Source organism: Natator depressus, chromosome 7 (genome assembly GCF_965152275.1).
Source record: "Natator depressus isolate rNatDep1 chromosome 7, rNatDep2.hap1, whole genome shotgun sequence".
Taxonomy (NCBI): Eukaryota; Metazoa; Chordata; order Testudines; family Cheloniidae; genus Natator; species Natator depressus.
This window is the reverse complement of record NC_134240.1, coordinates 54279931-54350838: the sequence shown is the minus strand read 5'-3', so window position 1 is coordinate 54350838 and position 70908 is coordinate 54279931. Positions and strand designations below refer to the sequence as shown.

Below are 70908 nucleotides of genomic sequence, written 5' to 3'. Positions count from 1 at the left end.
GGGTGCCAGCAGTTTGGGGGCCCGTTGTGCCCAGAAACACTGGAGGGTCGATGTAGAATGGCCCGACTGCTGAGATCGCAGGGCAGAGCAGGGGAAGATGAGATGAGGGATCCTTTGACTGAGGCAGCAAGTTTGTTTTTGCCCAGCCTGGGTGGCTGACTTGTTTCAGGGAGAGGCGAGAGTGGGGGAAGGGAGAGGAGGGTCCTCACTGTCTAGCTTGCAGCAGCTACAATGATGCAGGGCTCCTGAGCTCCCTTCCCCTAGGGTACCTGCAGCCCTTGGGCTGGTGAGGGAGGTGTCTGGTGTTGGCAAGGACGAGTTAGAAATCCTGCATTCGCTGTTGTGGCTCCGATCACTGTTTGCTGATCAAACCCCTCGCCACCAACGCACTTGGGACCCAGGTGGTGCTGACAACGTAGCAGAGGCTCTGTCTGTCTGGGCATGTGGGTGCCAAGGGCAGGAAGTTGCTGAACTGTAGCCTGCCTTGGAAACAGATGTTCACTGAACTTTATGGGCAATAGGATTTCTGCCAAGTGGTGGGAGGACTGCCCTGCTGGAGCCACCCATGATCTCGTGGGCTGCAAGCACCGGCCTGTGGCCTGTACTCAGGTTCACGGGGGAGGAGGTCACTGTCCCTAGGGGGTTATTAAAGTTAATGGAATTATTTGCAAGGCACTGCAAGTGAATGTGGCCTCTTCCCTCCTTTCCCCACCTCGCCCCCTCCACCCTCCAGCTTGAGATCATCACCAGGAACATCTCTTTGATGAGCCTTGTCATAGGGTGGGCTGGCCCTCTCAGGGATGGGGCTTAGCCCCTGCTCTCACTGTGACCCATTAGTTGTCTCCCAGGCAATGGGGTAGGGGCAGGGATCAGGTGAGAGCCTGCAGGTCAGCTGCTCCTCAGATGAAAGCTGCCACCCATGCAGGGAGCAAGCAGGCTCCTGCTGGAGGCCCCTGCTCCGGGGAACAGACCTGGCTTAGTTGTCTGTTTGATGCTGGACTATGGCAGTTTTGAGAAATAAACCCATCCGTGCATAACAGGACTGAAATTCTGCTGTCATTGGGAGCTTTATTTGCTGCCCTGGCTGGTGAGCTGCTTCCAGCCCTTAACAGCGTTGTAATGAATGGATTGGGACCACAGTTCTCAAAATGGCTGTAGCCATATGCAGTCACCTGGAAGGGGCCAGGCTTTTGAAAGAGCATCTAACAGCTCCCCTGGAGGTCAGCAGGAGCTGCTTGCCATTGGTCACTCCTGACAATAGAACCACGTGGGCTCTGAGCTGCCAAAGCACATGCGTACATGCGGAGGATGCGTGTGGCTTTTAGTTACCGGATTCAAACTCGTTTTTATCTTTATTCTGTTTACACTGCATTTAATTTAATCTCCACTACAGTGGGCTTTACCTTCCGGTTGCTGCTGGCTGCTGTTGGGCAAGTGCAGTGATATGGCCAGAGACAATTTTCTAACTAAACCCTTTGTGGCTTCTTAGACATCACCAGGCCAGATTGGACCGTTAGTCCATCCACTCCATTATTTCTTCTCTTGGAGTGGCCAACACCTGATGTTTCACAGGACTGTAAATCAGCCTCCTCAAGCACCTACTCACTTATGCAATGCTGGGGTGGGAAGGAAATGAATTACTTCCTGATTCAGGAGGTGATTACCTTTTGCCCTGAAGCATGAAGACTGGATAACAGGGGTGTTACAGTAGAACATTATAAAGGGATCAGTCAGCTAAAGCCTGTTGGCATCTAAATGTCCCTGGTTGCCTTTAAGTTTTAGTAAAACTGAACTAGTTGAAAGTAAATAATGTTTTCAGAAATGTTTGTCCTGTCATCATCAGACTTTCTAATCCCATGAAAAAGCATTTAACATGTCTGGGTAATGCAAGTTGGAAAAAGATAAGTAGTTAACCCTTATAACTTTCGCATGCGTAAGGGCACTTTCATGGAACTTTGTGACTTGCTTTCCCCTGCCCTGAAGTGCAAGAATACCAAGATGAGAGCAGCTTTGCTGTAACATCTAGTAAAAGGACATTAAACAGGATAAAACACAGTTGGGGCTAACTTTTCTCTCCAGGCTCCAGTCTAGAGCCAACATGTGGGTTTATAAACTCTTAGGGTGGGGATCCAAACACTGCACCCATACTTATCGGTGTGGCACAAATGCTTGCACTTTAATATCTGCCTGAATTGCAGGGAAATCAGTCAGCTGTCTAAAGGCTAACATTTGCACCCAGCAGTTCATTTATGCAGGTACAAGCAAAGCTGACACTCAACAGAGGGTGCTTTCAAATTGGGGATTATGCTGTGAGGACAATGGTGGGGAAAAGCTACTAGAAATCTACATTATACAATACATTATAGCACCTCTTCACTGTAGTCATAAGAGCTCCAGCATATGACAACAGAGGAAAAACTTCATTGGGTGCAGGTAAAGCTGAGAGTATAGATCAGTAACTGAAGGCACAAAATCCTCACAAGAAGAATGTATATATATTTATATAATCTTCAATGAATAGGGAAAAAAACCCAAAATTGAGAGTTAAGGTTCAGCTGTCAGCATTTTTTGTCTGGGAATATCCTTCATTTTTAAAAACATTTGAAGTGGTTCTGACTGCTCTGGAGGCAACAGAGCTGTAATTACAGCTCTGTTGGGGGGACTCAGGAGAACTGTGCTGAATTCCCAGCTTTGTCATAGACGCCCTGTGAGGCCTCTTGCAAATCATGTGATCTTTCTGTGCCTCAGTTTCCCTGTGTAGACAAGAGGGTTAGTAATTCTTCCTTTGCCTATTGCGACTGTAAACTGCTTGAGGCAGGGGCTGTCTTATTATGTGCAGGTCCCTGTGTTTTTTACTTAAGGTGGCATTCAGTACTGATATTACATCTTTCATCCAAAGACCTCAGCGTGCTTTTCAAAGGCGGGTTAGTTGTTATCCCTCTTATTACACAATTGATGCACTTGGATGCTGTGGTGACGTGTGCCCTAGAAAGATGGGCAGGCAGGCAGAACAACCTGAGGCAGAGAAAGGTAGAGGCCTCCATATTAAAATGTGATTCTTAATTTTGGGCTGTTCAATGTGAGACACCTGGCACCTGATCTTTCTTAGAGGTGCTGAGTCCCTGCAGCTGCTTTAGGAGTCAGGCGGAGCCTGAGGCATCTCAGGATGAGACACCCCAAAATGAGTGGGCACTTTTAATAACAATACTGACCTGTGGCTTCATAAGGCGCTTTGGAGACCCACCAATGAAAAGTGCTAGACTAGAGCTGGACATTATTATGGTTGTCCTATTTTGAAAATGTGGGCCCAAGTGACTGGCTGAAGGTCACGGAGTCAGTGGCAGAGTTGGGGAAGGATCCCAGGTCTCTTGTCTCCCAGCCCCTTGCTGTACCTGTTAAAGGTTGCTACAAGGAGAAGGGAGAAAAATTGTTCTTAACCTCTGTGGATAGGACAAGAAACAATGGGTTTAAATTGCAGAAAGGGCGGTTTAGGTTGGACATTAGGAAAAACTTCTTAACTGTCAGAGTGGTTAAGCTCTGGAATAAATTGCCTAGGGAGGTTGTGGAATCTTCATCATTGGAGATTTTTAAGAACAAATTAGACAACCACCTGTCAAGGATAGTCTAGGTCAGGGGTGGGCAAACTACGGCCCGCAGGCCAGATCTGGGCCGCAAGCCGTACCACGCAGCTTGTCCCTGCTCTGGCACTCTGGCCGGGGCGCTGGGTCAGGGTTGCACCACATGGCTCGGCTCCGCTCCGGCACTCTGGCGGGGGTGTAGGGTCAGGGGCCCAGTACACGGCTCCCGGAAGCCACGGCATGGCCCTGCTCCAGCTCCTACGCGCTCCAATGGGAGCTGCAGGGGTGGTGCCTGCGGATGGGGCAGTGTGCAGAGCCATCTGGCCACGCCTCCACATAGGAGCCAGAGAAGGGACATGCCACTGCTTCTGGGAGCCGCTTGATGTAAGCACCGCTCGGAGCCTGCACCCCGTGAGCCTCTCCCCATGCCCCAACCCTCTGCCCCAGCCCTGACTCCCCTCCCGCCCTCTGAACCCCTCAGTCCCAGCCCAGAGCACCCTCCTACACCCCAAACTCCTCATCCCCAGTCCCACCGCAGAGCCTGCATGCCCTCCCACACTCTAACCCCAATTCTGTGAGCATTCATGGCCTGCCATACAATTTCTATTCCCCGATGTGGCCCTCAGGTCAAAAAGTTTGCCCACCCCTGGTCTAGGTAGTACTTAGTCCTGCCATGAGTGCAGGGGACTGGACTAGATGAGCTCTCAAGGTCTCAAGGCTCTTCCGGTCATACAATTCTATGATTTCTGGGGGCTTCCAAGCTGAATGCCAAGGGGGTTCCACTAAATCTTAGTTAAAGCCATTTCAGTTTCCTTTAGAAATCTAGATGCTTACAGCCAGACTCTGCCCTCAGATACGGGCATGCAACTCCTGCTGAAGTTGAGGGCAGGACTTGGCTCATAGCAAGGGAAGAGAACCAGAGATCTCCTGTGCCCAGTACCTGCAGGCACACTTCAGACTCACAAGCACAGTCAGTGCACAGTGCTGGGAGCCTCCAGGATTTCATTTGCTTTTGGACAGACTGTTCCAGGAGCCAGTGACCTGTTTGGCTGAAGAAGCTGTTCTGTACTGCTGCTATGTATATGGCCCCGTTACCAAAGCATCTGAGCGCCTGACAGTCTTTAATGCATTTTCTCTCATAACACCGTGGGAAGCAGGGCAGTGCTATTAACCCCTTTGTACAGAGGGTGAGCTGGAGCCCAGAGAGACTGTGACCTGCCCAAGCTCACACAGGATGCCTGTGGCAAAACCAGGAGTACAGCTCAGGTTCCAGGCTAGCACCCTAACCACTGGGCCATCCTTCCTCTCTAAGGAGTCACTGTATGCTGTTCTTGGTTACACCTGATACAGCGCAGCAGTCACTCTGCTGTTGGAGGCTCTTAGAATCATAGAAGATTAGGGTTGGAAGACACCTCAGGAGGTCATCTAGTCCAACCCCCTGCTGAAAGCAGGACCAACACCAACTAAATCATCCCAGCCAAGGCTTTGTCAAGCCGGGCCTTAAAAACCTCTAAGGATGGAGATTCCACCACCTCCCTAGGTAACCCATTCCAGTGCTTCACCACCCTCCTAGTGAAATAGTGTTTCCTAATATTCAACCTAGACCTCCCCCACTGCAACTTGAGACCATTACTCCTCATTCTGTCATCTGGTACCACTGAGAACGGTCTAGATCCATCCTCTTTGGAACTCCCCTTCAGGTAGTTGTAGGCTGCTATCAAATCCCTCCTCACTCTTCTCTTCTGCAGACTAAATAACCCCAGTTCCCTCAGCCTCTCCTCGTAAGTCATGTGCCCCAGCCCCCTGATCATTTTCATTGCACTCCACTGGACTCTCTCCAATTTGTCCACATCCCTTCTGTAGTGGAGGGACCAAAACTGGACGCAACACTCCAGGCGTGGCCTCACCAGTGCCGAATAGAGGGGAATAATCACTTCCCTCAATCTGCTGGCAATGCTCCTACTAATATAGCCCAATATGCCGTTGGCCTTGGCAACAAGGGCACACTGCTGACTCATATCCAGCTTCTCACCCACTGTAATCCCCAGGGTTCTTTTCTGCAGAACTGCTGCTTAGCCAGTCAGTCCCCAGACTGTAGCAGTGAATGGGGACCGACTGGCTAAGCAGTCTTTCCTACACTGGCAGGGAGATGGGCTGGTGGTTGATCTTTCAGGTCATTTTTAGAGGTGATTTAAATGCAATCCTTTCTCTGCATCGGAGCCCTGTCCAGTTGGGCTAATGCCAATCAGGCACCTGGTTTAGAGACAGATAAGAAGTAGCCCCAAAGAGTTGGATCATTTGCCAGCCAGATTTCCCCTTGGCTCATGTGACCTGTACATGGTGCAATGGTAGAAGGGTTTTAAGCAGTATTTGTTGAGGACATGCCACATGGCTCTCTCCTGCCTCCATTGTTCCAAACTCACGCCCACACAACCTTTATGTCCATGGATTCTTATCTATTGACTTGGTCCATCCTGGCCACGGTTTGGGGGACTCCGTTGGGTTTCAGAACAATCAAAGGGCCTCTCTGCCTCTCCCCTCATCCAGTGAGAATCAGTCTGGCTCCTTCACCCACTCTTGAGAGCTCGGAGGCTCCTGTTCTGCAGGCACTGCTGATGCCCTCCACTTCCCCCTGTCTGGTGCAGTAATGCCCTTCCAGATGGGCTGTAAGGGCTGCGCCCAGCTGCAGCATTACTCTCGGGAGGGCATTAATCTCCTCCCTGCGATACAGGGACCACACAGCCCCATGGAGATGGGGTGAGCATCCCAGAAGGGTCTCAGTATGGGGCACGTCTGTACACAGGCAGGCCCCTACACACAGCAACAACCTTTCTCTGGAAGACCCCCTGGCAGGCTGCTGATACCCAGGCTGGCTGAAGCTAACTAACAGATTTACTCACAGACCCTGAGGGCCAGAAGGGCCGTGGTGAGCACTGCAAATAGTGTGTGATAATTCAGCACAGGAGGCAGCAAGCACTGGTAGCTAGACCTGGAAACCCCTAGCCTTCAAACCCCCCAGCCAGAGAGGTCTTACTGTTCTTTCCGTCTTCCACGGGATACGTCGTTGGGTTACGTATGGGCTGGTCATGGCTTTACCCAGCTGATCTGCCTCCCTCCTCCCTTGGCAGGTCTCAGATAGCCTGGTTCCTCTGCTCTCAGCAGTGCTGGGTTGGCCTGGCTCCTGCTACAATGGCCCCACCAGGTTGGCTTTTCTTGGCTCAGCTCTGGGGACGCTCGGCTTCTCTGCAGCAGTAAAAGGAAGCACCTTTCTGTCTGCACCTAGAGATGGAGGTCTCCGCAGTGGTGGAGCTGGAGGCCCAGAGTCTGACTTAAGCCTGTCCAAGCAAGCAGCATTAACGTGGTTGCAGATACCTGCTTGGATGTCCACTAGCTAGGAAGGGAAGAGTGGTGTGAACAGCTGCCCCTTTCCATTCCAGCCCTGCCTCCTAAAACCCCAGGAGTCTGATCCCCACAGGGCTCATGTGGAGTAGCGCCTGAGCGACCAAAGGAATCAGGGGAGGAATGGACAATGAGAGACTTTCATAGCATGCACCTCATCTTACTGGAGATGTGTTTCTCTCCCACTGGGCGGGAGAAACATCTCCTCTCCCATTTGCCTTTACGCAGACCACACCCTGTCCCGATGCACAATGTTTCTGTGGCAGCCACAGCTATAAGGAAAGAGTGTATTTGTAGCTGCTTTTTAAAGCAATTTTAAAGCTGGAAATGAGGGAGGAGAGCCAGCACCATGTGACCAAGCAACTCCCAGGGCAACCAGCAAGGGCTCTGCTGACCACAGTCTGCTCTAGTGAATCCCAGTGGGAGGGAGAGGAATTTGAGTACATACCTGGTAATCACACACAGTTAAGAGGTATGATCTGCAGAGATAAGATAACCATCATGGAGAACAGTTATGTGCCTCCCACAGGCTTGGGGGTAATGGTAAAGGGTGAATGATGAATCCAAACACAGCCACAGGATGGGGAAAATGATCTGGTATTACTTTGCTTTTTGCAAATTGGGATGTGAGGATGTAGTTAAAGAGCACGAGTCCAGGGGGCACAGTTAACATGACCCATTCAACCTTAATGTTGTCCCTGCCTGTTGCATGAATGCTGTGTTTTGCCATTGTGATGAGGCAGGAGTTTAAAGTCCAATTGCCTAAAGAACTCAAAAGGAATGATGTTTGTGGCTCATGAATAGGGCCCTACTAAATTCACGGCCGTGAAAAACGCATCACGGACCATGAAATCTGGTCTCCCCACCGTGAAATCTGGTCTTTTGTGTGCAAAAGTATAGTATACAGATTTCATGGGGGAGACCAGCGTTTCTCAAATTGGGGGTCTTGACCCAAAAGGGAGTTGCAGGGGGGTTACAAGGTTATATTGGGGGGGTCACGGTATTGCCACCCTTACTTCTGTGCTGCCTTCAGAGCTGGGCGGCCAGAGAATGGCGGCTGTTGGCCAGGCGCCCAGCTCTGAAGACAGCGCAGAAGTAAGGGTGGCCATACCATACCACACCATCCTTACTTCCGCACTGCTGCTGGTGGCGGCTCTGCCTTCAGAGCTGGGATCCTGGCCAGCAGCCACTGATCTCCAGCTGCTCAGCTCTGCAGGCAGCGCCACCGCCAGCAGCACTGCAAAAGTAAGGGTAGCTGTACCACAACACCCCCTACAATAACCTTGCAAATCCCCCGCCCATGTAATGAGAACCTCATGCAACTTCCTGCTGCCAGACCTCGGCTCCTAGTGCTTTAAATGAGAAGGAAGGGGGCCACGCACGTTGTCCTTGTATCAGGTAATGTCAGTGCAGTAACACCGCCAGGCACAGCATGCATGCTTTGTAGGTTCTAAGCCAGGCCCTCATCTGGAATGCACTTCAGTCCGGTTTCTGTACTTGTAGGTGCCTGGCTCAGCCAGACTCCTCAGCAAATTCTAGCTTGCCCATCGGATGACCAACCTGCCCCTAGGCTGGGGAGGAGCTGCAGTTTCTCCTCTGGAGGGATGTTGCTGTTGGCTCCTTTTTGGTGCCATGGGAACATGGTGTAATTTCTCCCCTAGAAGCAAACTGAAAGGATACAAAAGTACAAGGAAAACCTTTTCCTACGACCAAGCCAAAGAGGTCAGTTCCTCAGCTGGGGTAAACTTGGGCTGCCCCTTTGTCTTCTCCGGAGTTATACTGCTCTACACCAACTGCAGATCTGGCCCAGTTGCTCTGAACACTTTTGTTAGAGGTCACTGAATGCATTTTGCCTAATTTCAAACCCACTCAAGTGCTAACCTAACACGGCTTCCATTTATCTAGCCTCATACAGCAGTATGTAGGCCCCTTCACAACCATCCACTGGATTTATCAGCACAGCTCCCCTGGAAGGCAGGGATGTATCGTCTCTGATTTACAGAGGAGAAACTGAGGCACAAGGTAGCTTAAGTGACATGCCCAAGGTCACACATGGAGTCTGCGGCTGAGCCAGGAACTCAGTTCTCCTGAGACTGTCTGGTGAACCACTAGCCCATCCTGCTACCCCAGCTCTTGTTCCCTTGCTCTCAGCCACCATCCAACCCATGTTGAGGTTTGTGTTCCACTCTGTAGTTACACTGGGATTAGATTAGATCATCAGTAGAGGGGCCTGGTCCTCCAGCCCTTCCTGGGGTGAAAACGCCCACTGAAGTCAAGGGAACTATTCACCTGAGTACGAGCTGCAGGATCAGGCCTGGATGTCTTTATATCAATAGCACAGCATTGTCACAGTTCAGGGCACCTGCACCTGTATTCCCACTCTGTGCTCCACCACGGGCAGCAACGCTCAGGCTTCCATCTCCCCAGACATCACCTCAGCTGGGCAGAGACATACATCAATCCCCTTCCTTACCAGGATGTTTCCAGGCTGCATGGTTCCCTGTCCACACTGTGAATTCCCCAGCAGAACAGACTGCCTAACCAGGCCTGCTTTGCTGTCTCCTCAGAGGCTATACACAGCCCTATTGCCCACAGTTATAAGTTCCTGCACAGCTTTTCCTAAGCAAACACATTCACTCTTAAGGTAAAAGCATCACAGAGAAACCATAGTAACAACCCTAAGAGCACCTCCGTCCATGCTAGTAAGTGCACCAGAGCTCACCCCAACTCCAACAAGGGCTGTGGCAGGTGAACAGTCCTTCAAACCCTACACAGAGATTCTCCTGTGGTTACAAGCACCCCCATGAATCTGTGAGTCCCTTTATACAGCATGGGCCACTGATCTTGTCCTCACGTAACAGGTGAGCAGCAGATAAAGGTCCCCACCTCAAGGTGTAGCTTCAAAAGGCTGAGTTTGTGCATAACTGGAGGGGGTCCGTTTGCATACATCTCCTCCTAGTGACATACTGGGAGACCCACTTAACTTTAAAAATTCATTCTTGTCTGGCACATTGTTTCAAAGAGTCCTTTGAAGTGCAAAGCATTTCCCAGCATTTACATTAGTCATGTCTCCCTGCTAGAGACGTTACATACAATCCCACAATAATACATAAGCGCTTTCATTTTTAATACAACGAACTCCCATGATACTTAACATAATTCAGTTAAGGTGTTTGCCAGGAGCTGGGAATGGGCAACTGGGGATGGATCACTTGATGATTACCTGTTCTGTTCATTCCCTCTGGGGCACCTGGCATTAGCCACTGTGGGAAGACAGGCTACAGGGCTAGATGGATCTTTGGTCTGACCCTGTATGGCCGTTCTTATAGTCTGTCCATGTCTGTCACAATTATACCTTAAGGACACCAGATACATTGCAGCTAGTTACAAATGTACCCGGAACAGAACCTCAGTGCAGTTACAGGGCACAAGACAAACGATGCACGTATCTGTTTGGTACTTTGCACTGCATGCACTTTGCTCTGTAGCAGAGCCTGGGTCCCCTCCCCCAGGCTGGTGCAGGAGCCTTCTCCCCTGCAGTGCCTGCCATCTGGAACAGCCATCCTGCATTCCCCCACCTCCTCCATTCAATCTGAAAGCATCCCTTTGCCCATGCTTTTGAATTTCTCTCACCTTCTTGAGTTATTTGCATTTGATCTCTGTAAAGCATGGTGTGACGAAGTGGGGATTTTCCCTTGTTATGTTGTACTGTATGTGAGCCTCTGTCAGTCTTACTGTTTTGCATGAATGCTGTGTGTGCCTCAGTTTCCCAGTGTATTGCACCAACGTCTAGGTGGTGGGAATAAGGGTGTGTGACTTTTGCAGGGGTTGCTCCAGTTGCCTGCAGGGATGCTATGGCTGCCCCTTCGTAACCTGAGACCCAGGAGGGGGATGTGACCAGGTGACTCTTGGCTCTGGGAGCGAGACAAAGACCGGAGAAGGAGCAATGGGCAGGGCAGGGGCCAGGCAGCTGGAAGCGAGTCAGTCTTGGCTGGCTTGGGGCGCAACGGGAGGACCAGAGCCCTGGCTCTGGGCTCCCTTCCCCCCAGGATGGACTTGGCTGAAAGTCACTGATTTCTGTGCTACAAAGTTCTATTCTACGCTGTGTTCCTGTCAACTAATAAACCTTCTTTACCGGCTGGCTGAGAGTCACGTCTGACTGCGGAGGTGGGGTGCAGGCTTCCCCAGGAGCCCCGACCAGGCGGACTCGCTGCCAGAAGTGCACGGTGTGGAAAGGGATGCTGAATGCTCCTTGGTCAGACCCAGGAAGGTTGAAGCTGTGTAAGCTTCTTTCCCTGGAGACAGTATGCTCAGAGAGTCCTGACTGGCTTCACAGGGAGAAGTTCCAGAGCATCGTCCCAGTAACTCCATGACACATAGTGACAAATGGGCTGCTTGGGAAATGTTTTATGCAAAATAACTACCTGATTCTGAAAATATCCACTACTAGGCTGTACCATGAGTAGTCCCATTGGTTAAACACAGTAATTAGAATATTATTAGTATCTTCAGGATCAGTTTGTATTATTTTATCTGTGTATTAATTTTGGAAAGAAGCCACTTACAGGGATATAGCCAAGCCCAAGTGTTCAAAACTCCTGTGATTGGCCTCCCTGCAAACATGAGGTTGGCTTAAAAATTGTGAGAGTAACGAGTAAGTACTGGCAGGTTTCAGAGTAGCAGCCGTGTTAGTCTGTATTCTCAAAAAGAAAATGAATACTTGTGGCACCTTAGAGACTATTTGAGCATAAGCTTTCGTGAGCTACAGCTCACTTCATCGGATGCATACTGTGGAAAATACAGAAGTGAGCTGTAGCTCACGAAAGCTTATGCTCAAATAAATTTGTTAGTCTCTAAGGTGCCACAAGTACTCCTTTTCTTTTTGCAAATAAGTACTGGGTTTGTTGTCTTTGCCTTGTGGTGTCTGAGTCTTTAGAGGTCATATTTTCAAGCTTTTCACAAGGGCCAGAGACTTTGTTGAAAAAAACCCAAAACTGAGATTCTCTCCTATTCACCTGATTCCAGGAGCTGTGGGTTTGAGAAAAGAACCAAATATGGTGAGATGATAAAACCCTGAGAGTGGCAAACACTGATCCAAAGGGGCAGAGGAAAGTCAGCTGTGTCAAAACGGCTGGCCCAGACACAGGAGACAAAGGGCAATCCGTGCCCTATGCAGTGCAATGGGAGGTGGAGGAGGGAGCCGCAATATGCCTGCTAGCAGATAATCAATGTCTAGGATCTCTGAGCAGCTCCCACGGCTCAGACATGCCTAACAACGCGCCATGCTGTGTATTAGCCCAGGCCAGAACACTCTGATGAGAACCCACGCAGGGAATAAAGCAGGCACAAGAAGCTCCTGCATCTCTGCCCATCACTGACTCAACTGCATTAAATATTTACATTTGCAATTGCAACTGCTTTGAATCCTTTATGGGAGGACAGGCAGAGGCCGCTGCAAGGGGCGATTCGGTTTCACTGGTCACAGAAGTCGCTGGCTGGGGAATCTGGGCTGGCCTTGGACTCGGGGTGTTCGCTGGGCGCAGAGCAATTCACAAACCGCTGTGCGGCTCGCCCCACCGTGCGCAGCGCTCGGGCGTGGGGTGCTTGGAGGCTGCCTACTGGGCTGGGTCCCAAACCACTGGGCCACCGTGTCTCTCGCCGGCCCAAGGACTGCTCCCGGCCGGTCGACGCTTAACTAGGACGGGGGCCAGCGCTAAGGCTGGCTCTCTAGCGCCGTGGGCAGGGAGGGCACCCCGGGGAGGCGGGGGACCCAGGCTCCAGTCCGCACAGCCCGTGGGCAGCCCGGCTGGGTCACGCCGTGGCTGCAGTCAGGGGAGCGGCACCAGGACAGAGCAGGGAGCTCGTGGCGAGGAGACATGCCGTCCCCCCCTCCCGCTGCAGGTGCGGCGTCTCTGCCCCCTGGCGCGGGAGGGGTTAACCCGCAGCCCGCCCGGCTCGGGCGTTCACAGGAGGGGCGGGAGCAGCCGCCCCGGGCCCTGATTGGCGGAGCCCGGATCAGACAAGAAGCTGGGCTGCGGATTGGCCGCGGCGCGGTCAGGCGCTGTAGGTTGTTGCAGAGGGCGCCGTGCGCGCGCGCTGTGGGAGGCGCTGAATGACCGACAGTAACCTCAGCTGCTGCGGTCGGTGGGCTGGGCCCGGCCCGTGGCACAGGGGGGCCGCCTGCCAGCCCCGCCCCGGCTCGCCAGCCAGTGCGCTGCCACCCCCGGCCCCTCGCAGCTCCGTGCTCTCCTTGTGGGCGAGGGGCTGCAGGAGAGGAATCATAGAATCATCATAGAATATCAGGGTTGGAAGGGACCCCAGAAGGTCATCTAGTCCAACCCCCTGCTCGAAGCAGGACCAATTCCCAGTTAAATCATCCCAGCCAGGGCTTTGTCAAGCCTGACCTTAAAAACCTCTAAGGAAGGAGATTCTACCACCTCCCTAGGTAACGCATTCCAGTGTTTCACCACCCTCTTAGTGAAAAAGTTTTTCCTAATATCCAATCTAAACCTCCCCCATTGCAACTTGAGACCATTACTCCTCGTTCTGTCATCTGCTACCATTGAGAACAGTCTAGAGCCATCCTCTTTGGAACCCCCTTTCAGGTAGTTGAAAGCAGCTATCAAATCCCCCCTCATTCTTCTCTTCTGCAGACTAAACAATCCCAGCTCCCTCAGCCTCTCTTCATAAGTCATGTGCTCTAGACCCCTAATCATTTTTGTTGCCCTTCGCTGGACTCTCTCCAATTTATCCACATCCTTCTTGTAGTGTGGGGCCCAAAACTGGACACAGTACTCCAGATGAGGCCTCACCAGTGTCGAATAGAGGGGAACGATCACGTCCCTCGATCTGCTCGCTATGCCCCTACTTATACATCCCAAAATGCCATTGGCCTTCTTGGCAACAAGGGCACACTGTTGACTCATATCCAGCTTCTCGTCCACTGTCACCCCTAGGTCCTTTCCGCAGAACTGCTGCCTAGCCATTCGGTCCCTAGTCTGTAGCGGTGCATTGGATTCTTCCATCCTAAGTGCAGGACCCTGCACTTATCCTTATTGAACCTCATCAGATTTCTTTTGGCCCAATCCTCCAATTTGTCTAGGTCCTTCTGTATCCTATCCCTCCCCTCCAGCGTATCTACCACTCCTCCCAGTTTAGTATCATCTGCAAATTTGCTGAGAGTGCAATCCACACCATCCTCCAGATCATTTATGAAGATACTGAACAAAACCGGCCCCAGGAGCATGCCAGGCGCCGCTGCAGTGGAGGGCATGGACGGAGAGGGCACGATGGGGGGATAAACAGGCCTGGCTCCGCCCACTCGTGGTTCTGAGGTGTGCGGCGTGCTGGCATTTGCAGGGGAGCCTGGTGAAACCTGCCCACAGCCGAACTGCAGCCTAATTTGGGGGGAGCGGATGCTAGACCCTGTGTCACCACTAAAGCCTTTGGCTGGGATTCCCAAAAGGGCTGGGAGGAATCAGGCACCCAAATCCCATTGACTGCTAATAGGATTTGGTTCCCTAATTCCCTAAGCCCCTTTAAAACAACCCAGCCTTTCTCTCTGTGCAGAAACTGCTGCCACACTCCTATCTCCAAAAGCATTGTGGATCCACCCCAGATACCTACAGCTCCTGCCGCACTGGGGCTGGTTGCCCCCTCCCAGTGAAATAAATGCAAGAGCCATATGGAGGCAGCACTGGGAGCCACAAGGGCCTGTACTAATGGGCGATGGTTGCATGGGATCAGTGGTGGGCCTCTGCTGGGAAAGGAGAGTATCAGCCATTATGGGCTACCTGGCCCCGTCACAGTATTAGTCGTTCCCCTTTTCCCACTCGATGGTCTCTTAGTGCATGAGTCCGTGGCTTCAGCCCACTTCCTAGTGGACAGGTGTCCACGTTGCAATGAGCACCAGCCAAAGCAAGTGCCATGGACAGTGGAGACTGACCTGCCCTGTTACCTGCTGGAGGAAGTGGCTGTGGGGCAGGCATGTCCCAGGCTGCCAGTTCTGCTGACAGGTGCTTTCCCTCGAATCCAGCACCTTCCAGTGCTCATGCTGTTGAGATGTGCCTCCGACTCCATCCACTCTCTTCCCCGAGCCTTCTCATTTGTCCCCTAGGCTGGTCCATTTTGGTTCCTCCCCTTTCCTGTGGGGGCAGCCAATTTCATATCTGAGTGGACCCCACTGGAGATCAGACTAGGCCACTATTGTCCACTGCTGGTTCCTTCTTGTTGTTCCTCTGACCCCAGCCCTGTCCTTGCACTGTCGATTTGCCCCCAGTAATCAGCTTACCCTGGCTTCTTCATGGCAGTTCCCCTCTCCTGATGGGGTGGCCATTGGCACTTCTGTGGTGGGAGCCCCCCTGCCTTCCACCAAGGTCTAACAGGTCAGCATCCCCCATCGCCATAAAGGTGGCAAAAATGCAACACGTCTACTCGGCCCAGATTTATGGGGAGGAGGCCAGATTCTGCCCTCACTGTGATGTGCTCGCCGTGTGGCACCAGGGTAGGGTGACACAATGCAAATTCCTCCAGCCCCAGTGAAATCTGTGCAGTTACTGTGATGCATCCTATACTCACTCCATTAGGTAGATTCTCAGTTGAAGACTGAATTTCCACTGTGGATTCCTTGGCAGTTCCATTGCATTTTGCCCAGTACTAATGTACATGGCAAACCCATTAACCTCACTGCTTGGATTACATTGGTGCTGGTTTTCATAGCCTGGGCCCTGATGGAAGGACATCAGGGCAGAACCTTTAACAAGCATGGGTGTGTTTGCTAGCAACTTCTTTCAAATGTGACTGTGTTCTGCAGCTTAAATATTCCTTTCCTGGTGGGAGGAAATCAGGGGGGAAGATTTCAGAGGTACAACCAGCTGCTAGGCACACGGGAATTGGGGGCCCTAAATCGCATTTGTACCTTTGAAAATCTCCCCCTGTAGCTACATTTTAAAGCTCTAGCAGTATTAATGCAGGAATCAACTTGAGGGAAGAGGGTGAGCTGCTGATTTGGTGCTGTGGGGAGGGATTCTATTGTTTGGGAAAGGAATTTGGACAGGGAATTTAATAACCTTAACCCAGAGGGAGAGCTGGCAATCTGAGTTCAATACGTTGACGAATCCATGCAGGGTGGTCGTTATTACCAAATGGGTAATCCGAGGCTTTGAAATTTGCCATCACAGCCTCTTGTTTCATCTCAAATGGAAGAGAATGCACGCAGTGTCCTGTTCTGACACGGGTATATGCTGCAAAGCCTGGACAAAAGGAGCATCAGATTATCAGACAGGCGTTGCCATGTCTCTTCCACTTCAAAGCTTGTTTGGGGACTGGCATGCATAGCCCCATGGCTGAAGAACAGAAGCCGTCTGATAGCTCAGAGCAGCCTTGTGGCACATGGGCCTGGTTGTCATGTACAAGGGGGAGAACAATGAGAACCTCAGAAATGAGATGAAACTGCTCCCTTCCCCCGCATGCACACACGGTCTATACCAGTGGCCCTCCTGCAGAGCCAGATTTTTCAGAAGAGCTCAGCATGTTTGAAAATCTGACAGCGATCAGGAGCATTGAGCTCTTTGGGAAATCTGGCTCATCATGCGTATCTAGAAGCCACATCTGGTGGTTAACAGTGGCCACGAGAACAACAGCAGAGATCCCTTCTAGAGAAGCCAGACAGTGCTGTCTAATTATGGTCCAGCCCGCCTACAGCTTCTGAGACAACTGAAGTGATGGGGGAGTAGGGGAGTCTATAGACCTGTATTAAATGGGGCTGTCCCTGCCCTGACCAGTTTCTGCCCAGCTGCAGGAGGAGAGGGGTCAGGACCACTCTCCAGTGATGGGTTTCATTATGCAAGGCACTGCATTTTTCCAGTGATGCTCTGTCATAGAAGAAAAATTCCTCCTCTCTCCCCTGCAGCATGGAGGTTACTGAAGTCCTGTGCCTTGGTTAGCCATGCCCAGAGCTGAGCTGCTGGCATTATGTGTTTTGCTGCATGCATACTGGTCAGCTGCTGCAGTGTTTTGGTGAGAGGCTCTGGGTGGAATTTAAACTGAAGTAACCCCTAGTAGAAGGGATGGCTAGTGTCCCACTTCCAGGGGTGTGACTGCACAGTACATGGTTGGGAGTGAGCGCCCTCAAACCAGCTCATTCACCAGATTTAAAAAGACAGGTTCCCTTCCCCCCTCACTTCCCATAGGAGGGGATATCTAGAGGAACAGCAGTCTCTGAAGGCTCCAGCCTGCCCAGCCCTTTGTAGTCAGGCAGTCAAGTTTTAAAGTAAACTTTTATTATGAACAAATACCAGTTCAGTACAACCAGCCGTCTGATTCCAAATTAGTAGAAATTATTTCCAAATTTTTTTCAGTAGACAAAACACGGAGATCTTAGAATGCAGAAACTGACTTGGGAAAGTTGTATCCCACTCACATTTCAATAGCAACAGAGCTTAGACAATGCACAGATTCAACCTTCCAATCCTTCACTACTTATCCAACACTCGCACGTCCCGTCTCCAGGATACCAGAGGGGCTGGGAACACTGTTTGCAATCCAGTCATTTACTACCACCGCCACCACTAGTGGGTATATTGGGCCTTCCACACCCTGATCTCTCAGTGCTTTAGAAGTATTAATTACACCTCACAACACCCCTGTGAGGTAGGGTGCTATCCCTATTTTACAGGGGGGGAAACTGAGGCATGGAGAAGTTAACTGACTGACCCTAGATCTCACAGTGAGTCAGTGGCAAAGCTGGGAATCGAGCTCAGGAGGCCTGCTGCTCTAGCCACTAGACACACTGGTGCTTTGTCTACATCCACCTCTCACTCTGACTCACTTTAACTAAACTCACAGAGAACACACTTGGATACAAACATGCCACCAAAGAAAGAAATATAAAGCAAACAAGGTTACCTTTAAGATGATGCATCTGTTCCTTAATCTAACAAATTCTAACTCAATACATTCAAAATCACCTGCACCCACAATTTGATGACGGCAATTAAATAATTAAATTTCATAATTCATCATAGAAAGAAAAAAAACATCCTGCAAATAGCTGTCAATACTCCTATGTGTATTAAAGACTTAAGGCACCCAGAGACGTATGCCACTCTACCAACAAAGTGACTGGGCAAACACCGGCGCTGTTTGGTTACTTCCACTTCGCTTCCCCACGGTGTCAGGATTTTTGGCTCTGATCAATACTCTTGGGATCTAGAGGCAATGCCTGAATCAACCCCTTGCTTTTCTCCTGAGAGGATGGTGGATGCCATACCACGTTGTGTCATGTATCTGAATTGTAGGTTGCATCACACATGTCCGGATTATGAGGTGAGGGAAGAACTATTAGGAGAGGCCAAATTCACCCACGGTGTAGACTCTAGCCAATGGGGTTTGGACCAGGGATGGATCTGGCCCAGGATTATGACATGCAGGTGTCTTTGTATTCAGTTGGATAAAACTATCCACAGCCACCCTCTGGGCAGTTATAAATCTCAGCTCTGGGGAATCCTCACCCAGCCATCCACCTCCTGGGTTTAGACCCCAGGAATTAAAAGCTTCCCAACTGGCTTATCTGCTGATGGCCTGCTCCTGAGCCTGTTCATCTCGTTAGCCCAGTCAGAGGGCAGGCTGCTCCGCTGGGCTGCAAAGCTGGACAGTTCTGGTCACGGCAATGCACAGGAACAAGACCAGGGACGACCTCTTGGCCGACAGCAAGAGCTTTGCGACCGCAGCAGGACATCAGCAGTGCTGTGCTCACCTTGGCCTGGGAAGGCTGGAGCCTGCCCTTCAGGATACACAGCACGGCTGGGGCAGGGAAAGGAGCATCTCAGCGTCATTCCTCCACTCCAGCCCAGCCTTCCCCAGCTCTGCCCCAGAATCCAGCAGCCTGGGCACCTCGTGAGCTTTCACCCAGCACCGCAGCACTATCTGGTGAGTGGCTGATGGGAATGGGGCCTCGCCCTGCCAAGCCTGTCTGCAGCATCCGCAAGTGCTATGGGGGTGAAACACACAAGGGTTTTAACCCTCCCCCCATTAGCCTCTGCTGTCAGTGCTGCCAAGGAGTGAGACAGGCACCTTCTGTGCCCAGGCACTGTGCAGCGGACCCCCCTCGCCGGAGGGAAGGCCCTGTCTGCAGGGGATGAATTACGTATGGCCCAGCAGCCAGCACCCTGCTCTACCACCGTGTGTCTGGGGGAGTTATGGGAACAGCCGCCAGCAGCAGCGGCTGCACCAGCGCTTCCCACGGCAGTGTGTGCATCAGGCAGCCATTGTCCCCAGGCCAACTCTGATTTGCTTTGGGAGAGGCTGGGGAGCTGATCATGAGCCTCCTAACATGCTTTTCTACTCCTGGCACAGTGGGGCAATTCAGTCCCATCTCCAGCCTGGATCTGCCCAGTAGATGTGGCTCCACCCCCTGGCTTCAGAGGGGCTATGCTGGGAAGGGGGTCACACAGAGCACTGGGCTGGGATCCTGTAACTTTCTCAGGCTTTAACCCTCTCAGTGTCCCCTGCTTTGGTGTCGGTTTCTATCAGGTACTTGTTAATTGGCTGCAGGAAGCCCATCTGCGCAGACACAAGGCTCCCCTGCGTCTCTGACATAGCATCATCCCCGCTTTCTAGCTGGTCACTCACAGGATCAATTTGCTTAGATATGGCCATATCAGCTGCCCCTTCGTCTCCCCCTTTCAACTGTGTTCAGTAAGAAGAATCCATATGACACAGATACACACTAGGACCTCCTTCTCCATAGAAATGGGACCTCATTCCTCTGACACACAAAGCAGCTTAAACACAGAGATGGGGCTTTGTGTCACTTCCTTCTGGTTTCTCCTGCTGTCGTTCTTCAGGAAGAGTCTCTTCCTGGGAAAATACTGCCCATGGCTCCACTCCATCCCATCCCAAGCCAGTGTATTTCAATGGCATCAAGCCCCTCGTCTCCCGAGATGTCCTTGACTGCTGCTTTCCCACACAGGCAGCTAGGAGCCCAGCCCGAGTTGTTCCAGGCAATTCTAGCACAGAGGCTCTGCAGGGTGGTGAAAGGAGCCATTGTGAAACTCCAGCAAGGTGAGAAGGCAGCGGACGCATGCTGCCATGTTCTGCAGCTGATGTTATCCCTCCAGAAGAAGCTTTCAGGGGTCTCCTCTCCCCATCCCCAGCATCACCTTTCCTTGGCGTACAGGAGCCAAAGGAGGCCCAGCACCAAGGAGACAACATTGTGCTCTCTCATTGATAGCAAGGAAGGGGACAGGGCTGCTACTCTTTCTGGGAAAGGCCTTTGCTGCTGTTGTCAGAGAGATGCTCATTCATAGCCTGAGTCAGCAGCCTTGGGAGGGCAGGAGAACCAGAGGCAGGAAAGGGGGATTTCTAGGGAAAAGAGTCCCTGACTTTGGCTCAACTCTTCAGCCAGCTGGTACAGACCCCCCTCCACTCCCTCTGTCCAGCCAGCGGCACAATCTGCCCCAGACGGGCTTTCGACCAGCTCCCTGCCAAGGACAGTCAGAGACAAGGACAGAATGAAGCATGGAGGAGTTAGGGGGAAAGGGAGAGATCGTGCCAGAGAGAAAAAGAAGAACAAAAAGAAGGGAGAGAGAAGAGAGGGAGGGAGCTGCCGAGCATTAGAGAGACAAAAGTTATAGGTCTTAAATACATCATTTAAAATACACTGTGCAGGAGGGGGTTAAAATCATCATCATCATCATCATCTGAAGCAACCTGGTAGCATTATTCAATGGTTAGTAAATAGAACATAAAACCCTGTGACCAGCTCGCTTGGGGTGAGTGAAGAGGTTGTGGGGGGACGACACAGGTCCTCAGCCACTCTTGTGGCTCCCATCGCCAGTCCGAGTTTTCCGAGCCAGGATGGTCTCCTTGGAGACCTTCTTGCGATCGCTGGCCAGCCCCAGGAGGCACATGAGATCGATGAAGGCCGTGGTGAAGTTGTAATGCCAGCCGAACTCGCTGGTGGAGTAATCGTAGGGGAAGGTGTGGTGGTAATTGTGGAAGCCTTCACCTGGAATGAAAGAGCAGGGACAAGACACTGTAAATACACCTGAACCTGGGTTTGAAACGGTCACACTCTAGAAGCCCCATCCCCAGGCTTGGACACCATGTCCCCAGAATGGGCCATCTGTGCCGAATGCAGACTGTGCTCCCCTTGGGGCAGGGACAGCCCCCGATTCTCCTCCACTTGCAGCCCATTGACTTCGCTGGGAGCTGCTCAGGCTCTGTGTGCCGAGGCTGTGTCTACATGGAGGGTTTCTAGAAAGTCTCCCAGTGTTGGTCTATCCCTGGCCCAGCTCCATCAGTGGAAGTGCCAGCGTGGGGTGAGCCCGAGCACTGCTACCACTGGGCCATCGACCCTGCTCTGAGCAGGGTGCAACAAGGCAGTGGTGGAAGCACTGGCCATGTGCACACTCCCCCATCAACAGGCTGGTGACGATTCACTGGTGAGAGGCCAAGGAGGGGAGAATGTCAGAAAATACCAGCCCTGTCAATGGGACCTATCTAAAAATGGCCAGTCACAAAGGGACAGTGCTCAGAGCCAGGCACGCAGCATGCTGAGTAGGTGGGGAAAGGCAGGGGGGAGTAGGGGCTGAGCAGCCCCTGGTGGCTGGCTGTCCTGCTGCTCTCCCCTCTTCCCACATTTGGTGTGCAAGTTACACCAGCTCAGACTCCCTCTGCTCCACTTGCCCATGTGTAACATCGCCCACCAGCCCCATCTCCTCTGCACTGAGTCCAACACCAGACGAGAACCAGGATGGCGCTAAGGTTAGTACAGGGCATGTGAGGAGGCCATGGCAGGCTGGAGGAGAGAACAAGTGATGGCTGGTTAATCTCAGCACAGGTCTGGCCAGAGCTCGGTTGGCTGTTTACTTGACCCTCATGAAGCGGTCAAATTGGGTGAGAAAACTCAGGATATCTCCGGCACTTCTGCTTGTGCCTGGGCCTTCCCTTATTAAAGCCTTTAAAATGGGCCCCCTCAGAGAGCCTAGTGAGGCTTGTATGGGGTTCTGATTCCTCCTTGGTCTCCCAGAAAGAAGCTGTCTGGCTTTGGCTGAGCTCCTGGCAAAATCTAAAGTGAGTCCAGGCACTTAGAGGCTCCATCCATCCATCTTCCATCCCCAGAGTCTGAGAAGCTCAGATCGAGATGGGAACTGTGCAGCTCTGACTCTTGCTAGTGAAAGTCTGGGGCCAGATCCCCAGTTCATGTAAATCAGTGGAGTGCTGCCAAAGTCCACAGAGCTACAATACATGAGCTGAGAATCTGGCTCAGGAAAGCAGTACAAAGCTCATGGTGATTCTGGGCTCATTTTTCCCAGGTCCTCAGTACCTCTGAAAATCAGGACTTGGCTGTCTCAATTCTAGCACTCAGAAACCACTGGGCACTTCTGGCTGCACGTGTCCAGCTATTTCAGAAGCATCATTTCCCAGAGGTGAAGAGAGAGAGTGGGGGGCAATTGTCATCATAACAAACAGGCGGTGAGAGCTTCAGGAAGGGCAAATAAATCTCATTGCCGAGATAAGAAGGTGCTACATGCAAGACACTGGAGAAGATAACCCCACTGCCCTATGTACCTATTGATTAGAGCAGGAGACACTCCAGTAAACGTGCAGGTCTGCAGGTGCATGGCGAGATCACCCAGCTGGAGTCTACATGCTTCTGGCTTTCCTGTATGCGAATGCAGAAGCTTTTGGGTGTTAACCCCAGTGGCCTGCCTAAATTCATAGGGTCAGATCCTGATGTAAATCAGGATAGCTGTATGGACTTCAAAGCAATGCAGATTTACACCAGCTGAGGATCTGGTCCATTTTATATTATGTACCTAAATCTCCCCCATCCCACAGTTTTATAAATGGATGTTATTCCTCTTCCCTTCTCTCCCAGACTCTCGTGCCCTGTTGCTATGCACTACTGAACAGCTGCTGTGTTCCTCCCCAGACACAGCTGCGTTTCAGTGGCAGGTGCAGTGATCTCTGCCTGTCTCACTCACAGTCAGTTTGTGGAGTGGTTTGGAATTAAAAGGCGCCACCAACGTACCTAAGGCTCCAAACGTGACCAAGCGGTTCTCCCGGGGGTTGATGTTTCGATCGTAGGGCCGGTTGCCAAACATATGTGCAGCGCTGTTCACGAGCCAGGTGGCGTTGAGCACCAGCACGTAGCGCAGGATGGCGGGGAGGAAGAAGCTGTTGCGGAGAGATTCCCCCCAGAAGCACCAGGGCACTAGGGTGGGGAACAGGAAGCACATGACCACCACAGAAAGCTTGTAAAACCTGCCAGGAAAGAGATAATGGGGAGAGAGAGTTAATGGGCGGGCGCATCCCACGGAGGGGCATTGAGGGACGAGGGCAGTTCAGGTCATCTACCAGGGTTGAGTCTCCGGGGCAGGGGAGAGGTGCTAGTTTTAACTATCCAAAGAAAATAGTGCAGAACCAGCCCACCTCTGCTGGTTTTCCCCCTGGAGAAAAAGGAAAACAAGGGCAGGTTTTTCTGTGAAAAAGTGGGTACAGAAGAATAAAGGGGATAGGCTGGGCACATAAGAGCCACACACCCGCTGGCAGGAGGTAAGAAGGACTCAGCAGACAATCTGGGAACGGAGTACAGGTGCCATGAAGCAGAGCTGCCAGGCTTCCTGGGGCTCCATTTATCATTATTGCTGCCAGGTCACATTTGTACTGGGGGAGCGCGACAGCTGCCATCTTGGCGGAGGCACCTGGGATTAAACCAAGGACCTCCAGCTCTCAGGGCATACGCTGCTGCAGCTGGAGCTTTGGCTCCCTCCCTGGGGGCTGCAGCAGACTCCTCTCCTCTGTCCGTCAGGGGACCTGTCACTCACACTGGGGGAGGCCTGGTGCTCGGCTGCCCCGGGGAACCGGGCTGTGTGTGTGTGCGGGAGGGGAGGGGATAGAAGGAGGGAAATCCAATCCCAGCAAGTGAGAGATTGCACAAGGGGAGAAACCAGATGGTGGAGTCTAAGTGCAGCTGCGGGGGGGAAGGGGGGGAGCAGAGAAGAGGGAATCTTGTGCCTCTTCCATTTCCATGTGGGAGCAGGGGTTGGGCAAGAGGCAGGCCCTGAGATACAAGCAGAAGCCTCTCCTCTCACCCAGCTACCTAGGAACTGTTGTTCCTCACAGACTGCCCCTGCTAAAGCTGCAGCGGGACATGTTCTATACAAGAGGGATTCAGCCGGTTGGCACTGGGCCCTCTGTGCCAGCAACTTTCCCAGCGAGGCTGGAGCCCTGCCTTTTCTGACCCCATTTCCTCCTCTCCCACAAACAAATGAAAACGTAATATATCCCACTGCTGTGCTGGACAGAACTTCTTCCTCATGGATTTCTGCCCAGGTTCCCAAACAACGGCCCCAATACTCCAAACACTTACACCTGAGCCATCCCAAGAGGGTTAGTTTTGCTCTGGAGCAGGGGTAGTCAATTATTTTTTGTCAAGGTCCAAATGTCTTGGTCAAGGTCTAGTCAAGGTCCAGACTCCAGAGAAAATATAAAAATAATGATAAGTAAATAAAAGATTTTGAGGTACATTCAAATGTGTCTGGCGGTCCAGATTTGGCCTACAGTCTGCCTACTGACTACCCCTGCAAGAGATTCCTGTAGCTGCATGCCATGCCTTTGGTTCCCCAGTAATACATCGGTCACAACACCTGCCCTTCACTTTGCACCACAATCACCCTATTTTCTTCCCCTACCTCGGCCGCACCCGGCTCACCTCCTCTGGAACATCACCACTTTGTCGGCCTTCAAGTCAGCCAGGTCCAGCTTCTGGCCCTTCTCGATGACGTCGGGGTGTTTGCGCACCAGCAGCCAGCCAACGTGGGAGAAGAAGAAGCCCCGCTTGGCGTTATGAGGGTCCGCGTCGGTCTCTGAGAACTTGTGGTGGACGCGGTGATCTCGGGCCCACTCGTAGATGTCATTCTGGAATGAACATTGCTGGATGACTCACTGGGTCAGCAAGGATTAGAGCTAGGGCTATATATACACAATGTAGTCGGGTGTCTAAAGAAGCAAAATGGCACCTAGTGGAATTTACCAAAATGCTTTAACTGGTTTAGGTGCTTAAATCTCATTGACTTTAAGTCAATATTGATGGGTTTTATTAGATTTTTATTTTGAAAAAAAATTGGCCATTTTTTCAAAACCAGAAATTTTTGCTCAGAACATTTACATTTTCCTCAAAAGCTTCTATTGTTTGTTAATTCACTTTTTTAACTTGATCATTTGCAGGATTTGGTTTGCCCTGTCTCTGCTGCTTTGCCAATACTGATGTGTCAGCTTAGCTCCAGGGTGAGATTTCCCCCCCCCCCAAAATTGGATGTTCTCAAAAAATTAAACATTTTCCATTTTGAAATGGAAAAAAAAAAAAAAAAGTTTTTCCAACATTTCCCCCCCTCAAAACATCATTTAAAGAAAGTTCTGTTGACTTTTTTTAAACCCAAAATATCAGTCCATTGCAAAACCCTGTGGGAACAAACCCAGATTTGAAAGTGTTGAAACGTGCATGATTTTATGTAAAAAGTTCATTTTGACCAGCTGTAAATGTGACCAGTTCACATTTACATGATCCCTCTTATGCAGAGATCTTACAGCACTTTTGAAAAGCTGGGTAAATATCATTTGGTCCTACAGCTGGGAAACTGAAGCACTATGCAGGCACATGTATGGCACTGTGACAGGGTGTATAAGCCCCACACTGGTTATGGTTAACCATGGCTCAACAGGAGCCTGAGCCCCATTAGGCAAGTGGGTGGCACTTGGAGGGGTATTACACACTGATGATCACACCCATTTGGGAAGGAACTGAGTCTTCCTAAAGGAGGGGGCATAGGACAGTAAGAAAAGAAGACCCGGGGGAGGGGCAGGAGATAGGTAGCTGGGAGCTTCCTAGACTAAATGCAAAAGGAAGCTTGGAGCCAGAATTGGAAGGTCCAGAGCTAGGAGGAAGCCTGGGGCCAGAGGTGGGTTACCCTGAGCCAGGAGGAAGCTGGAGGCAGGGAAGCCCACAAGGTGTTTGGACACATCTAAGGAGCTGCAGGGAACAACTCTGCAGCACTCAGACGTCTCTGGAAGACAACGGCCTGGAGTGAGCTGCAGTGGCTGTCCCTGCCATGAGAGCAGGACCCAGACCTCAGAGGAGAAACCCTGGGAGATGTTGTTTGTTACAAACAGTCCAGGAAAGGGCTGGCAAGAAGGGCTGAGGAAGACTAAATGGGGGGAAGGGTTCTGGGAGGCAGCAGCAAGGTGTGTGACAGAACAGACCTTGGCTGCTTGTCCTCAGGTCCCTGGACTGGGACCTGTGAAGAGGGCGGGCCTGGGTTCTCCACCCCAGCCACTGGGAAGATGGTGTGAACCCCTCACATGAGGCGATAAGGACAAATCAGAGCCTGAAGAGAGGCTGTAAGAGCCACTGGGCCCACGGTTTGGAAGCCACACAGAGGCCTTGAAACTATTTGTTGCACTTTGTTATCCTGGAAGGGGAGCAGCATAAAGTGACCTGGCCAGAGGGCTGAATGCCATGAAGAGGCCGGCCACTGCATGGCTGGAGCGCCCATCAGCTGGGGGCGCTAAACAGGAAAGCACTGCCATGCCCAGCCTTGAGGGGGGCACTGGTGGTGAGAATCAGCTCCTTTATGGGCACCTGTCGCTTAAGTATCAGAGCTCCTCCATCTCTGAGGACAGGGGATTTCTCCTCAGCACCCTTCGGGGTAGGAAGCATCACTCTCAGCCCCATTTTACAGGTGGGAAGGGTGGGGCCCGGAGCGACTAAGGAGCAGATTTGTAACGGTATTTAGTGGCTGCGAAACCTAAGTGATTTAGAAGCCTAAATAACTTTTGAAATGAGGTTTAAGCTCCTAAATCAGTTAGGCATCACAACTCCTATGTACCTTTAAAAATCTGGGCCAAAAACTGAATGCAGGTCTCCTGCATCCCCATCTAGCACCTTAACCACAAGGCCATCCTTCTTGCAGCGAGGATGTGATTTACCTATGGGTCACGCAACATATTAGTGATAGGGGTGGATACGAGTGCCAGGCCTTAATTCCCAGTTCCAACCACTGGGCCCCGTCCTGTGCCATGCCAAGTATCCTCAGCTCCCCGCGAAGTCAGCTGGAGCTTGGGGTAGGCAGCACCTTGCGAGAACAGGCTCTCGAGGTGGCAGCAGAGCCTCGCTCCCCATACAAGCAATAGTGGAACGTGTACCATGCCAGTGCTAGAAATGGACCTTGGAGGGGCAGTGCACAGCTGGGGAGGTTCTTCTGTTCCCACCTCTAACCCCAAACTCAGTAGTGATGGGTGAACCTCTGACTGTTCTTTAAGTACCCATCACCCTGGTTGCCTCTGACGGCTGCTAGCTGGCACGTGTACCATCAGAGCAGTCCTAAAGAGCTTCACTTGTGATCCCACTGTGTTTGCTAGTGGCTCCGAGCAGTGAGGGGCAAGGCCAAGGAGGTGACGATCCATTTTCCAGAGATGAAGGTTCTGGAGAGTGGGAGATACAGCAAGTCTGCCTGCAAGGAACTGCCAGACCAGAGTAGACCCAAGTCTAACATCCTGTCTGACAGTGGCCAGCACCAGCTGCTTCAGAGGAAGGTGTAAGAACCACACAGAAGCAGATGTGGGAAGATCTGCCCCCCATTAAGGCTTGTCCTGGTCTCCACTCCAATAGTTAGAGCCTGGCTTACACCCTTAAGCGGGAGGTCTGCCAGAAGGTTGGTTGTCATTAATTATGATGGTAATTCTGGATATTCTTGTTATCTGTATAAAATGTCCAATCCCTTTTGAAATCTTGATAAGTTCTCTGCCTCAATGACTTCCTGTGGCAGTGAGTTCCACAGCCTAATTACATGCTGGGTGAAAGTATTTCCTTTTAGCAACTTTCTAAGCAAGATGAAAGTTAGGCCCATAAGTCAGCACTTTTCCATGAAGAACTTGGTAGAATTAGAATCAGACATGACTGTCAAGAGGAGAAGAGCCCCTGGAGGGAGAGCGAAATCCACCTGGTTTGGAGTGATTTCCTATTGGTGTATTTTCTTAGCCATTCTCCCACTCCCAATACCCCTCACCTATCCCAGCAGCAGTGTTTACTCAGTGAGTCTCTCCCTCATGCGAAAGGTGAAGATCTCTGATAACTTTGGAGATACAGCTGTCAGAGGGGAATGGTACAGAAGAAGGGAATGTGACTGCAACCTACTTCCCGTTGTATGTGTGGTTACAGTTTAGGACTCATTGCTTCCCTCTATGAACAGGCAAGCTGACAACCAGTGAGAGGGGTTCCTACCTGAAAAGCCATGGAGTTGGCAATGGCCAGAAAGATCCTGAGGGGCAAGCTGGCTTTGTAGGACCGATGGCTCCAGAGACGATGCGCTCCCGCTGTGACCCCCAGAGCACTCAGCAGGAAACACAGGAACCCTGGACATAAGAAAAGGTGGGAAAGACAATGAGTCAGCTAAGTTAGAGCAAGTTGTCCAGTTGGAAAGTTTCCATTGATGCAACACAAGAGCAGAACTTTCTTCTGAAGAGGCACAGGCAAAAGAGACACTTGTGCTTGGATACCATGATGGACACTCAATAACGAGTAAACCTACTGCTTCCAGTACAGCCCTGTGGCATCAACGCTAACAGATCTCGCTCTTCTGGCATTTCCCCTGACAGTCTGGATCAATTCTCCTCTTCCTAGTTAATTTCATCCCATTTCTCCTAGTTAGACTTCTTTGGCATTTACACCCTTCCATGGTAGATGGCTTGAGCCCGGGTAGCTATCCTGCATAGTTACCGAGGGACCCTGCTATAGGTTTAAGCCCTTAAGATATAAGATTTCCCTATAGATACGCTTATTCCCCACCCCCCCAACACACTACAATGTTAGACATCACACTGACTGGCAGGTGTTTTAGATGTTACAAAAAAGTGAACTACACACAGGGTCATCTTCTCTCCCCCAGCCTTTTGAATACCCAAGCAGGAGCAGGCTGGGGGAAGTGGCTGTCCCATCAGATCCTAGACCATGCCTTCAGCTCCACCATTGACTGGAGGCTGCTCAGCTTCCCCCTTCCCACCCCTCAGTTCTCTTCTCTGCTTAGCCTCTAGATTCATCGCCAAGTCGTACGCAGGCCACAAGTGATTGGTGGTGGATTGAAAGAGGGTCAAGTTGGCTTTTTTGTTTGCTCCCCCATCGTGTTGTCATGAGTCATTCAGGTGGAGCTCCAAAGCCTGTTTGGATAAAAAGCATGTGCTCGTCTCTCTTCCAAGCCCGTGACACCCTGTCCCCGTGTGCATAGGTCTAGCCCCATATACTGTCCTGAGGACAGAGTTTACAAGGGATTATAGCGACTGGTCCTAGAGCTAAGACCCCATGGCACTTTTCCAACAGTGCCACAAGGGGTCGAATATCAGAGGAGAACTGGGAGCCTGGATATGCGCCTGAAAAGCAAAACGTGCTCAGAAAGAAGGGCCAAAAGCTCAGGCACAACGACTGAAGAAACTTAACATTCTCCCCCACATCCCTGTAATCTCAGGCGGCTGAGAATGGGGGATGCTCCCATAGTGCTTACCAGTCAATCCTTGTTCAGTGCAAAATCCACCTCCTAATATCCCCTGGGAAAACACCTTCCATGGTTCAACTGCACTGATTTCAGCCTGTGCATACAAGCAGGAATCACAGGTAAACTTGGCAATACCTCTGGTGCCCACTGAATAGCCTTTAACCCACCCAACCTAGAATCCTAGCAATGTGGATTCTGACAGTGTCTGCCGGGAGAAACAAGGACAAGTGCGAGTTATCCTCCAGGTATCTCTTTTTAAATACAAAGCCTTTGGTTGTTGTTTGTCACCATAGTTTCCAGGAGTGCTCATTTGTTTTCCCTCACAGATCCTTAGTTCAAACTGATCCATGCTTACTCTCCAGTAATCGCCGGCCATTTTTTCGAAGCTCCCGATAGGGCTTTCTTTCCACCCTCAGGGCCACACCTCTCCTCAGCCCCTCCTGTCCAGCCTCAGCTGCTGCACCATCCTTCTCTGGCGTCTCAAGCACATACTCGCCCCCCCACACATTGTAAAAGGTGCAATTGCTAGAGTCATCATTCCTCTCTTCCAATCCCCCCGCTGGTTCCCCAGCCACTATTATATCAAACAAGCTTCTGGCCACCACCACCAACGCTCTCCATAACTCTGCCTATCCCTACATATCCTCCCTTGTCAAACTTCCTCTCCCCAAGGAGGCTCTGAAATCTGCCAGGGGCAGAGGGGTCACCAGGTGAGCGACTGATTCCCAGGGCAGGTGAAAGTGATGCGAGGAGGATGGAGGTTGCATGGGGAAGGGGGCAAGGAACAGAAAGGTGGAGAACAAAGCGCTTGACTCTGCACCATGGAAGTCAATGGCAAAGCTCTCACTGACATCAACAGGGGGAAGAGGACACAAGAGTAGGAGCAATGTTGATAGAGACGGCTCTGGGCTACAGAGTTCTGAGCTGGCCTGCCCCACAGCTCTGCAGGAGCAAGAGGGGGCTTGGGCCTGGTGCTTTGGGTCAGGCCCAGCTTTGGTTTAATGACAGGAGAGCATCAAAAGGTTTGGAGCGTGGTTTTGCTTCAGAAAAAAAACACGTAAATGTCTGACAGCTTCTCAGCACCTCTCAGGTCTGCAAAGCTGGGTCAGGAGCCCTTGAGGGAATGAGTCTCCTATTTCTGGCAGGAAAGGCAACTCTCAGTATTTCCACATGGTTGATCCTGCTGGAACCAGGGAGATGCAGGAAAAGGAAGAGTGGGAAGGTTCAGTCAGTCACATACAGCTCCACAGGTTCGGGTGAGGACATTACAGGTCACCCAATACTCAATGACTGCTTTGAAAGTGGTGGCTTTACCCTCTCTGCAAGCCAGATTCAGATTTCAGTTATACCAGGGGACCATGAACCACCATTGGAATAACTCATCTAGGGACACAGTGAATTCCCCATCATCTGAAGTCTTCAGCTCAAGACTGGATGCCTCAAAGATACACTACAGATCAAACAGAATCTGGGGGAGGATTTCTGGCCTGTGTTACACAGCAGGGTGGACCAGATGATCCAAATGGCTTGAAGAAAAAAAAAAAAAAAAAAAAAACGCTATGGATCTAGAAACTGCATTGACTTCAATGGCGTTGAGATGGAAAATTCTGTTCCTCCACTCTTTGCACAACTGGGGGATGAAATCCTCCCTTATCTCTGGGGCTTGAAGATGAAGGGAAGTCTGACCCCTCTATGGAACAGGCTCCCGGGAGCAGCAATAAATGTACCACATATGCACCATTTCCAAAGTCCAGGGTTTAGAAGGAGTAATTACACATACAGCTGGATAACAGCTCTGTCCAGAAATATCCTGCCTCCTCCGAGCTGGAGGAGAGGCACATTAAAGTCTGCAGAGGACACTAAATGAGAAAGTGTTGCCAACAGCTTTGAGGAAAGAGTAACAAGGGAGCATCTGTAGAGAGGTTCGATAATATGGGCCAGATCCCTGGGTGGAGTATAGCTGGTTTGTACTGTGCCACTGGGGTTCTTTGGCTGCCAGCACTGCTTAACTGGCCCAGGGAGGCGTCACCATAGTGCAAGGACGATCCCACAGCACTGCAGAGCAAATGCCCCATGTGTTCCCCCCTGCTGGCACTGCAGGAAATGGAGGGCATTGTTAAAACACCCCTTCACCAGGCTGATCTATGTATAGCCCCTCTATGGCCATTACAGGCCAGTGTAAATCAAAGCAACCCCCAGGCTGCTCCACCACAGCTCAAGGAGGACAGCATGCACAGAATGGCCCCAGGCACAGGGCAGTGAGGGTAGGTGCTTTCATCCACTTTTGCATATCACCCTCCCCGACTTCCCTTCTGTGCACTTTGGCCACAACAGAGGGCCACAGTCAGGACATAAGAGAGTCCAGAGTCAGCCTTGTCAAATGCAGGTAGTGCCTCTGGGGAAAGAGAATCCCTGGCTGGACAGTAATGATAGCGGAGATGCACAGAAAGCAGCAATGCTGAAAGAGACCAAAGGGATCTCACAGATGCTACAGTGGAGGGACATTGCCTGACCAGCAATACTATGTAGTCTTGGGGAACTCTGGGCCAGAAAGATTGTGTGATAGGACACCGGCAGGAACTGAGAAGGGCAAACATCAGCAAAGGGCTGGAGAGCTTGAAAGGCAACGAGAACTTAGTATGTAGAGGCTGGCAAGATGGAAATTAAAGGGGATAGAAGCAGAGAGTCTACAGGACTCTGAGGGATGTGAACATCAAGCCGACAGAGGAGTGGTTTAGGATAGTAGAACTAGAATAGGCTATTGATCCCAGACTCCGCAGCTTACAGTAGTGGTCGAGCATAGCCTCTTTGGAGCTACAACTGTAGTACATATTCTGACTAAGGGATGCTTATCTGTCCCAGGTGGTAGGGCATATTGAGCAGCAGGTGTTAGCAGTGACCACAATCTTTGCACTGCTAAACTGAAATTAAAATCCAGAAAGAACAACTTGAAACAGAAAACAGCAAAGAAAAGCAACAGTACAGAACTGAGAACACAAGTGTGCGGTGAGGAAGAGATCTGAGGCACTGCCAGAGGCAGAGGAAGGTGAGACACAGATTGGGGGGCACTGGAGCAAAATGGCATGAGAACAGAGGGGGCAGATATGCTTAAGGATGCATCAGAAGTGCTCTTAGGTGGGGAAGGGTAAGAAGGACAGACATCATTTAACTCCCACACAGACCCCAGCTCATCCCATTTCTGGACCATGTGGTTGTCCCATTTCCCTGGAAGAAGCTCACCAAGCCAACCCCCTTCCTCCTCACCCCACCCGGACTTAGTTCTGAGGGCATCTGGCTGCCATGCTGAATGCTGAGGTGCAGGCCCATCTCTAGGGTGCAGCCAGATTCTCCATTGGAGGTGGTCTGTGAGGCTCCCAGAACTCTGGGTGTGAGGCTTGAGCTGGGGCTTTCCGAACAGATAATGCTGCACCAGAGAGCAGCGGGGCCCGAAGAACAAGACTTTCTGCTGCCCAAAACAGTGTCACGGGCCTTGAAAGCTTCCCCCCAAGGACATGCTGATGCTGCATATTCCCCCCAGTGAGGCCAGCCCCTGGGACAGCATGCGCAGTTCCCAGATTATCGGGGATGCAGAGGAAGACACTGTCCTTGGAGCATGTCAGTTTCACAGGGTAAAACCCAACAGGATTCTTTTGTAAAGGGACCATTGTGTGCATGGCAGCATTCTGAGTGATGCTGCCTTCACGCTGGTGCCTTTGCCACCACTTTTCGGCAGACTGTGAACTATGCCTGTGGCAACACCATCAGCCACTGCCTGCTACAGTCATGGGAGCAGAGAGTCAAACCAGCAGGTCTTGGAAATCCAAGAGGTAGCAATTAAGCCTCCTGCCTCCATCCTGCTTCTGGAAAGAGCTCTCTCTTCCCAACTCTGGCCCCAGCCTCTAGCCAGGTCCAGAGGCCCAAGCATCCCAGAAGGTAACCTCTGAGAGTAGACCATCCCAAGCCTGGCAGTGGCATGGAAGGACAGCAAGGGAGATCCCAGCCAGATCTCACAAGGGGCTGTCCAGCAGCCTGGTTTGCCAGATAGTTCCAGCCAGATGCTCCCTAGGTAACAATCTAAACTGGAGGGCCTGACTCTGCTTTCTTACCCAGCAGTGTAAATCGGGCATGAATGAGACCCCCCTCCTCCCCCGCCCCTTTAGTTTAAAATGCTCCATTTCTGTAATAGTCAGAGGCTGGGATTGGAGAAGCAGTCAGAACTTCAGGCACGTTTCTCCACACCTCAACATCTGGACTGACCAAACTGCTCAAGTCTTCAAAATGGGTCAGAAAAAAGTTTTGTGAAAGACAGGGTCTCTGGTGAGAGCTGGCACCTCCCATCCTGATCCCAGGTGCAGCTCAGCCATGCATTTCAGAAGAAGAGTTTGGTTCTAACCTTGGCCAGAGGGTCTGAGCAGGGAGAGAGAGTATCTGACCCCAGCGGGTTCGCCCTAGCGATCTCTCATCCATTGCAGCCTTGACTGGAACTGGCTGCGCGTGAAACGGCCTAATGAAGTTGTACAACTTGGCCCGAGAGTCTAACTTCATGTTTCAATTTTTATCTGTGTGTTTGGGGAAGCGATACAAGAATTAGCTCCAGCTTTAACTCATTCCTGTGCCTTCACTCACAGGAGACACCTAGCTCTGCAAGCCTGACCTCTTGTGCTCCTGGAACAGTTTCTGCAATCTCTACTCCATTACCCTCAGGCGCTGGCCTCATTCCCTTTTGGGTGATCCTATTTTTCCACCCCCTGCAGTTTCACACTCATACATGGAAGATGGGAGAGTCCTCTCCACTTACCCCATACCAAGGTGACAGGCTTTGCTGCAGGTATCAGCCACAACCCGTACAAGGCCCCTAAATGCAGCAGGCTCATGAGGATGATGTTCCTCCAGACGTATCTCCTGGCAGGCTTGGGGCCCTCCTTCTCACAGTAGCTCTCATCAAAGATATCGTCCGTCATGCCCCGGCCTCCTCCCAAGTCCTCTTGGTTGGACAGGGTCTTCTCCATGCCTGCTCCCCCATTCCTCGTCACCCTGGCAGTGAAGGAGGGGAGATCCTTGGAGAGCTGGAGTTGGGAGGGGACATTAAAAACAAACAACATTGTGATGGTTACAATCTGGTCCCCACCACAAGGATCAAAAGGGGCTGGCTCTGGGCTGCTGATCCACCATCACACCCATCTCCTAATGGGGCGGGGCATTAGGAGCAGGTCTCCCCCGGCCAGGGCTGGCTGTCTCACTCAGACACTGCCTCTCCATCACAGCCCCACCCGCTCCTGCATCATATCCTGAGAATGGGTGTTCGGGGAAGAGAAGGTCATTAAAGCAGCCTCTGAGTGGTAGCAGGATTTGATCTGGGGTTCTCCGGCCAGGCCCAGCAGCACTTAGCCAATGGCACGTTGTTCTTCTCTGGTGCAACCCACCCCTCACCCCAGGGTCAGCGTGAGTCCTAGACACCACTTCATCCCTAGGCACCTCTCAGGATCTGTGGTGCCCTGCACAGGGGTTGATCTCAGCCCTGGGGCTTTGAGGGGCATGGAGAGTGGGAGCGAAGGTGTTTAAAGATGCACATCAGCAGAGATCCCCTTGAGGCTGGTGTTTGAGCAGCTGCAGGGTCATTTGTAGGGCTCAGGGAATCACTCTCATTTGGCTTTTTCAATGGGTGTTTTACATTGATCACTCATGGGTCCTTAAGAGCTTGAGCTGGGCTCGTTTCTTTCAGCCACCAATAAATTACATTGTGCAAACCAGCAACAAGGGGAAAGGAGATTCACACTTTGTTCCCAGGGCTTCTCCTAATACCAATCCTTTCCCTTCCACAGCCCCTTCCTGGATCTCAAGGCAGTTCAGACATTACTGGGTTAAGCCTCACAACCCATTTTTGGTGCCTTTTCACGTCTCTGCGCCTTACTTTCCTTCTCTGTCCAGTGGGGAGAGAGATACTGGCCGACCTGTGCCAAGTGCTTTGAGATCTCTGGGTGAGGAGTGACAGGGATAAGGATAGTGTTGAATGCTCTAGCTAAAACCCTGAAGTTGGCACCTCATGACTACCGGTCAATATCATTATCCCCCACATTCAGAGATGGGGAAGTCAAGGCACAGAGAGAAGTAACTTGCCCGAGGTCACCAGTGAGTCAGTGGCACAGTTTAGAATAGATCTTAGAAGACTTGACTCCCAGTTCCCCGGATGCAAGCATGACACAACGTTCATTTGTCACACGTCCTACCCCTCTGTACTAGCAGGAGTGCCAGGTCACACATGCATAATGAAAGGATCATGCATGAGTGACCTCACAAGGCAGGATCCTTTCATTAAATCTGGAGTAACTGATCCTCCTCTCAGCCAGGTGTGGTCGCTTCATGTCTGCGCACCAGGTTCCCATCTCAGGTCTGAATCTGGGCATGATGGGCTTGATTTTCAGAGGGGCCAACCACTTGTTAGAGCATCTGACCCCTAAGAATCAGCCCAAATGGGCCTGGGCTGTCCTATGCCTTGCTCAGCCATTTCCACCTGTGCAAACTGGTTGTACAGACATTACCCAATAGGAATGGCAGAATCAGGCCTGATATTTCTGGACACGCTGAGGAAGCCTGGACAGGCAGCTCTGCCTCTCCAAAGTCTATTTGGTATCTTTGGTGGCAGGGCATTAGAAGCTGGCTCTCACACACATTCTTCCTGATGGCCCAGTTTCTTGAGGGAGGCATTAAAAACAATCCATACTGTTTATGTGGCAACCCAACTCCTCCCTTTCCCAGGGGCAGAATCCACAGCCTCAGCAATACCTCCCCACAGTGACTGTTATAGAGGCTGAGAAATTCCCCTTGGAGGATCCCCAGGCACCCTACAGGTTCTCTTGCAGACATTTCCATTTAAAAGGAATAGCCTGGGCAAATCCATGCTGCCAGACAGCTTTACTTCTGGAGAGCTGTCTTCTTTGCATTCCAGCTTGGGGGCCCTGTCTCCCCACAACTCTCTTCTAGTCAATATCACTTTAATAAGGTCCCTCACCAAAGGCTCTTAAGCAAAGTAAACTCTCATGGGATAAGAGGGAAGGTTCTCTCATGGATTAGTAACTGGTTAAAAGATAGGAAACAAAGGATACAAATGGTCAGTTTTCAGAATGGAGAGAGGTAAATAGTGGTGTCCCCCAAGGGTCTGTCCTGGGACCTGTCCTATTCAACATATTCATAAATGATCTGGAAAAAGGGGTAAACAGTGAGGTGGCAAAATCTGCACATGATATACAACTATTCAATATAGTTAAGTCCCAGGCAGATTGCGAAGAGCTACAAAAGGATCTCACAAAACTTGGTGATTGGGCAAAAAAATGGCAGACGAAATTGAATGTTGATAAATGCAAAGTAATGCACACTGGAAAACATAATCCCAACTATATATATAAAATGACGGGGTCCAAATTAGCTGTTGCCACTCAAGGAAGAGATCTTGGAGTCATTGTGGATAGTTCTCTGAAAACATCTGCTCAATCTGCAGAAGCAGTCAAAACAGTGACCAGGATGTTGAGAATCATTAAGGAAGGATAGATAATAAGACAGAAAATATCAGGCCAAAAAGTTTGCCCGCCCCTGCCCTAGCCTATGTTTGTCAGAAGCTGGGAATGGGCAACAGGGGATGACTCCCTTGATGATTACCTGTTCTGTTCATTCCTTCTGGGGCACCTGGCATTGGCCACTGTCGTAAGACTGGGCTAGATGGACCTTTGGTCTGACCCAGTATGGCCTTTATGTTCATAGTAATGATACATCCAAAGGTTTTGGGGACAGACCTAAAGTGCCTGAGAAATGCATTATAATCCAGATATTAGGCAGGTTAGGATTCTGCCCAGCCCAAGTGTCAGATATACCCATCTGACCTCCTACCAGGAGGTCATATATACTTCCTTGGCTGAATGATAATTGGGCAAGGAGGCTCAGGGCTTGTCTACATCGGGAAAATTATCAGCATAGCTATGTCTGTATAATTACACCAGTAAAACTCCACACATTGACCCCATAGGAAATTCTGACATCGATATAATTATACCAGCACAGCTATGCTGGTCATCTTTCCTGCATAGGCCTTCGATAGGCCATATGGCCCACAGACAGCTCTGAAATCCAGCTGGGAGATATGACACAGGGGCTCACTTGGCTGGAGACCAATGGGGTGGGGAGGAGAGAGGGAGGAGTTATCTCCTGGCCTAAGGGCTATGCTGTCTCCTCTTGCCTCTGCCCTGAGAGAACGATGGGGATTGAACAGAGCTGCTTTGGGGTCCAGAGGTCGGGAAGTGGCTAGATCATTTACAAGAGTGCCCCCTCATTCATGAATGACTCTGCAGCTCCCATGTTTCCCCAATGTTTACCTCCACTCACTGCCAACATTAAGCACTTAGTAGGTGAGCCTGGTATACAGCCAGCACAGACAGCCTACTAGAGTTTATGTGCCCCATAGAGCTGGACTCACGGCCAGATCCCAATCATACAATCTCAGGCCAGCATATGGCAGTACCCCACGAGCAACCTAGCGCAGGGTCATTCACAACTTTGAGAAAAAGTGAGAAGGCAGGAGATGTGTCAGTTAAATCTAGTCCCTAAATAAATATTAAAAAAGGAAACGAAAACATCAGCCCTGGCATGCATTTCTGCTGGAGAGAGGGCAGGGCTCTCCACAGCCTCGCACCTCCTGTCGTCCTTTACACCCCTGAAAAGGGGCGGGAACCCCCTGCCATTCTGAGCTGGTTGCATTTCACTCCCCCTGTGCACAGATGTGGCTGTAGACATGAGGCGTTAGATGGGGGAAATCAGCTGAATCTACCTAGAACGGAAACTGCCCGGAGAACATTCATTTTTAAAAGGCTAATTTCCCCCCCACCCCCGGTTATTATTAAGAGCCGAAGATGACCGAACACTGGACATTTGCAACCTCTCATTTACTCTTGCCTTGTTCACAGCATAGTCAATTTCACTTTGGTTTCTAGTCAATTTCACCTTGCGTGTCCTAGGCTAGCACAGTGCTGCAATGTTTGGGTTACAAACACTGCAGGAGAACGTCGGTTTCAAAACAGGAAAAGATTTCTGTTGGGAGTTTCAATAAAAGCCATCGGCCATCTGCACAAGAGACTCGCATAGAACCATTTCTATGGCTCTCTGAAGGCTTTGTTAAAAAGAAAAAACACTCCCCGCAAAACCAGCAGTTTATGATTCACTCCTCTCTCCACACGCGGTCACCCCCTTCCTCAAGGAGATTTCGGTGGCATACTTAGCTATTTAAGATCTTGCTCCACCTATGTGGGCTCAGTCTGACTCCGATTCTCATCAAATTGCGTTTGTTAAAAGTGAAAGTAACACAAAAGCAAGGAGATTTTAACTCCCCCTTCCCCCCGAGTTTACCAGTTCTAGTTAACTAAACCCCCTGTGAAAAAAGAAAGGCTTCGAGCTGGCGGCATGAGGGATCTAGTCAGCCGGTCTCGAGAAGTTACTACACAGGGCTCTCTCTTTGGGCGAGCTCACCTCCTCTTGGAGTACGCCGGCAGGCATCTGGGGACTGCGCGCGTGTGTGGAGAGCTGTAGGTCTAGCTGCCGCCGGCGGCCTCCTCTGCGGAGATCGGCTGTGGCCCCCTCAGGGAGAGCTGCGAGCTGCGGGCAGGTCCGCTCGGCGCTCCAGTGAACGCGCCGCCTGGGCTGGTGCCCGTGGTAACGTGATCCCGGGAGAAGGATCGCGCGGCGCCGCAGGGAGCCCTCGCAGCGCGTCAGCAGCGCCCCCCCTCCGTGGCTGAGCAGGCTGCCGCGGCCAGGGCTGAGGTAGTGGAGCTCTCCGGGGCCCTGCGCTTGCTGCTGTTGGTTCGTTTCTTCTTGGCTCGGGCAGCCCAGTGCCAGGTGAGGAGGACGATGCTGTGGAAGAGGATGGGGGAATCGCTAATGATGCCTTTAGACTTGCCCAGGGGATCCTATTGGCTGGCGGAAATTTGGTGCCACCTAAGGCTGCCCTCGCCATTGGCTGTCAGCAATCTGCTGTTCGCTTTGCTGTTGGACTGGAGCGCTCTGCCCTAGGCTCAGCTGCGCTGCCATCTCAGCCGTGCGCCCCGCGCAGGCTGGGAGCCGGGGCCCTGCCCGAGGGGGAGGAGAAACGCGCAGCTGCCAGCCTCAGCTGAGCAAGAAGGCGATGACCTAGAGTTACCTTGCCCTGGAAAGTGGGTCAGGAGGTCCCGCCTGCGCTGGGTCCTAGAACTGAACCCTCTGCATTCCTCTGCTTGTGGCTGGTCGGGAGGGGGCTGCTACGGGAGGGGGGCTGAGTGGCTCGTCCAAAGGGGCTTCCCTGCGGGGATTCCCAGGAAACAGCTGCCAGTGAAATGCCATGAGTTTCCTGGGGGGTGTTTTTCATGCTAAGCCTGCCAGGGAGCTGGGCTCGAAGTATCTCCCACCGCCCTTCTTCCAGCGCTTCAGCTTCATCCTTCAGCTTCATCCTTCATCCTTCATCCTTCAGCTGCCTTCCCTGGCAAAGCCCAGCCAGGGGGGACCCGCTTTGCATCCTCTCTGATGCGCCATCCTTTCTAGCTGGTTTGAACGGAGCTGCCCCCAGCTAACAGGGCCGCTGCTAAAGGCTTCCTGCGCCCCTGAAGGGCCTACCTGGGGAGCAATGGACACAACCTAGTGCAAGGGCGGCTGGAGGTGTGGGGCTAGCTCAGACATGAGCGATGGGTGGGCATGTAGCTGGAAGCCTTGTGTCTCTATGCGGCGCTGATCAGGGTGCAAAGCTGGCTAGGACATTTGGAGCCAAATTTTCCAGACAATCCATCTGCATTTAGTCACCTGGATACCAGTATCGCTGCCTTTCCCAAACCACGAGTCATGTCCCCAAATCGCAAGATTGGCTCTAAAATCATGAGAGGTTTTTAAATGGTATATTCGAGTTTCTTTGCATCTGTCTCTGGTGTTTGAGCCTTGGGGGTTCCATTTCTAAGCTTTCCTCAGCAATCACGAGGGCTGGACATGTTCTTTTAAAGAGGAAGGCTGGGATTCTTTTGAAATCACCTGACTCCAGGAGCTAGGGCTTTAGGGGAAAGCCCAAACATGATGACATTTGCAATGGAACCACAAGCGTTGGCAATCATGAGATGTTAAAAGCCTACTCCGCACCTAGGAGCTCCCACTCATCAGGTTTCTCAGCTGCTGTCAGCAGGCGCTGTGGGGCCAGGAATAGAACGAGTCAGAAAGGGAGTTGGGAAGCAGTCTGCTGAAAATGCCAACTTTGCCTCAACAAGCAAAACAAAAAAATACCTGAAAGTTCTTTTGCCTGAAAACTGGAAATTCTCATTTTTTCAACAACAAATCAAAATGTTCCATGAAAAAGAGACGCGTTTTTATGAAAAGTTTTGTTCAATCCAGAAAGACAGTTTCCAGGGAAAACTGTCAACCAGTCCTAGTATAAATAACAATGCACTGCTTTTATCTAGCAGGTGTCATCCCTAGATCTCAAAGTCCTTTACACAGGAGGTCAGTATCATTATCCCCATTTTACAGGTGGGGAAACTGAACCACAGTCACCCAGCAGCAGAGTTGGGAGTACAACCCAGGTCTCCGGAGTCCTAGCTAGGGTACTATGTAGTAGGACACACTGTCTCCCTTGACAGGTTTCAGAGTAGCAGCCGTGTTAGTCTGTATTCGCAAAAAGAAAAGGAGTACTAGTGGCACCTTAGAGACTAACCAATTTATTTGAGCATAAGCTTTCGTGAGCTACATGCATCCGATGAAGTGAGCTGTAGCTCACAAAAGCTTATGCTCAAATAAATTGGTTAGTCTCTAAGGTGCCACAAGTCCTCCTTTTCTTTTTGTCTCCCTTGAGCTCACTTCACTGTCCTGCCAACAGGGCCTCATTCACCATTGCCCTGCATGTTGTATACTCATTCGTGGCTGCCCTGAGCTGCCGGGCAGGCTCAGCTCCCGCAGGCAGAATAGCCCTGGGCAGGGGGCCCGGCAGCTCTGTGTCCCCTATGCAACCACCTCCAAACCCCTTCCAGCACAGGCGCATTCTGGGAGCAGTCTGAGGTGGGAGGGTCGTTGGGAGTGAGTGGCCTTGCACCCCGGTGATTCTGCACCCCTGCAACATTGGCCCATGGAGGCCATTGCAACAGGGGCTCAAATTAGTGTCACTCTTTGGGGTGCAGACCTCAGCATCCCCCAGAAGGGGGTGCAGCCACGTCCCCTGCGCCAGCAGCCCAGAACGGTGGAATTCATCACCTGACATGAGTGACAACACAAGTACAGGGTGATGGTCAGTTGGGCCCACCCGTGATCTGTCTCTGCCTGGTCTGATCTCTGCTCAAACTCAAGGGTGTTGGTTCCTAGAAAGACAAAACCAGATTCTCTTCCCATGTCCTCCCAAGAGGAGCTGTACTGAAGCCTTTGGGGGAAAGTGACAGGAAAATAACAGCATTATTATGAGAATAACATGGGAGAATAACATGAGGGGGAAAGGAGTCCAGGAGAGCTGGCTGTACTTTAAAGAATCCTTATTGAGGTTACAGGGACAAACCATCCCGATGTGTAGAAAGAAGAGTAAATATGGCAGGCGACCAGCTTGGCTTAACAGTGAAATCCTTGCTGATCTTAAACACAAAAAAGAGGCTTACAAGAAGTGGAAGATTGGACAAATGACCAGGGATGAGTATATAAATATTGCTCGGGCATGTAGGAATGGAATCAGGAAGGCTAAATCACACCTGGAGTTGCAGCTAGCGAGGGATGTTAAGAGTAACAAGAAGGGTTTCTTCAGGTATGTTGGCAATAAGAAGAAAGCCAAGGAAAGTGTGGGCCCCTTACTAAATGAGGGAGGCAACCTAGTGACAGAGGATGTGGAAAAAGCTAATGTACTCAATGCTTTTTTTGCCTCTGTCTTCACGAACAAGGTCAGCTCCCAGACTACTGCACTGGGCAGCACAGCATGGGGAGGAGGTGGCCAGCCCTCTGTGAAGGAAGAAGTGGTTCGGGACTATTTAGAAAAACTGGACGTGCACAAGTCCATGGGGCCGGATGCGTTGCATCCAAGAGTGCTAAAGGAATTGACGGATGTGATTGCAGAGCCATTGGCCATTATCTTTGAAAACTCATGGCGATCGGGGGGAAGTCCCGGAAGATTGGAAAAAGGCTAATGTAGTGCCCATCTTTAAAAAAGGGAAGAAGGATGATCCTGGGAACTACAGGCCGGTCAGCCTCACCTCAGTCCCCGGAAAAATCATGGAGCATGTCCTCAAGGAATCAATTCTGAAGCACTTAGACGAGAGGAAAGTGATCAGGAACAGTCAGCATGGATTCACCAAGGGAAAGTCATGCCTGACTAATCTAATTGCCTTCTATGATGAGATAACTGGTTCTGTGGATGAAGGGAAAGCAGTGGACGTGTTATTCCTCGACTTTAGCAAAGCTTTTGACACGGTCTCCCACAGTATTCTTGTCAGCAAGTTAAAGAAGTATGGGCTGGATGGATGCACTACAAGGTGGGTAGAAAGTTGGCTAGATTGTCGGGCTCAACGGGTAGTGATCAATGGCTCCATGTCTAGTTGGCAGCCGGTATCTAGCGGAGTGCCCCAAGGGTCGGTTCTGGGGCCGGTTTTGTTCAATATCTTCATTAATGATCTGGAGGATGGTGTGGATTGCACCCTCAGCAAGTTTGCGGATGACACTAAACTGGGAGGAGTGGTAGATACGCTGGAGGGTAGGGATAGGATACAGAGGGACCTAGACAAATTGGAGGATTGGGCCAAAAGAAATCTGATGAGGTTCAACAAGGACAAGTGCAGAGTCCTGCACTTAGGACGGAAGAATCCAATGCACCGCTACAGACTAGGGACCGAATGGCTAGGCAGCAGTTCTGCAGAGAAGGACCTAGGGGTGACAGTGGACGAGAAGCTGGATATGAGTCAACAGTGTGCCCTTGTTGCCAAGAAGGCCAATGGCATTTTGGGGTGTATAAGTAGGGGCATTGCCAGCAGATTGAGGGACGTGATCGTTCCCCTCTATTCGACACTGGTGAGGCCTCATCTGGAGTACTGTGTCCAGTTTTGGGCCCCACACTACAAGAAGGATGTGGAGAAATTGGAGAGAGTCCAACGAAGGGCAACAAAAATGATTAGGGGACCGGAACACATGAGTTATGAGGAGAGGCTGAGGGAACTGGGATTGTTTAGTCTACGGAAGAGAAGAATGAGGGGGGATTTGATAGCTGCTTTCAACTACCTGGAAGGTGGATCCAAAGAGGATGGATCTAGACTATTCTCAGTGATAGCAGATGACAGGACAAGGAGTAATGGTCTCAACTTGCAGTGGGGGAGGTTTAGGTTGGATATTAGGAAAAACTTTTTCACCAAGAGGGTGGTGAAACGCTGGAATGCGTTAACTAGGGAGGTGGTGGAATCCCCTTCCTTAGAAGTTTTCAAGGTCAGGCTTGACAAAGCCCTGACTGGGATGATTTAGTTGGGATTGGTCCTGCTCTGGGCAGGGGGTTGGACTAGATGGCCTCCAGAGGTCCCTTCCAACTCTGTTATTCTATGATTCTATGATCTGGCTTTACATTGAAAGGTGACCTGCAAAGGGGGAAAGAATTGGGCCTGTGTCCTTTTTCCTTTCATTGTGATGGGGAACAAAGACCTGTGAGAAGAGTGTGTTGTTTTTTTAATGAGAATTTCTGATCTCATCTTGCCTGGAACACTCTGTGGTGCACGGAGAACTCGTGAAATTATGACATCCCAGGAGGCAAGAGAGTGAAAGCTCAGCTGGGGGTGGGTGGGTGTGAGGGGAGATACCTTTAATCAGGGTCTTTAAAACTCTTTGTTAATTTTTTCATTAACAACTTTGATGGCTAATGAACACTGGGAAGAAAAGAAGTCTTTGTTAAAGATTCCACAGCCTCACCCCTTGTGAGGTGTCAGCGCTAGCTCACAACAAACATCTAAAAACTCTCAGAAAAGCAAGGAGATCTGACTTGACTTTTCTGGCATTTCAAAGATAAAAACAAGAAGGAAATTTAAAAAACCTTTCTGGTCTCCTTTGTCCAGCGCATAGAAGGAAGAAAAGGAATATGTTTAATTTTTTAAAAAATATTTGCATCTGTAAAATGGGGGAAGTAATACTGACTTTGGTGGCTAGAGACAGAATTAACGAGTGTTTGTGGGAAGGGCTTGGCTCTCTGGCTAGTAAGCAGCATACAAGTGCAAATCTGAGGCTATTGGGATCTCGGTGATTGAAATGTCTATGTGACTTGGTGGCTCAGATAACTTTGGAACTGATCCTGGGTTTGCAACTTTGCAGCCACCTGAGTTTGCTGAACCCCGTTAGTCAACTTCTCAATTTCCTCTTTGGACACCGTGATCACAATGAAGCAATTTAAAGTGTAGATAGTGTCAGTTACTCAAAAAAATGACAACATATTTATCATCTCTCAGCAGTTCCCAGATTACATGTGCTCAGTTACACATCAATAGATAATTATCGAAGTGCTCCCACTACAAAATCAGCCAGGGATCAAGCAGGCATCCTTACTGTTTCCTACACAGCACGCAAAAAGGTATTGGTCATCTTTCAAGGCCAGGCTGAGCTCTGCTGATTTCAGGGACCCCCCATCCTGCAAGCTGCTCTGCTGGGGTAGGCCCCATCAACTAAGTAGCACTCACTAGGCAAGGGACATGGGTTCCAAAACTCTGTGAATTGAGAGAGGCTGGGGACAGGTATTAATACTTGGTGGCATTGGCCCCCTGGTGAGGGCCTTACATGCTAATTGCACTTCCTCCTCTCTCCACTGTGGAATATCAGAGCTAATTTTGATTCCATTAGGAGTCTAGTTACAGGCTGCTGAGCAGATGGATCAGACCAGACTGGCTCAAATTGAAAGAGGAACTCAGTATCAGAACCCGATTCTACTTCACCTCCAGCTAAGAGAATGACAGGAACATCCCCCAAGTTACTCCCAGCTGATAAAAGAGGTCAGAGAGGAGGAAGAAAGGCAGGCTGCCAGTGAGTTTTGGGAAGCCCAAACATCGGAGCCAGCCAGCACAACACCACTGCAAACGGCCAGTGTACTGATGGTGAGCACCAGAGAGGAACTCGCCCAACAAATGCAGGTCCTTACGGAATGGATAGTTGAGCTGTAAAGCATCGTTGACCGAGTTAAGACTTCCAGGAATAAGGAGCCTCAAACTGTGGCGATTGAGAAGCCCGCACTTAGAGCCACCATCCCACCCAGGCGAAGGGGGAAAGGTCAATTCTTCTGCTACCGATGTGGTCAGGATGGACGCAGTGCTGCCAAGTGCCGTAATGAAGAAAACCCCTCCTTAGTGTATGGAAAGCTGAGGATCAGTTGGGAGAGATCCGGTAGCTGCCAGAGGGTCTGGGGACGGGGACCCCCCAGGCCTGCAGGATTTGAAGATTCCCCCAGAAAAGACTGTCCAGCTGGGATCCCCGCAGGACTGATAGGGCCTCGAGCAGAGGTCACGGTGAGGATTGAAGGGGTGGAGTGTAAAGCAGTGCTTGACACTGGATCTCAAGTGACTATTATATTTCAGTCATTCTACCAACAGATGCTTAGGCACCTGCCTATACAGCCACTGACTGGCCTTGGCCTGTGTGGCCTCAGCATGGATGAATACCCCTACCAAGGGTACGTCATAGTGCACCTGGAATTCCCAGAGGAGGTTGCTGGGGTAAGAGAAGAGGTAGACACAGCTGCCTTAATATGCCCTGACCCTAAAGGGACCTCTGATGTGTCTGTGCTGATAGGGACCAACTCCAGTCTCTTCAAGGTACTCGCAGATTACTGCAGAAGGCGGGCTGGGGACCAGTACCTGAATACCCTAATGATCCATATGCTTTGTGCTGAAGCCTATAGGAAAATTGAGAGCGCTAAAAGGGACACATCTGAGCTACCACTTGGGGCACTGAAGTACGCGGGCACGGCCCCCTTAGTAGTGCCTGCAAGGACGGAGCAAGAAGTGCTTGTCATGAGTACCTGGCTGAAAGGCAGTAAACGGACGTTAGCAATGATAGAGCAGCCGATGGGAGGAGAGCTCCCTGAAGGAGTGCTGGTCCCCAGTGGAGTCATAACCCTACCTGCTGAAGCCCAGGAAAGGGTGACTATACTGATTGCTAATGAAACGAGTCGTGATGTTGTTGTGAAGCAAGGACAAAAGATAGCAGACCTCTTTGAGCCTGAGTCGATTGTAAAACCCCAGTGTGAAACTCAAGTTCCGACAATAGACCCAGCAAAGTTTGACCTTGGAGATTCACCAGTGCCCGAGGAGTGGAAAGATCACCTGAGGAAGAAACTTTGTGAAAGATCCAAGGTGTTCTCACTGCATGAGCGGATGTGGGATGTGCAAAAGGAGTAGAGCACAATATCAGACTACATGACTCTTGACCTTTCAGGGAGAGATCTAGGAAGATTGCTCTCTCTGAGATGGAAGATGTGCGACATCATCTTCAGGAGCTGGCTGTGAATGGCATCATTACAGAGTCCCACAGCCCATATGCCTCACCCATTGTGGTAGTCCGTAAAAAGAATGGGCAAATCCGGTTGTGTATTGACTACCGCACCCTAAACAGCCCTACTGTGGTCGACCAGTACACTATGCCTCGAGTGCAAGATGCCTTAGACTGTTTACTGGGAAGCCAGTGGTTCTCTGTGTTGGATCTTCGAAGTGGATAATACCAGATCCCTCTGGGAGAAGAAGATAAGGAGAAGACAGCCTTCATCTGCCCATTCGGGTTTTATCAGTTCGAACGCATGCCCCAAGGGATTTCTGGAGCACCTGCCACCTTTCAACGTCTCATGGAGAAAGTTGTGGGAGACATGAATTTACTGCAAGTGTTAGTTTATTTGGATGACCTGACTGTGTTTGGAAGAACCTTAGAGGAGCATGAAGAAAGACTTCTTAAAGTGCTTGATAGGTTGGAGGATTATGGTCTGAAGCTTTCAATTGACAAATGCCAGTTCTGCAGAACCTCAGTGAAGTATGTGGGTCACATCGTGTCCCAAGAGGGTGTGAGTACTGATCCCGATAAAATAGAAGCACTCACTACATGGCCACGTCCAGGTAACTACAGAGAACTCAAGACCTTTCTTGGATTTAGTGGCTACTACCGCAGATTTGTGAAAAACTATGTTACGATTGTAAAGCCTCTGAATGATCTTACCAGGAGACACCAGCCCAGCAAAAACAAATCAAAGACCAAGAATAAGGGGAGGTCCCCAAAGCCTCCTGTGCAGAGACACTATGGCCCCTTTGAAGCATTTGGGCCACGGTGGGATGAGAGATGTGAAAGGGCTTTTCGAGAAATCATTACTTGCCTAACTCATGCTCCAGTCCTAGTTTTTGCTGACCCAAGCAAACCATTTATCCTCCATACTGATGCCAGTTTGGAGGGTCTGGGAGCAGTCCCGTACCAGGAAGTGGAAGGCAAACGTAAACCTGTAGCCTTTGCCAGCCGAGGACTGTCTGATAGTGAAACTCGCTATCCCACCCACAAGCTGGAATTCTTGGCCTTGAAATGGGCCATCACTGAGAAATTTCAAGACTACTTGTATGGTGCTCAGTTCCAGGTGTGGACAGACAACAATCCACTGACTTATGTGTTAACAAGTGCTAAGCTGGATGCTACAGGGCAGAGATGGGTGGCCGCCTTGGCTAGCTATGAGTTCAGCATTCAGTACCAATCAGGGAGAAGCAATGTAGATGCAGATGCCTTGTCCAGGCGTCCGCAGGCACCAGAAGTTGCTGTGATACCCACGGATGGAGTGAGAGCTATTTGCAGTGTGAGTCGCCGAGAGCCAAAGGTCCGTGAGAGCCTTCAGGGATGTGTTGCAGAAGCTTTGGGCCTGCCCCCTGAATGCATGCCTTCTGCTTCAGTGAACTATATTGCATTAGACCAATCTCCCTTGCCCATGCTCAATGCAGCTGACTGGCAAGAAGCCCAGCGGCAAGATATTGACATTCGTGATACACTACTTGCCAAAAGGGAGGGGCGAAGCCCAGCTGCGGTTGTCCCACCTAACCCGGAGGGTACTACTATGGAGAGAATGGACCAAACTACAACTGATTCAGGGAGCGCTACACCGAATGACCACCGACCCTTTACAAAAGCAACGAGCACAACTAGCACTGCCAAAAGAGTACAGAGCCCTGGCCATAAGGGCCCTGCATGATGACTTTGGGCATTTAGGGATGGAGAGGACCCTGGAACTTATTCGTAGTAGGTTCTATTGGCCCCAAATGGCTGAAGATGTTCGCAGGAAATGTGAGACTTGCGCTCGATGTGTTCAAAGGAAAACTCTGCCCACGAGGGCTGCATATCTCAAGAACGTCACCAGCACCAAACCTTTGGAACTGGTATGCATTGATTTCTTGTCTGTAGAGGTAGACAAGAGGAACGTTGGGAACATTCTAGTAGTGACTGACCATTTTACATGGTATGCGCAAGCATATCCCACACGTGATCAGAGGGCCACCACCGTCGCTTGAGTATTGTGGGACAAATATTTCTCAGTCTATGGATTCCCGGCTCGGATACATTCTGATCAGGGGCGGGATTTTGAGAGTCACCTTCTGAAGGAGGTGCTGAAGATAGCAGGAATTAAAAAGTCTGGGACAACGCCTTATCACCCCCAAGGTGATTCTGAGCCAGAGAGGTTCAACCAAACCCTACTAGATATGTTGGGAACTTTGCGACCAGAGCAGAAGGCAACGTGGAGCCAGCATGTCGCATTTCTGGTGCATGCCTACAATGCCACAAAGAACGCTGCTACGGGAGTCACCCCATATCTCTTGATGTTTGGGCGAGAACCAAGATTACCCATAGACTTGTGCTTTGGTGTATCAGAGGATGGAGATAGCTATGAAACTCATCAGCAATATGTATCCCGACTAAGAGAAAAGCTGCGGGATGCTTATTGCTTAGGTACTGCTGCAGCTCGGAAGAACGCAGACCACAACAAACATCAATATGATGCTAGAGTGTGTTCGCAGGAGCTCCAGCCGGGGGACAGAGTCCTGCCGCGAAATTTGGGTATTGCTGGCAAACACAAGATAGCTGACAGATGGAAGGCAATACCTTACCTGGTGATGGAAAAGCTGGGAGACCTGCCGGTCTACAAGACCAAACCCGAAGACGGTCCTGGGCAAATAAAGACAGTGCATAGAAACCTTTTGCTCCCTGTGGGGGAATTGGTAAGCACCCCTTATGAGATGGGCCACAACAGGGCAACCAGGCAGGATAAAGGTGCTAGACCAAAGCCACCATCCAACATGGACAGCCGGCCCCCAGCAGCTAACCTACCCCCATGCAGCACATCCGAGAGCGAGTCTGAGGAGGAAGACACAACCCTGGTCTATCCTGGAATGGAGACAAGATTTCAGTCTCGATCAGCTGAACCAAACAAGAGTTCCCCCTCTTCCGCCCTAAACCCCATGGCGGAATTATTTAGGCCCATTTCTGACACCCCTGTGCCGCTGATGGGACCCCCGTGTGATGACACACACAGTTTATTGGACAGTGGAGACACACAGGTCGAGGATGTCCTAGGCACCTTGGACCCTCCAGTGTTAGAACTAGAAGTGCAGGAGCCTACACCAGTAGCCAAGGGACCCTTGAAGGAAACCCCTCCGTCCGTCACTCAAGAGGATGTTCCCCCTACCACGGCAACAGAGATTCTCAATAGACGAGACAGGGTGATAAGACCTCCTCTCTCCACTGTGGAATATCAGAGCTAATTTTGATTCCATTAGGAGTCTAGTTACAGGCTGCTGAGCTGAATTCACTTTGGGCTCATGGTGCACCAGCACTGAGGCTCCCCTACTACAACCTGAAATCACAAAAGAGCTGAACTGACTAAGAGCTGAAATCACTGAGTGTTGTGTTAAATAGTGGGGGAGCCTGAAGATCTATGGTGGAGCAGTTTGCGGGACGGCGAGCAGAGCGGAGTGGCTGGTGGAGCAGAGCAATTTGCAGGACGGTGAGCAGAGCAGAGCTGGTGGAGGAGAGCAGTTTGTTGGATGCCTAGAGCAGCTCATGGGGCAGCTGGCAGAGCGGAGCCCCATGTGGAGGTGGGGCCATCAGCTTTGGACCACGTAAGGTGCCACTTAACCCCCCCCTCCCACCCCAATCTCCACCCAGGTTGGGAGGTAAAACTCTGCAGATAAACTTTTGAACTCTGGGGCTGCCCTGACCAGGGACAGAGACTTTTGGGTTGTTGGACTTTTGGGACTTTGGGTGATTTTGTTGCTCAAGAACCAAAGGGAAAGGGCATGCCCCAGTTTGCTTGGGGTGGGTTTTTTGCTCATGGGTTGTGTTATGAATCCTGTTGGTGGGTTTTCCCCAACATAATGCCACATTGTTTCTCTCTGTTATTAAAAGGCTTTTTGCTACACGCAGACTATGTGCTTGCGAGAGGGGAAGTATTGCCTCTTGGAGGTGCCCAGCGGGGGTGCTATATATTTGTCCCAGGTCACTGGGTGGGGGCTCGAGCCGGTTTTGCATTGTGTTATTGGAATGGATCCCCTAGATATTGAACCTGGCCCTTGTTGCTGCCAACTGTGACCGGCAGAAGGGTTACATACATATTTCCTCTTGGGAATGAGAAGTCAATCACAGAGTGTATCCGCTGACTTTTAGCCCTCTCTCCTGACCCCTCTGGGCAAACTGATCAGACAGTCTATGTTTGGTGACTCCTGCCTGGATGTCATGGGGTTTTACACAACAGGGCCTGATGCAATCTTCTGGGTTGTGTGGCAGTGAACAGGGGTGCTGTTACTGAGGGGCAAGGACAATGTGGCCATGCCACAGAGCTGCTCATCCCAGCTTTCAGGATCCACTTTCCTCCACTTAGAAATGTGTCCAAGCTCATTGAAGGTTGGTCAAAGCTGCCTTGGAAACTGAAATCCTCTCTCTGCTCAGAGTGGGCCCAGCCTGGGCAGCCCCAGGACAACAGTAATAATAATCTTTGGCTCTTCTATAGCACCTGTCAGCAGTAGCGCTCAAAGCACTTTATAAAGGAGGTCAGTATCATTATCTCTATTTAACACATGGGGAAACTGAGGCACGAGAAGACAAAGTGACTTGCCCAAAGTCACCCAGCAGGCCAGTGGCAGAGCTGGGAATAGGAATCAGGTCTTCTGAGATTCAGCCCAGTGCTTCATCCGCACTGGCCCCAGGCTGCCTCAGCAACATGCCCCACCCCTGCCCTGGAAGGACTCATCTAGGTTTGGTCAAAAAATGTTCATAAAAAAATGCATTTACTTAAACCAAAATTTTTGCAGGAATGTTTTAATTTGCATTGACCCCTCCCCCCAAACACTGAAATAGCTGAGAAATGAAATAATGTTGGGTGTCGAGGTTTGTTTTTCATTGGTTGGGCTCCCCGCCCCCACTTCTCTCCCCCTTTCTTCTCTTTTCCCATCTTTTCTAGTTTCCATTTTGTAGTGGAAATGGAAAAAAAGGCAAGGGGAAAAGACGGGAAGGGGGGAGGAAACTGAAAACCCAAAAATAATGAATTGTTTTTTGAAAAAACAAAAATCTCTGCAGAAAATTTTCAACTTTTTTTGTTTGTTTGTTTGTTTGTTTCGGCTGAAAATGCACCCTGGTTTTCACCATGCCCAGAAGCCATCTTGAGGGATAAAAGGTTGTCTTAAAAATAAAATAAAAAGTTTACTTAAGCAAAGTACACTGTTTGCCAGGGAGCTGGGCTAGAAGTATCTCCCACCGCCCTTCTTCCAGCGCCTGGGCAGCATCCTTCAGCTGCCTTCCCTGGCAAAGCCCAGCCAGGGGGGACCCACTTTGCATCCTCTCTGATGCGCCATCCTTTCTAGCTGGTTTGAACTGAACTGCCCCCAGCTAACAGGGCCGCTGCTAAAGGCTTCCTGCGCCCCTGAAGGGCCTACCTGGGGAGCAATGCACACAACCTAGTGCAAGGGCGGCTGGAGGCGTGGGGCTAGTTCAGACATGGGCGATGGGTGGGCATGTAGCTGGAAGCCCTGGGTCTCTACACGGCGCTGATCAGGGTGCAGACCTGGCTAGGACATTTGGAGCCAAATTTTCCAGACAATGCATCTGCATTTAGTCACCTGGATACCAGTATCGCTGCCTTCCCCAAACCATGAGTCATGTCCCCAAATCGCAAGATTGGCTCTAAAATCATGAGAGGTTTTTAAACGGTATATTCGCGTTCCTTTGCATCTGTCTCTGGTGTTTGAGCCTTGGGGGTCCCATTTCTAAGCTTTCCTCAGCAATCACGAGGGCTGGACATGTTCTTTTAAAGAGGAAGGCTGGGATCCTTTTGAAATCACCTGACTCCAGGAGCTAGGGCTTTAGGGGAAAGCCCAAACATGATGACATTTGCAATGGAACCACAAGCGTTGGCAATCATGAGATGTTAAAAGCCTACTCCGCACCTAGGAGCTCCCACTCATCAGGTTTCTCAGCTGCTGTCAGCAGGCGCTGTGGGGCCAGGAATAGAGCGAGGCAGAAAGGGAGTTGGGAAGCAGTCTGCTGAAAATGCCAACTTTGCCTCAACAAGCAAAACAAAAAAATACCTGAAAGTTCTTTTGCCTGAAAACTGGAAATTCTCATTTTTTCAACAACAAATCAAAATGTTCCATGAAAAAGAGACACGTTTTTATGAAAAGTTTTGTTCAATCCAGAAAGACAGTTTCCAGGGAAAACTGTCAACCAGTCCTAGTATAAATAACAATGCACTGCTTTTATCTAGCAGGTGTGATCCCTAGATCTCAAAGTCCTTTACACAGGAGGTCAGTATCATTATCCCCATTTTACAGGTGGGGAAACTGAGCCACAGTCACCCAGCAGCAGAGTTGGGAGTACAACCCAGGTCTCCTGAGTCCTAGCTAGGGTACTATGTAGTAGGACACACTGTCTCCCTTGACAGATTTCAGAGTAGCAGCCGTGTTAGTCTGTATTCGCAAAAAGAAAAGGAGTACTAGTGGCACCTTAGAGACTAACCAATTTATTTGAGCATAAGCTTTCATGAGCTACATGCATCCGGTGAAGTGAGCTGTAGCTCACAAAAGGTTGCCACAAGTCCTCCTTTTCTTTTTGTCTCCCTTGAGCTCACTTCACTGTCCTGCCAACAGGGCCTCATTCACCATTGCCCTGCATGTTGTATACTCATTCGTGGCTGCCCTGAGCTGCCGGGCAGGCTCAGCTCCCGCAGGCAGAATAGCCCTGGGCAGGGGGCCCGGCAGCTCTGTGTCCCCTACGCAACCACCTCCAAACCCCTTCCAGCACAGGGGCATTCTGGGAGCAGTCCGAGGTGGGAGGGTCGTTGGGAGTGAGTGGCCTTGCACCCCGGTGATTCTGCACCCCTGCAACATTGGCCCATAGAAGCCATTGCAACAGGGGCTCAAATTAGTGTCACTCTTTGGGGTGCAGCCCTCAGCATCCCCCAAAAGGGGGTGCAGCAACGTCCCCTGCGCCAGCAGCCCAGAACGGTGGAATTCATCACCTGACATGAGTGACAACACAAGTACAGGGTGATGGTCAATTGGGCCCGCCCGTGACCTGTCTCTGCCTGGTCTGATCTCTGCTCAAACTCAAGGGTGTTGGTTCCTAGAAAGACAAAACCAGATTCTCTTCCCATGTCCTCCCAAGAGGAGCTGTACTGAAGCCTTTGGGGGAAAGTGACAGGAAAATAACAGCATTATTATGAGAATAACATGGGAGAATAACATGAGGGGGAAAGGAGTCCAGGAGAGCTGGCTGTATTTTAAAGAATCCTTATTGAGGTTACAAGGAGAAACCATCCCGATGTGTAGAAAGAAGAGTAAATACGGCAGGCGACCAGCTTGGCTTAACAGTGAAATCCTTGCTGATCTTAAACACAAAAAAGAGGCTTACAAGAAGTGGAAGATTGGACAAATGACCAGGGATGAGTATATAAATATTGCTCGGGCATGTAGGAATGGAATCAGGAAGGCTAAATCACACCTGGAGTTGCAGCTAGCGAGGGATGTTAAGAGTAACAAGAAGGGTTTCTTCAGGTATGTTGGCAATAAGAAGAAAGCCAAGGAAAGTGTGGGCCCCTTACTAAATGAGGGAGGCAACCTAGTGACAGAGGATGTGGAAAAAGCTAATGTACTCAATGCTTTTTTTGCCTCTGTCTTCACGAACAAGGTCAGCTCCCAGACTACTGCACTGGGCAGCACAGCATGGGGAGGAGGTGGCCAGCCCTCTGTGAAGGAAGAAGTGGTTTGGGACTATTTAGAAAAACTGGACGTGCACAAGTCCATGGGGCCGGATGCGTTGCATCCAAGAGTGCTAAAGGAATTGGCGGATGTGATTGTAGAGCCATTGGCCATTATCTTTGAAAACTCATGGCGATCGGGGGGAAGTCCCGGAAGATTGGAAAAAGGCTAATGTAGTGCCCATCTTTAAAAAAGGGAAGAAGGATGATCCTGGGAACTATAGGCCGGTCAGCCTCACCTCAGTCCCCGGAAAAATCATGGAGCATGTCCTCAAGGAATCAATTCTGAAGCACTTAGACGAGAGGAAAGTGATCAGGAACAGTCAGCATGGATTCACCAAGGGAAAGTCATGCCTGACTAATCTAATTGCCTTCTATGATGAGATAACTGGTTCTGTGGATGAAGGGAAAGCAGTGGACGTGTTATTCCTCGACTTTAGCAAAGCTTTTGACACGGTCTCCCACAGTATTCTTGTCAGCAAGTTAAAGAAGTATGGGCTGGATGGATGCACTACAAGGTGGGTAGAAAGTTGGCTAGATTGTCGGGCTCAACGGGTAGTGATCAATGGCTCCATGTCTAGTTGGCAGCCGGTATCTAGTGGAGTGCCCCAAGGGTCGATCCTGGGGCCGGTTTTGTTCAATATCTTCATTAATGATCTGGAGGATGGTGTGGATTGCACCCTCAGCAAGTTTGCAGATGACACTAAACTGGGAGGAGTGGTAGATACGCTGGAGGGTAGGGACAGGATACAGAGAGACCTAGACAAATTGGAGGACTGGACCAAAAGAAATCTGATGAGGTTCAACAAGGACAAGTGCAGAGTCCTGCACTTAGGACGGAAGAATCCAATGCACCGCTACAGACTAGGGACCGAATGGCTAGGCAGCAGTTCTGCAGAGAAGGACCTAGGGGTGACAGTGGACGAGAAGCTGGATATGAGTCAACAGTGTGCCCTTGTTGGCATTTTGGGGAGAAGGCCAATGGCATTTTGGGGTGTATAAGTAGGGGCATTGCCAGCAGATTGAGGGACGTGATCGTTCCCCTCTATTCGACACTGGTGAGGCCTCATCTGAAGTACTGTGTCCAGTTTTGGGCCCCACACTACAAGAAGGATGTGGAGAAATTGGAAAGAGTCCAGCAAAGGGCAACAAAAATGATTAGGGGACTGGAACACATGAGTTATGAGGAGAGGCTGAGGGAACTGGGATTGTTTAGTCTACGGAAGAGAAGAATGAGGGGGGATTTGATAGCTGCTTTTAACTACCTGGAAGGTGGATCCAAAGAGGATGGATCTAGACTATTCTCAGTGATAGCAGATGACAGGACAAGGAGTAATGGTCTCAAGTTGCAGTAGGGGAGGTTTAGGTTGGATATTAGGAAAAACTTTTTCACTAGGAGGGTGGTGAAACACTGGAGTGCGTTACCTAGGGAGGTGGTGGAATCCCCTTCCTTAGAAGTTTTCAAGGTCAGGCTTGACAAAGCCCTGACTGGGATGATTTAGTTGGGATTGGTCCTGCTCTGGGCAGGGGGTTGGACTAGATGGCCTCCAGAGGTCCCTTCCAACTCTGTTATTCTATGATTCTATGATCTGGCTTTACATTGAAAGGTGACCTGCAAAGGGGGAAAGAATTGGGCCTGTGTCCTTTTTCCTTTCATTGTGATGGGGAACAAAGACCTGTGAGAAGAGTGTGTTGTTTTTTTAATGAGAATTTCTGATCTCATCTTGCCTGGAACACTCTGTGGTGCACGGAGAACTCGTGAAATTATGACATCCCAGGAGGCAAGAGAGTGAAAGCTCAGCTGGGGGTGGGTGGGTGTGAGGGGAGATACCTTTAATCAGGGTCTTTAAAACTCTTTGTTAATTTTTTCATTAACAACTTTGATGGCTAATGAACACTGGGAAGAAAAGAAGTCTTTGTTAAAGATTCCACAGCCTCACCCCTTGTGAGGTGTCAGCGCTAGCTCACAACAAACATCTAAAAACTCTCAGAAAAGCAAGGAGATCTGACTTGACTTTTCTGGCATTTCAAAGATAAAAACAAGAAGGAAATTTAAAAAACCTTTCTGGTCTCCTTTGTCCAGCGCATAGAAGGAAGAAAAGGAATATGTTTAATTTTTTAAAAAATATTTGCATCTGTAAAATGGGGGAAGTAATACTGACTTTGGTGGCTAGAGACAGAATTAACGAGTGTTTGTGGGAAGGGCTTGGCTCTCTGGCTAGTAAGCGGCATACAAGTGCAAATCTGAGGCTATTGGGATCTCGGTGATTGAAATGTCTATGTGACTTGGTGGCTCAGATAACTTTGGAACTGATCCTGGGTTTGCAACTTTGCAACCACCTGAGTTTGCTGAACCCCGTTAGTCAACTTCTCAATTTCCTCTTTGGACACCGTGATCACAATGAAGCAATTTAAAGTGTAGATAGTGTCAGTTACTCAAAAAAATGACAACATATTTATCATCTCTCAGCAGTTCCCAGATTACATGTGCTCAGTTACACATCAATAGATAATTATCGAAGTGCTCCCACTACAAAATCAGCCAGGGATCAAGCAGGCATCCTTACTGTTTCCTACACAGCACGCAAAAAGGTATTGGTCATCTTTCAAGGTCAGGCTGAGCTCTGCTGATTTCAGGGACCACCCATCCTGCAAGCTGCTCTGTTGGGGTAGGCCCCATAACCCACAGTGAGCTGTTTGCCTGATGTCACAGGGAGCTGTATTATACATATTTCCTCCTGGGAATGAGAAGTCAATCACAGAGTGTATCCACTGACTTTTAGCCCTCTCTTCTGACCCCTCTGGGCAAACTGATCAGACAGTCTATGTTTGGTGACTCCTGCCTGGATGTCATGGGGTTTTACACAACAGGGCCTGATGCAATCTTCTGGGTTGTGTGGCAGTGAACAGGTGTGCTGTTATTGAGGGGCAAGGACAATGTGGCCATGCCACGGAGCTGCTCATCCCAGCTTTCAGGATCCACTTTCCTCCACTTAGAAATGTGTCCAAGCTCATTGAAGGCTGGTCAAAGCTACCCTGGAAACTGAAATCCTCTCTCTGCTCAGAGTGGGCCCAGCCTGGGCAGCCCCAGGACAGCAGTAATAATAATCTTTGGCTCTTCTATAGTACCTGTCAGCAGTAGCTCTCAAAGCACTTTATAAAGGAGGTCAGTATCATTATCTCTATTTAACACATGGGAAAACTGAGGCACGAGAAGACAAAGTGACTTGCCCAAAGTCACCCAGCAGGCCAGTGGCAGAGCTGGGAATAGGAATCAGGTCTTCTGAGATCCAGCTCAGTGCTTCATCCGCACTGGCCCCATGCTGCCTCAGCAACATGCCCCACCCCTGCCTTGAAAGGACTCATCTAGGTTTGGTCAAAAAATGTTCATAAAAAATGCATTTACTTAAACCAAAATTTTTGCAGGAATGTTTTAATTTGCATTGACCCCTCCCCCCAAACACTGAAATAGCTGAGAAATGAAATAATGTTGGGTGTTGAGGTTTGTTTTTCATTGGTTGGGCTCCCCGCCCCCACTTCTCTCCCCCTTTCTTCTCTTTTCCCATCTTTTCTAGTTTCCATTTTGTAGTGGAAATGGAAAAAAGGCAAGGGGAAAAGACGGGAAGGGGGGAGGAAACTGAAAACCCAAAAATAATGAATTGTTTTTTGAAAAAACAAAAATCTCTGCAGAAAATTTTCAACTTTTTTTGTTTGTTTGTTTGTTTCTGCTGAAAATGCACCCTGGTTTTCACCATGCCCAGAAGCCATCTTGAGGGATAAAAGTTTGTCTTAAAAATAAAATAAAAAGTTTACTTAAGCAAAGTACGCTGTCGTGGGATAAGAGGGAAGGTCCTCTCATCGATTGGTAACTGGTTAAAAGATAGTGTAAGGGGGCTCTTGCCCCCTTACTAACATTCAGTGGGGGTGTTTTAGTTGCTAGCTCCCAGTACTAAAAGGGGAAGGGTCTATGGGAAACCAGGACCCTGAGACTGATAGTCCCCAGGAACGATGGGGAGAGGCCAATGCTCCAGGTCAGCCTGAATGACAGGGCGGGCAGGCTAATCAGGGAGTCAGGAGGCCAGGGAGGTCCTGTCCTCCGTGTGAGCTGGATTTGCCTGGGTCAGACAGAGTGGGGCTGAGCTAAGGAGAAAGCAGGGGCCCAAACTAAGCTGGGGAGAAGAGCTGCGCCAGATCCAGAGGGACTAGAAAAGCAGCCCAGGGAGAGCAGACCCTGTCCTGGGAGCAGAGCTGCAGCCCCAAAGCCAGAGGCACAGCCCAGAGAGAGCAGACTTGCCCTGGGAGGAGAGCTGCAGCAACCAGAGCCAGAGGGGCCAGAAAAGCAGCCCCGGAAGCAGGTCAGTGCTGGGAGCAGAGTCACAGAAGCAGCCCGCAGAGCAGACCTGTCCTGGCAGCAGAGCTGCAGCAACCAGAGCCAGAGGAGCCAAAGAAGCAGCCCAGGGAGCTGGAGGCAGAGCAGCAGCAGCGCTGAGACGGAGTGGTGGAGCTGGGGCTGGAGCAGTCCGGAGCTGGGTGCGGTGAGCAGCTGGGTAGAGCGAGGGGGGTCCTGGGCAGCGGGCCCAGCACAGGGAGACGCCTCAGCCAAGAGGCTCTGCAGGCCAGGCTGGTATCGTAACCCCGACAGCGGGGGCGACACCAGGAAGAAGGGTCCTACCACTTAGAGCCTGAGAGCGTGTGTCCAACCCACAGCACCCCTACAGCATGGCCAGGGCCTGAGAAGAAGGCCTGGGACTTACAAGGAACAGACTGTGAACTGCCCTGACATTCCAGAGACACTGTTTGTGATGTTCCCTGCCACAGAGCGGGTTGATGTGTTTCCTTTAACCTTTCCCATTTTTCCTTATTCTTTTTAAAATTAATTGTTGATTAAATAACTTACATTTGCTTTAAATTGTATGTAATGGTCCGTGGGTCAGAGAAGTGCCCAGTGTAGAGAGTACCCCGGAGTGGGGACACCCTAGCCCCTTTCTCAGGTGACCACAGCAGGGTTGGGGATTGAGCTCCCACAGGAGTCCTGGGCCCAGCCTTGTTGGGGTTACAAGGACTCTGCCAGACAGGAGAGTGGAAGGGGAGTCCTCAAGGCAGGGAGGCCACTGGGTAAAGGAAGTGGGAGCGAGGACTCGGATCCTTTCGCTAGCCCACTTCACCGGGATAGTGCAGAAGTCAGGAAAGTTCCCCACAATAGCGGGACTATTCCCCCGCTTACAATAGGAAACAAAGGATACGAATAAATGGTCAGTTTTCAGAATGGAGAGAGGTAAATAGTGGTGTCCCTCAGGGGTCTGTACTGGCACCTGTCCTATTTAACATATTCATAAATGATCTGGAAAAAGGGGTAAACAGTGAGGTGGCAAAATTTGCACATGATATACAACTATTCAATATAGTTAAGTCCCAGGCAGATTGCGAAGAGCTGCAAAAGGATCTCATAAAGCTTGGTGATTGGGCAAAAAAATGGCAGATGAAATTCACTGTTGATCAATGCAAACTAATGCACATTGGAAAACATAATCCCAACTATATATATAAAATGATGGGGTCCAAATTAGCTGTTGCCACTCAAGAAAGAGATCTTGGAGACATTGTGGATAGTTCTCTGCAAACATCCACTCAATGTGCAGCAGCAGTCAAAGTGAACAGAATGTTGGGAATCTTTAAGCAAGGGATAGATAATAAGACAGAAAATATCACATTGCCTCTATATAAATCCATGATATGCCCACATCTTGAATACTGCGTGCAGATGTGGTCGCCTCATCTCAAAAAAGATATATTGGAATTGGAAACGGTTCAGAAAAGGGCAACAAAAATGATTAGGGGTATGGGATGGCTGCCATATGAGGAGAGATTAATAAGACTGGGACTTTGCAGCTTGGAAAAGAGATGACTAAGGGGGGATATGATAGAGGTCTATAAAATCATGACTGGTGTGGAGAAAGTAAATAAGGAAGTGTTATTTACTCCTTCTCGTAACACAAGAACTAGGGGTCATCAAATGAAATTAATAGGCGGCAGGTTTAAAACAAACAAAAGAAAGTATTTCTTCACACAACACACAGTCAACCTGTGGAACACTTTGCCAGAGGATGTTGTGAAGACCAAGACTATAACTGGGTTCAAAAAAGAACTAGATAAATTCATGGAGGATAGCTCCGTCAATGGCAATTAGCCGGGATGGTGGCCCTAGCTTCTGTTTGCCAGAAGCTGGGAATGGGAATCAGGGAATGGATCACTTGATGATTACCTGTTCTGTTCATTCCCTTTGGGGCACCTGGCATTGGCCACTGTTGGAAGACAGTACACTGGGCTAGATGGACCATTGACCTGACCCAGTATGGCCGTTCTTGTGTTTTTATGTTATGTTCAGTCTTCATGGGCCAGTCATTCCAGCCAGTTGCAATGGTGGTTTCTCCCAGGAAACAGCTGCCAGTGAAATGCCATGAGTTTCCTGGGGGGTGTTTTTCATGCTAACCCTGCCAGGGAGCTGGGCTCACAGTATCTCCCACCGCCCTTCTTCCAACGCCTGGGCAGCATCCTTCAGCTGCCTTCCCTGGCAAAGCCCAGCCAGGGGGGACCCGCTTTGCATCCTCTCTGATGCGTCATCCTTTCTAGCTGGTTTGAACTGAGCTGCCCCCAGCTAACAGGGCCGCTGCTAAAGGCTTCCTGTGCCCCTGAAGGGCCTACCTGGGGAGCAATGGACACAACCTAGTGTAAGGGCAGCTGGAGGCGTGGGGCTAGCTCAGACATGGGCGATGGGTGGGCATGTAGCTGGAAGCCTTGGGTCTCTACGTGGCGCTGATCAGGGTGCAGACCTGGCTAGGACATTTGGAGCCAAATTTTCCAGACAATGCATCTGCATTTAGTCACCTGGATACCAGTATCGCTGCCTTTCCCAAACCACGAGTCATGTCCCTAAATCGCAAGATTGGCTCTAAAATCATGAGAGGTTTTTAAACGGTATATTCAAGTTTCTTTGCATCTGTCTCTGGTGTTTGAGCCTTGGGGGTTCCATTTCTAAGCTTTCCTCAGCAATCACGAGGGCTGGACATGTTCTTTTAAAGAGGAAGGCTGGGATCCTTTTGAAATCACCTGACTCCAGGAGCTAGGGCTTAGGGGAAAGCCCAAACATGATGACATTTGCAATGGAACCACAAGCGTTGGCAATCATGAGATGTTAAAAGCCTGCTCCACACCTAGGAGCTCCCACTCATCAGGTTTCTCAGCTGCTGTCAGCAGGCGCTGTGGGGCCAGGAATAGAGCGAGGCAGAAAGGGAGTTGGGAAGCAGTCTGCTGAAAATGCCAACTTTGCCTCAACAAGCAAAACAAAAAAATACCTGAAAGTTCTTTTGCCTGAAAACTGGAAATTCTCATTTTTTTAACAACAGATCTAAATGCTTCCACTACAAAATCACCCAGGGATCAAGCAGGCATTCTTACTGTTTCCTACACAGCTCGCAAAAAGGTATTGGTCATCTTTCAAGGTCAGTCTACTACCCAAGCTCCACCCTCTTCGATGCCAAAAGGAGACACCATTCACAGCAGATAGTGCAGACCTTCACGATATGATCCACCCTCTTCTGTGGTATGTGCTTTGATCAGCTGTGAAATAATTCTCTTCACACTTTATTGAGCATCACTGTGCTTCAGAGTTAACACCACAATGTGATAAGTGGGGCAGTTTGTTCTCTCAGAGCTTTGTTGCAGGCTGTCTGCAGCCATTATTGTGTTAATCACTTAACCTTCAAAACCTGACATGAATGCATTCCCACAATAGTTTGCAGTGTTGTTGTAGTCGTGTTGGCCCCAGGATGTTAGCGAGACCAAACTGGTGAGGTGAGATCTTTCATTGGCCCTACTTCTATTAGTGAGAGAAGCTCAAAAGTGTGTCTTTCTCACCAACAGAAGTTGATCCAACAAAAGATATTACCTCACCCACCTTGTTTCTCCACAACTGTAAGGACTGTGTAAAGCAGCAGACTCACCCTGCGGCGCCTCCTCTGGTCATTGGGGAATTAGCTCTTTCCAGCACGGAGCACCCTCTGCAGGCCGCACAGCTCTGGCCCCCATGTCCCTCACAGACCCCACTGCCCCTTTCTCTGGGTTCTGCCCCCTGGCAGCACCGCCACACTCTACCTCTGGGTCTCCCCTTCCTGGGGAACCCCCAACCCACTATCCCCACCTTGCCTCAGTCTGGGCTACTGCCAGTCGTCACCAAGCCCCTGACCCAGTATGGCCATTCTTGTGTTCTTATGTTATGTTCAGTCTTCATGGGCCAGTCAATCCACCCAGTTGCAATGGTGGTTTCTCTGATGTGGATACTTACTCATTCAGACAGGGGTGGGCAAACTACAGCCCAGGGGCCACATCTGGCCCTTCAGACATTTTAATCTGGCCCTTGAGTTCCAGCCGGGGAGCAGGGTCGGGAGCTTGCTCCGCTCCACACATGCCATGGCTCTGTATGGCTCCCGGAAGCAGAGGCATGTCCCCCTTCCGACTCCTATGTGTAGGGGCACAGGAGGCTTCGCACACTGCCCCTGCCCTAAGCGCGACCCCCGCAGCTCCCATTGGCCGGGAACCATGGCCAATGGGAGCTGCAGGGGCTGTACCTGCGGACAGGGCAGCGCGCAGAGCCATCTGGCCTCACCATCGAGTAGGAGCTGGAGCGGGGACATGCTGCTCCTTCCGGGAGCTGCTTGAGGTAAGCGCTGCCTGGAGCCTGCACCAACCTCCTGCCTCCTCCAGCGCCCCAACCCCCTGCCCCAGCTCTGATCCCCCTCCCGCCCTCCAAACCCCTTGGTTGCAGCCCGGAGCACCGTCCTGCACCCCTAACCCCTCAGCCCCACCCCAGGGCCCACACCCTCAGCCGGAGCCCTCACCCCCCCCCACACCCCAACCCCCTGCACCAGCCCGGAGCCCCCTCTTGCACCCTGAACTCCCCATTTCTGGCCCCACCCCAGAGCCTGCACCCCCAGCCAGAGCCCTCACCCCATCCCACACCGCAACCCCCAATTTTGTGAGCATTCATGGCCCACCATACAATTTCCATACCCAGATGTAGCCCTCAGGCCAAAAAGTTTGCCCACCCCTGCACTAAGAGATGTGCCAAGACCCACTGAATCATTTCATCCAACCCTCCAAACAGCCATCCTACTGCATCTATCTATCCCGGGTACATTCTGCCATCCCCACAGCATCTGAATGCCCCTTGGGTCCATCATTCTCATCACATACCAGCAGTTTAGAGTTTATTGGCTATGTGGTTTTCAAAGGGGTTGATTTCTTTGCATAGTTCCCCACTGCATACAGCCTATTCCTGGTGCTTCTTTTCACAGGTGAGGAAACTGAGGCACAGAGAGGTGAAGTGATTTGCCCAAGGCTGCACAGTCAGTCAGTGACAGAACTGGCCTCAGAACCCAGAAGTTCCTGGCTCCCTGTCGGATGTTTCATGCACTACTCAATACTGTCACTCAATAAAATGTCCATTCCACGAGCAATAGATACCTATGCACACACCGTGAATGTATCTCCAGGGACATAGATGCACATCCACTAGTATGGCCAACCCACCCATTCACACGTCATGAGCCAGATCCCACAATATCATGAGCTTATTAAACACAATACAATGCTGGGGGCTCTTCATGGGCTTTCTGGGTTTTGAGTCTTTGGGGTGGACTCGGGTCCCATTTTCCAGATTTTCTCTGCCGCCATGAGGGTTAGAAACTGACTTTTTAATGAGAGCCGAGATTCTCCAGGATCTCCTGACTCCAGGGGCTGGGCCTTTAAGAGAAACACCAAATATCATGAGATTTCCTATTAAATCGCAGGAGTTGGCAACACGGCTTTTGCCACTCTCTCCCGTACTTCCCCACTAGACAGAACAAACAGCTGCCCTATTAATGCCCTGAGTGCCATAGATCCACTGGGCTCCCATGAGCCAGCTTCTCTCTGGCAGCGTGGCAGCACTGGAGTTGTGTTACCAGGGCTTCCCCAGCGGACACCGTCCCCAGGGACCACCCTTAATGGAAGCTCCCCGAGCAGAGGCTGCCTGTGAGGGGCTTTGCAGGGCCGGTGCAGGGGCAGGAGCTGGTTCCCGTCTCCCCCAGCCTCACCACTCCTCTGCAGGATCCCAAGGCCGCAAACTGGCTTGGGATGCAGCCAAGGCTCTACAGTTCTCTGGCGGAGAGCTGCCAGGTTTGCAGCTGGATAAGGGATGACTCTGAGCAGATGAAATCATCAGTCCCACGTTGCAGGGCCCTGGGGGAGTAGCTCTGACCCAGGTGCCAGGCTGTACCTAGCCAACGTGCTCGATGTGGCTAAAGTCCCCACAATCCACCCTGTTATCTTATCAGCGCCTATAAAGTGCAGAGCTAACAGGTAGGTTATCAGAAAGGACCTTTATCTCTCTGCTTTCCCCTGGCTCACTCCAGTCCCTGCTGCCTGACTCACTTCCAAGCCCCCCCGCCCCCTCTGGCCCTGCTCCCAGCCCCGTTCTGGGAGCAGAAATAACCCAGCCATGGTGGACAAACAGAGCTGTACAATGGGTGGCATTGTTGACACTGCATTTCTGCTCTCGTTAAGGATGACCTCACAGCCCACCCTTGGCCGCTTCGCCCGGCCCTGCAGAGCAGTGAGGCTGTCTTTTGACTTGGGCACATGAATCCGAGGGGGAACAGTGCGCTCATTGTAGAGCCTGGCTCTGTCCATCTGTCCGGTGTCTTTCTACCCCCAGCACACACATCAGGATGCTGCCAAGGGCCCAGCTCTGCCTGGGCAACCACCAGCAGCCGCCTCCAGCCTTCACTGGAAACCAGCATTGCCTGGACTGCTCCCGGGCAGGGGCCTGCAGCTCCAGGAAGATGCTCACAGGGCGGAGAGCCGCCCCCCAAGCCAGGGGCTGGGCAGGCAGGGAAGGGAGCAGCCCAACACACGCCCAGACTATCTCTTAGGGCGGGGGTTGCCCCTGCAGTCTGGCTGAGCAGCACCTCCCTCCACGTGGGCCCATAGATTTCAAGGGGGCTAAACAGAACTCCAGGAAGGGGTAGGCAGAAGGGGGCCCCAAGCGACTGGGAGCACATGAACTGCCCGGGCGGATCAGATCAGGGGTCCAGCTCGTCCAGTGTCCTGCCACCACGAGTGGCCGGTGCCAGCTGCTCTAGAGGAAGGGGCAAGACCCCCTGTAGTGCCCGGTTATGGGCAATCTGCTCCCAGCGATGGCGCCTAAGCACATTTCCATGAGCCCTGTCCCAGCCCCCGGTTCTCTCTCCACTCTGAGATTGGAGCGGCCTTTCCCCTGACAGCCCAGTGACGGTGCGCAGGGCTGTGGGGGAGCATTGGCTGAAGCCCCTTGGGATGGGTTGGGTCTCACAGGGGTTCAAATTGCAAAGGCGCTTTTGGCCACTGTTGCATTTGCACTTGCAGCACCAGCATGTCCTCCCTGCAGTGAGTCACAGTCCCCAGGCCGTCCGGATCGCCTGCAAACTGCCAGGGCGGTGCCCATGAAGCTGCCTCCTGCACCAGTTGGGCGCAGGAGAGGGGAGCATGAAATTAATCTGACGGGTCTATTTCACAGGTTATGCTCTTATGCAGTTGTACTCAGATTCTCTCTTCCGCTCTGGTAAAGCAATGCCGTACACCCGTCCCAGCTGGAGTCATGGGGAGAGGCGGAAGTGAGGGATCTGCCCCGGTGGGGGAAGAGAGAAAGAGGCTGGTAGAGAAGAAGAGAGAGGGGCCTTGTGCAGCCCTAGAGATGCTGCACCAAGCGCTTGCTGAAAAAGCAGCCCTGGCTGATGCCAAGCCACACAACCGGTCATGCCATCCCAGGGCTGCAGGGCCAACATGGGGGAATTGAGGTGTTTCTAACTCCAGCCTGACTAGACGTGGTCTAGTGGGTTCCTGTTCAGTGTCAGGCATCAACACCTCCCTCCAGCACCCTTGAGAGGAGCTCCCTGGGAGAGCAAGTCCCAGCACAGCATGGGTGGCAAGTGGGCAGGGAACCTGCCCTCACACACAGAGGGAGCTGTTGAGTGTTGTATGTGACAGGCTCACCTGCCAGCTTTCCCTGCAGGGATCGTGTGTCATGGATTCATCGGAGTCTGTGCTACACCCCAGCCTTTAAACAGTCTCCTGGGAGTAGCCATTAGTGCACCAGACAGACCCACAAGGGGCCACGCTGCTCCATGAGGGGAGGCCACGCAGCCTCAGTGTCTCTGAGACTGGGCGTTCAGCCTGCCACACACCTGTGTCGCACCCTGAGCTCTGAGCAGCGAGTCAGAGACTGCCCCCACCTTGTATGTGCAGGGACTCCAGGCAGCCCTTACAAGACAGGAGGTTTCAATAGGCACCGGGGATACAGTGCTGGAAGCCCCAGGGTAGCACAGGGAAGGGTTCGGACTGGTGGTAGCTGGGGTGCCACCAGTCATGCTGCTGTTGGAGCCACCACCTCGCCTTTCTTTCTCTGTCCCAGAGTGAGATCTCGTGTCTCTGTGAGCCCAGCTCTGCTCCCAGGCCCTGGACCCCTCTCATCTATGGGTACGTCTACACTGTAGAACCCACCCGCGGCAGTAAGTTGCAGAGCCTGGTTCAGCTGTCTCGGGCTCACAGTACAGGGCTAACATTAGCAGTGTAAGACATCCGGGCTCGGGCTGGGACCCTGGCTCCCAGCCCCTCCCCCCTAGCCGGGGTTCAGCGCCCCGGCTTCAGCCCAAGCCCCAACATCTACACTGCTATTTTTTAGCCCCGTAGAGTGAGCCCAAGTCAGCTGACCCAGGCTCTGAGACTTGCTGCCATGGGGGTTCTGCAGCGGAGACGTACCCTGGGCTCTGTAGACACAGCCCTGCTGTATTCACAGGTTCAGCCTGCCTGAGCTCCTGCTGTGAAGCAGTGCAGTTCGGGTGCTGGGGTTCCCGTTGGCTTTGCCAGATCCTTCACTGCCAGACGTTCATTCCATTGCATCCCTAGTGCCCCAGGCAGCGAGGGGACCCAAATTCCTCCTCCTCTGGCCAGCAGAAGCATTTTAACCCTGCTCCATCCAGCAGGTAACAACACTCAGGCCATGTCTATACTACCACTTATGTTGGCAAACCTTATGTCGCTCCAGGGTGTGAGCAAAACACATAGGTGGTAGTGTGCACAGCGCTGTCAGTGGGCGAGCGTCTCCCCTGACACAGTTACTGCCACTCGTTGGGGTGGTTTAATTAGGTCAGTGGGAGCACTCTCTTCCGTCAGCACAGAGCATCTACACAAGAGATCTTACAGCGGCGCAGCTGCGTTGGTGCAGGTGTGCCCGCTGTAAGCTCGCTAGAGTAGACATGACCTAAAGTGAGGGGGAGGGACCAGCTTCTGGAGGAGCCGTGAAACCACGGTGCTCACCACTTGTGATCGTTACGGATCCCTGGGCAGATCCATGAGAGAAGTGGGTGTCTGGCTAAACCCTAACACCCCAGTGTGGGAATTCCCCCTTCACTTTCAGGAGGACATGCTCTTCCTTTTCACATCCTACCCCAAGGTGTTTTGGCGTTTGCATTGCTAAACAGCTGCCATGTTCCTCCCCAGGAGTGGCTTCAGGATGGTGGGCCCAGGCCTGCTTCCTGGTGGCTTCAAACCGAGCATCAGGCTTTTGGACATGGGCTCTGGAACTGGCACCCATAGGCCATTCCACTCCTGCTCTGGTGCACACAGGCCAAGGCAGCAGCTCCTGGCACCACTGCCCGAAGAAAGCAGGCAGGCTGGGAGATGGGGATCAAGCCGATCAGCAGCTCAGACTCTGTTTGTTTAAGTAGATAACGAACCTTTAGAGCTACTCACCTCCTTGTAACCCTTATGCTTCCCTAGTCTGCCCGCTTGCCAGCTGAACTAATGTAGGAGACAGACCATATCCAGCCTCCCTGGTGCCCTGCCTGGGAATCTGTGAGGGCCACACACCAGGGATTGGACAGGAAGCTTCAGAGTTAGCAGGATAAACTGCTACAGTATGAGGTAAGCTACCTAGCTGGGGCAGTGACAGACCCTCGCCTATGTGGATCCACAGAGGAGCCCTGTAACGTGTTCACCAGTGGGTTACAAGTTCACAGCCAGAGGGACTCTTGTTGGCTGTGCCTCAGTTCCCTGGGTGGCATCACCCCAGGAGCCACCTGCCAGGGTGGGAGAGAAGGGACGTCTCTGAGAGGATTGGGGAGCAGCTAAAGGCATGCACCCTCAGTCAGGGAGTGGGCAGCTCCCACACTGCAAAACCCACCCAGCACTGGGGAAGGGACTGATCCCTGGTGACAGGGAGCTGATGAAAGCAAGATTCGGTATTAATGAGGTCACAGCCAAGAATATTATTGCTCACATCTGCATGGCATGGATCCAGCCCTGACTCTGTTCCCATAGTCCTGTCCCACCACGACTCATCTGGTTGTTCCAAAGTCCTGGGGGTGTGGTGGCCCCAAGTCACTGCACCGTCATTCGCAACTTTAATCACTTTTGTTGCTCTTCTGTGGACTTTCTCCAGTTTGTCCACATCTTTGCTGAAATGTGGGGCCCAGAACTGTACACAATATACCAGTTGAGGACTAATCAGCACGGAGTAGAGCGGAAGAATTACTTCTTGTAATTACTTGTTGTGGCTTGCTTACAACACCCCTGCTAACACATCCCAGAATGAAGTTCACTTTTTTGCAACAGTGTTCCACTGTTGACTCATATTTAGCTTGTTGTCCACTATGACCCCCAGATCTCTTTCTGCAGTACTCCTTCCTAGGCAGTCATTTCCCACTTTGTATGTGTACAACTGATTGGTCCTTCCTAAGTGGAGTACTGTGCATTTGTCCTTATTGAATTTCATCCTATTTACTTCAGACCATTTCTCCAGTTTGTCCAGATCATTTTGAATTTTAATCCTATCCTCCAAAGCACTTGCAACCCCTCCCAGCTTGGCATTGTCCAAAAACATGATAAGTGTACTTTCTATGCCATTATCTAAATCACTGAGGAAGATATTGAACAGAACCGGACGCAGAACTGATCCCTGCGGGACCCCACTCGTTATGCTCTTCCAGCATGACTGTGAACCACTGATAACTACTCTCTGGAATCGGTTTTCCAATCAGTTTTGCACCGACCTTATAGTAGTTCCATCTAGGTTGCATTTCCCTAGTTTGTTTATGAGGTCATGCAAGACAGTATCAAAAGCTTTACTAAAATCAATATAAACCATGTCTACTGCTTCCCCCCATCCACAAGGCTTGTTACCTTGTCAAAGAAAGCTATCAGGTTGGTTTGACATAATTTGTTCTTGACAAATCCATGTTGACCGTTACTTATCACCTTATTATCTTCTAGATGTTTGCAAATTGATTGCTTAATTGTTTGTTCCCTTATCTTTCTGGGCAGGGAGTTAAGCTGACTGGTCTATAATTCCCTGGGTTGCCCTTATTTCCCTTTTAATCGATTGGCACTATATTTACCCTTTTCCAGTCTTCTGGAATCTCTCCATCATCCATGACTTTTCAAAGACAATCGCCAATGGCTCAGGTATCTCCTCAATCAGCTCCTTGAGTTTCAGCACATTGAAGGACAGGATTAGAATTCAAAAGAACCTGCAGCACTTGGGAGGACAGGATTACAATTCAAAACAGCCTTGACAAATTGGAGATTGGTTTGAAATCAGCAAGATGAAATTCAATAAAGACAAGTGCAAAGTACTTCACTGAAGAAGGAAAAATCAAATGCACAACTACAAAAAGGGAAATAACTGGCTAAGTGGTCGCACTGCTGCAAAGGAGCCGGGGGGGGGGGGGTCATAGTGGATCAAAAACTGAATGTGAGCCAACCCTGGGATGCAGCTGCAGAAAAGGATCATATCATTCTGGGGAGTACTAACAGAAGCGTTGTACATAAGACATGGGAGGTAATTGTCCCGCTCTGCTGGGCACCGTGAGGCCCCAGCTGGAGTCCTGGGTCCAAGTATGAGCAGCACGCTTTAGGAAATATGTGGACAAATTGGAGAGAGTCCAGGAGACAGCAACAAAAACAGATTTAGAAAACCTGACTTATGAGGAAAGGTTAAAGAAAATGGGAACGTTTAGACTTGAGAAAAGAAGGCTGACAATATCTGAAGGGCTGTTATAAAGAGGATGGTGAT

General features: G+C 50.8%; 1 protein-coding gene and 1 long non-coding RNA gene across 2 annotated transcripts; one reads left to right on the top strand and one right to left on the bottom strand.

Moving 5' to 3' along the window:
* Window positions 1-19775: 19775 nt before the first annotated feature.
* LOC141990818 (acyl-CoA desaturase-like) lies at window positions 19776-39540 on the bottom strand. The gene is made up of 6 exons (XM_074958507.1): window positions 39038-39540; window positions 34326-34593; window positions 28264-28394; window positions 24697-24902; window positions 23014-23246; window positions 19776-20985 (listed from the first exon to the last, which is right to left on the bottom strand). The coding sequence occupies exons 1-6, from the start codon at window positions 39062-39064 to the stop codon at window positions 20786-20788; spliced, it is 1065 nt and encodes a 354-aa protein (XP_074814608.1). The 5' UTR covers window positions 39065-39540; the 3' UTR covers window positions 19776-20785.
* LOC141990819 (uncharacterized) lies at window positions 39247-45949 on the top strand. The gene is made up of 3 exons (XR_012640269.1): window positions 39247-39403; window positions 42433-43020; window positions 45353-45949. It is a non-coding gene; the product is annotated as an uncharacterized LOC141990819 (long non-coding RNA).
* Window positions 45950-70908: the final 24959 nt, after the last annotated feature.

Excerpts from the sequence above, each read along its gene's own strand:
- LOC141990818 (XM_074958507.1), bottom strand. The coding sequence starts at position 39,064 with ATGCCTGCCGGCGTACTCCAAGAGGAG. Across the intron at positions 34,594-39,037 it reads CCGGCGTACTCCAAGAGGAG|CTCTCCAAGGATCTCCCCTC; the intron begins GTGAGCTCGCCC and ends TCCCAACTCCAG. Across the intron at positions 20,986-23,013 it reads GGTCACGTTTGGAGCCTTAG|GTGAAGGCTTCCACAATTAC; the intron begins GTACGTTGGTGG and ends CTTTCATTCCAG.